The 72,089-nt window shown below is 37.7% G+C and overlaps 1 pseudogene; it reads right to left on the reverse strand.

Moving 5' to 3' along the window:
• Positions 1-27,038: 27,038 nt before the first annotated feature.
• LOC101611614 lies at positions 27,039-40,491 on the reverse strand (annotated as a pseudogene).
• Positions 40,492-72,089: the final 31,598 nt, after the last annotated feature.

Genomic DNA, 72,089 nt, shown 5'->3' on the forward strand with positions numbered 1-72,089 from the left:
ATAATTAAGATCAGAGCAGAAATTAATGAATTGGAAACTAAAGAAAGAATTAATAAAATTGATGAAACAAAGAGCTCCTTCTTTGAAAAACATAAACGAGATTGGCAAACGCCTGGCCAATTTGATCTAGAAAAAAAAGAAGAAAGACTTCAAATTAACAAAATTAGAAATGAAAAGGAGAGATTACAGCAGAAATAAGTGAAATTAGGTGAATCACCAGAACTTATTTCAAAAACCTCTGCTCCACAAAACTGGATAATATGAAGGAAATGGATAAATTCCTGGACACATAGCATCTACCAGAGCTAAACTCAAAACAGATTAATCTCCTAAAAAACAATCAAACTATAACACTCATCAAGATTAAAAATGTAATCAAAAACCTTCCAAGAAAGAAGAGTCCAGGACCAGATGGTTTCTCAGCTGAATTCTATCAAACCTTCATGGAAGAACTGAAACTAATCTTTCTCAAACTGTGCCACACAATTGGAGAACAGGGAACGATACCCAACTCCTTCTATGAAGCTCATATAACCTAATTCCAAAACCAGACAGAGATGCCACAAGAAAAGAAAACTACCAGCCTATTTCCTTGATGAACTTAGACACTAAGATCCTGAACGAAATCTTCACAAACTGAATACAACAACACAACAAAAGCATTATACATCTTGATCAAGTGGGATTCATCCCAGGAACATAGGGGTGGTTCAACATACAGATATGTGTCAAAGTAATACACCATATAAACAAGGTTAAACAAAAAACTACACATGATCAATTCAATAAATGCAGAAAAGGCCTTTGACAAAATACAACATCACTTCATGATCAAAACTTTGGAGAGAATTGGCATGGTTGGTTCATATCTTAACATAATAAAGGCTATATATAAAGCTCGTAAGGCCCAAAAAATACTTAATGCAGACAGACTGGAGGCATTCCCATTGAGATCAGGAACAAGACAGGGCTGTCCACTCTCACTTCTGTTCTTTAATATAGTACTGGAAGTTCTAGCTCAAGCAATAAGACAGGAGAAAGAAATAAAATGGATAAAATTTGGAAAGGAAGAAGTTATGTTAGCTCTATTCACAGATGACATGTTTCTATATGTAAGAGACCTGAGAGACTCCATCCCAAAGCTCTTGAAAGTGATTAACTCCTTTAGGAAAGTAGCAGGATACAAAATCAATCCACAAAAATAAGTAGCCTTTCTACATGCAAATGACAAAGATACAGAGAAAGAAATAAGGGACATTGTCCCATTTTCAATAGCAACAACAACATCAAAAACCTTGGAATAACATTAACCAAGGAAGTGAAATATCTACACAGTGAAAACATAAAAACATCCCCCCAAAATTGAGGATGACTTGAGAAAATGGAAAGACCTCCCATGCTCCTTGATAGGCAGAATTAACATTGAGAAAATGGCAATCCTACCAAAGGGAATATACAGATTTAATGCAATTCCAATTAAAATGCCAACATTCTTCTTCACATAGATAGAAAACAAATGATCTCATAGTTCATATGGAAAGGTAGAAAGCCTCAGATATCCAAGCATGTCCTCAGCAAAAGAAATACCTCTAGAGGCATCACCATATTTGATCTAAAGCTATATTACAAAGCCATAGTAATAAAAACAGTTTGATATTGGCATTAAAACAGGAGTATAGACCAATGGAATAGAATCGTGGGCCTGGACTTTGGGCCAAGCAACTATAGCTAGTTGATATTTGACAAAGGCCATAACAATATAGGTTGGACAAAAGACAGCATCTTCAACAAATTGTGCTTGACAAACTGGATACGCATATGCAGGAAATTGAAAATTGGTCCACACATATTGCCATGGACAACACTTACGTCCAAGTGGATCAGAGACCTCAATATAAGACCAGAAATTTCACTACTTCTGGAAGAAAAGATAAGAGTAACTTTCCATGATATATTAATGGAAAAAGACTTCATAAACAAAACCATTGAAGTAAAGGATCTTAAACAATCACTCAACCAATGGGATAACATGAAGCTGATGAGTTTCCTCACAGACATACATAACAATAAGCAAAGCCAATAGATTGCCCACAGAATGGGAGAAAATATTTGCTGAATATCCAATTGACAACGGCTTAATCTCTAGAATCTACAAAGAACTCAAAAATCTAAACAATAAAAAGTCAAAGAAACCACTCAAAAAATAGGTCCAAGAACTGGACAGGCAGACTGGACCCCTCCCAAGAAGGAGGGGTCAGGTGGAGAGGGGAAGACAGGGAGGAAGCTAACAATGGTACCAACTTGACTGTATTCACTAAGTACCAAACTAATTGAAAAAAAGAAAAAAATAAAGTTTTGACCCTAGAGAAATATGTGTGCAATAAAATTGGGAATACATTATGTACTGGTGAACTGGACATATGAACCTGGTTAGTTATTTTTCTTTTCTTTTTAGAAGGTCTTTTGAGGTATAATAGGCATACAAATATGTGCACATGTGTACTGTGTGCAGTTTGAACAGCATCTTTCTAAAGCAAAAATGAATGTTAGGCATGGTTGGTTTACTCCTGTAATATCAGCACTGAGGAGGCTGAGGCAGGAGAATTGCCTGTTTGATCCCAGTCTTGATTATAGAATGATCTTCAGATCAGCTGAGACTACAGAGTAATATCATGCTTGACAAGAAAAAAAAGCACAAAAAAGGAGAGAGAAACAAGTAGTCATTTATATTAAAAAGTATATCACATTTTCAAATAAAGTAAGAATTATTTTTCATTTGCAAAATATAAATAAATAACTACATTTGACAATAGAAGACCCAAGATGTGACAATATTAATTCTCCCTCTCTAATCATTTTCAAAGCCTTGAACATTATTTTTTTGTTTGTTTGTTTGTTTTTGGTTTTGGTTTTTCGAGGTAGGGTCTCACTCTGGTCCAGGCCCACCTGGAATTAACTCTGTCATCTCAGGGTGACCTTGAACTCATGGCAATCCTCCTACCTCTGCCTCCCGAGTGCTGGGATTAAAGGCGTGCGCCACCACGCCCGGTTGAACATTATTTTTTAATGGTAGTTGTGACCCAGCTCTTTAACACCTTATAAGAAATCCTACCTCTTACTCCTCTTGGCCTTTGGCCTACAAGAAGTTTTCTTTGTAGATGTAATTTTCAATTGTATTCTGTGTTCATTCCTAAATGGTGAGCCCAGTCTCTACAGCTGCTGAACTGTACATTGTACTGAGGGGTAGAGATGGTGAGCACATTAAACCAGAAAACCATCAACTGTTTCTCTTCTTGCTTATTGCTTGACACTGACAATTAAGCTACTACTAGCTGCTAATTAATCTCTCTCTCACACACACACATACAAAAGAAAACATGATGTGTGTACAATTCCTATAATGACACAGCCCTATATGAAAATCCTCCCTGTAGAGTATTGCCAGATAAGTCAATTTTTCTTTCTAAAAGTAAATTCAAATAGGTCCTCTAATTCAGTTGGGCATTTGCCACTAATTTGCCAGCATTGGTTGAACCCGGAGCATTTGAGCCATCCCTGTTTAATTTAACATGACCGTAACTATGCCATTTTCTCCTTTTCATTACTCTATGTTAGATAAAAGCCATTCTTCTTAAAACCACTAAATTTATTCTTTTGTCACACATGTGTGCACAACAAAGAAAAGGCAAAAGGAGAAAGTTTTTCCAAGTACATCCTGCCACATATCATACAAATGGAATGCTTTGCCAAACTATCTCACATGTGACAAGTAGCATCTAACAAAGATGGTACCCAAGGTACTAATAAATATGGACCGTGAGCCCACAGGTGCTTATTTTAGTTCCTCCCCGCAACTGTGCATTACATATGCTGACAAATATTCACTGATGAAACTAAGGATTTTTTTAATCTAAGAAACTTCTGAAAATCACTCTAAAAGAGTGTGAGAGAGGAAGAGAGAGAAAGAGAGAGAGAGAAAAAAAATGAGTACCAGGTCTGACAATAGAAAAATGTGATTTAATGAATGAGAGTTACAATTTGTACTGGGGGATATTTGTTTGGTGAAAGAAGTTGAATCCAAATATCTAAGCATACTGTTACTGGTCATTTGGGTCCATACAGCATGGAATTATAAGGAAACTAAGGTAGTGTGTTTAGGTACCTGAGCCCCCAGCATCAACACTATGAAGACTCAGCTGATCATAGGTCAACTAGATATATTCTGCTTGGTTTTTCATTGTTTACTTATCATTTGGTACATAAATATAGGTACTGATGTGAAATCCTGTCTCATGACTTTATATAGATCTTTCTTAAATCCAACTTGAAGTTTTATCTCTTAAAAAGGAATGGTTCCATTATCATATTCTGTGTTCTACACAGTAAATACTTTCCAGAATCATCTAAATGCCAAAAATTCAGACAAATAAACACATATCTTCCTATTCTTCACTTCAAAACCCAGGACATCCTCCAGTGGCCTAGAAGCACACATGGTCTATCGTCCTAATTTGTACATTCAGTTTTAAGCATAGTGTAAATTTCAGTCTATCTTCTCCAGCCTAAATTTTATGACACACTGCATTTTATGACACATTGCAGGGAAGACACACACACACACACACACACACACACACACACACACACACACTGTTTAGATAGCATTAATTTTGTCTAAGCCAAGAAGCAAGTAAAACACATCTGATCAATGGTGGACATACAGACAAAACTGGAGTTTCCAAGTTATTCTCGAACCAAATAAAAAGTAAACTACAATGCTTATTATACTACATTCTCTTTCCTTCATAAGATGCACAGGTATATTCAGTGAGAGACTCCATCTCAAGCAAACACATGGATGAGAGATAGAGGAAAGCACAGACATTCTCCTCCAACCTCTGCATGCATATGCATGGGGTACACACATATGTTCACATGTGTGCAGAAATCATACAAACACCACACACTACACACATACCACATACATTACATGCATATGTGTGCATGTGTACACAAGTGAAAAGAAAAAAGAAAACTGGAGAAATTTTCCTTAATATTTTTATGGCTGCATGAAATGAATAATGGCCACCTATATGCAATGTTTAGACTCTCACAGTATTCCCTGCAATAAGACACTGGTTTTGATTTAGGCAAATATTTCAATGCTACATCACTGTTGTTCTTTAAGTATTCATATATTAAATGTATGTTTTTCATATATTATTTGCCAATAAACATAAAATGTTCTTATTAAGGACAGTGGAAGCAGTTCAAGAGTATAGGCTGCAAAATTCCATATGGAGGTGGAATCCAGTATGGACAAGCTCAGATTCCCATGTCACATGCACAGAATTGTCCTCTAAGATGCAGACTTTAGGGCCCTGCTATTATTGTGCTCTATGGTTATGAAACAGAGGCAGTCTTCCAGAGATGAGAGGATGTGATTTATAACACTTGAGCCTACAAAGATCCTTCCAGCCATTCAGACCATAGTGTCTATAGGTAACTTGAATATGATCATATAGTCCTCTTACTCTCTGTGGAAAACAGCTTCAGATTTGCTGAGATTAACTTCCAGACCAGGCACAGTTATGGAGGAAGGGATATTTATTGAAGCTTACAGACCCAGGGGAAGTTCCATAATGGCAGAAGATGCTGATCTGCTTTCACAGGTCCAAACAGGGAGAAAAACCCCAAGCCCAAAGCAAAATACCACTCACAAAACCTTCAGGACCTCCAGGAGGAACTCAGGCAGCACTTTTCATGTCTTTAGGTTGGAATCTCAAATCCACCACCATACCTTAGGACTGGACCCTAAGATTCACCTCCTCCAGCAAGGTGGCTTCAGATCCCAACTACAAACTGATAAAACACTGAATATATTGGGAGACATCTATTCAAACTACCACATTCCACCCCTGGTACCCAGCATATTCTAAACCATCACACATTGTAAATTGTATTCAGTCCAATATAAAAGGTGCCCAAGCTCTTGACTAACTTAAGATAGTTCTACAGTCCCAAGTCTCCTCTGAGATTTAAATTTCCTCTTAGTTGTGAGTCCTGTAAAATCAAACAAGCTATGTGTGTTTTTAACATACAAAGGCATAGATAAACATTTTCAACTGGTATAAGGCATAGGAGGGAGAGACTAGAAAAATGTAAACTCAACAACTATCAAACTTCTACAGTTCAAGTCAAATATTATAACCAGTGACTGACAGTCTCCAAATTTTCCAATTCTTACCCTCTACTAGACAAAGTAGCCAGGGAAAACTTCTATCCCAGACCAACAGTGTATTCCACTGTAGACATTGCACACCCCAGGAATATCCAAAACATCTTTGGTTTTCTATGCAAGCCATGGGCTGTTTACCAGAGATTTTGCCAGCCTATTCATGAGGGTCATCATGACCTGCCTATGTGCCATATCTCAGCAGTGGCTCCTGGAACCATGTGCATTTCATGATCACTACATGCATTATTTATGCTTCCAAAACTAATACCAGGTATGCAAGACACAGCCATATTCTTAATTCAGGGACAAAATAAATTGTAACCCTGAAAAGCAAATTCCTTCTCCACTTAGCTCCTTCCCAAACTAGCTTGCATTTTTATCGTAGTCTTTCCTTGGGAATCCTTTCCATTGTTTTCATGTAAAGCAGTTAGGCCATCTTCCTTAAGATTGCTAACATGTTGACAATGCCAGCTCCCGTAACATAAAACCATTCTCAGTGCCTGTAATTTTAACTTAATTGAGGTTTTCCAACTTATAATCTTAGACCTTTCAGTCCAGTATCTTTAGCCAAGCACACCAGTCCATCAAAATTTTAACCTTGATCATACCATCTGGGCCTGAGCAACAGAATGCAACCAGCCTTTATGCCACTAGCTCAGTTCCAAGAAAGTCCTCTTTAGTCTTTCCTTGCCCTTAGAAAGCTCACAAGTGAAGTCTTGATGTTCAATACTGTTTTCACTTAGCATTTTCAAACTCTTATCAGAATAGTCCATAATACTTGGCTTATCACTCCATTTTCAGTTGTAAATACCAAGACCATGTCCATTCATCCAAAAATAAGTTCCAAAAAGACCAAAATCCATATGGACAGGTTCATCTTACCCCACTTTCTGGGACCAATTTCAGTGGAAGACCACTTCAGTTTTGCTGAGATGAGCATCCAGACCAGGCACAGCTATGGAGGAAGGGATTTATTGAAGCTTACAGATTCAGGGGAAGTTCAATAAGGCAGAAGAAGCTGGCCTGTTTTTACAGGTCCAAGCAGAGAGAGAGAAGCCCCAAGCCCAAAGCCAAAAGCCACACAGCAAAAGTTCACTAACTCCAGGAGGAACTCAGGCACTTTGCTTATCTTTAGATTGGAATCTGAAATTCACCACCACACCTTATGGCTGGAACCTAAGCTTCACCTCCTCCAGTCAGGTGGCTGCAGATCCAAACTAAAAAGTAATAAACACTGAATATATTGGGGCCCATCTCTTCAAACTGCCATACTCCTTATCCTTGCTATCCTCAGCAAATGAGTCTTATTGGCTCTGAGTCATATGAAGCCTGTTAAAACATAGATAACAGGTTATAAGGTGAGTATATTCATCTTACTAGTTAGCACAACAGCATTAGTAATTCAACTATGAGATCAAGTGGTCTCTGATTGTGTGGCTGCTATAATCATGTGATAGTCACATGAGGACTGTGGACTCTTAAATCCTATAGGTCATGTTGTATGGACATCACATTCACATGGTAAATTCAACCCTTTCCATCAAGTGAAGGTTGTGAGCTACTGAATTCTGTAGGTCATACATGGTCTTGCAGGTCCCTATGTTCATGTGTCAATCCAAAGTCTTGGAGTCTGTTGAAATATTCCTAGTCTTTTACAGATTTAGAAAGCAGAAGGCTCCTTTTGTCTTGGTAATTCCAATGCTTTATTCATATTCTCGGTTACCAAATACTTAAATTGACAACATGACGTTTGAGGTGAATTAGAAGATCTCTAACAGACTTTAGCCATTTTCCCTGGTTTTTGAAGACATGTTGATGTTTAACTGACAAACACAAATATGGAACAAATTGTAAGTATTTATGGAGAAAACATGAGGTTTTAATATATGCAAATGTTGTGGCATGGTAATTAACATATATAGTACTTCACACAACTATGATTTTGTAGTGAGAAATTTAACATCTGTCTTAATTTTTAAATATATAATGTACTATGAATAATACTTTTAGAATTGTGAACCATGGGCAAGTTTGATTAGATCTTGTTAAGATCTTGACTTTCTTTACAGGTTATAAATTCTGCCCCACTGAATGCTAATCTGTTGAGTGTGGCACAGGAAAGTACTAAAATTTTTTCTCAGACAAATGAGCATTAAGGAAACTCAGGTTGATATCTGGCCAAATGGAAGAGTGCCAAATAGGAAGCTGGTTGGAAGTAAGGATAGAAACCTGTGAATATTCAGCCAATTGTTTGTATCTTTCAGTAAAATGGCCTTTTGTGTGTGTGTGTGTGTGTGTGTGTAGAAAGAGAGTGGAATATAAGATGAGGGCATAAGGACCAAAATATGAGATTTGAAAGTGTAAAGTGTAAAACACCTCAATGAAAACTTAGAGAAAGGAAAAGTAGGGGATGAGGGCTCATGGACTTGTACATCACTTTTCAGGTACGAAATCTGGAGAGCAAAGTAAGAAAACTCTTTTCCTATGGATACATCTACACAATATGCATGGAACACTAAGTAAAAAAAAGTCAGAATACCAGATGTGGAAAGATAAGCATTTTGTGAGCTCACTTATGTGTCAAATCTAAAAAAAAAAAAAAGTTGAAATCATAGAAGTAAATTAGAAGGATGGTTGCCAGAAAGCAAAGGGAACAGAGATCTTGAGATTGGAAGTAGTTAGTCGAAGGGTACAAAGTTTCAGCATTGAGAAGAGATTAACAAGTTTTATCATATAGCAAGATGAGTTAATAAATAGCATATTAAGATAGTGTCCTATATACTTGGAAATTGTTGAAATAGTAGATGTTAAATGGTCTCAACACAAAAAATGTGTATATTGAGTAATGGATTTATTTTGCTTGATTTAGGTATTTCACATACATATGAATCCAAATTTCATATTATATACAACAAATCTAAACAAACTTTACTTGTTAATTGTGCTTTAATAAATTGGTAAAACTTTGATATTTTGATTAAAATATCAAAAAGTAATCATGAGTGTAAGTTTCAGGAGTGACCAAGACCATGGAGACCCCTCTGAGGCAAAGATGGAAGCTTTTATTCAGGAAAAACACAAGCTGCCAAGACTGACTCTCAAAAGTGGAGCAGTCGAATTGGGATCACAGACAGCAGACTATGTAGAACTCTTCAGTGGGAGGAAGATGAGGAGGGGGGAAGTAAAGAAAAGTAAAGATTTCTTTAGAGGAGATCTAAGAAAGCCAGGGTGTGACACCAGAACAGTAACCAGGTGCCCTGAGAGATAAGGGGGCAGGAAACCCAGACCCAGGTCATTGTTATGCAAGGAAGGTATAATGGCTGGGTGATTTCTTGAGGAATGTGGATGACCCACTTCCAATTGTCTCTGTTGCCCTCCAGCTGTTACTCCTGAGCTAACAATGTGAATAATCATATTTTGTTTTCTGCATTTACTTTGAAGCTCAACAATTATACAAAGTTCTTTGTGCCTAGGACAACTAAATAGCTTCAATGAGTATAGCCAGATATTAGTCTTTCCTGGTTTTCTTCCTATTTTTATCACTATTGCTTCTTAGATTCTTTCTTCAAATGTCTTTGTTTCCTGCCTGTGCGGGGTGGGGGGGCATGAACTAATTTTTTTACATGTCATGCAAAGCCAGCAACCACATATTCTAGGCTAAAAACATTGGCCAGAAATATTTAGCAATCCTCCCAAACCAAATGGATCAAGAAAGGCAGTCTTGGGCTGGCGATATGGATTAATGGTTAAGATGTTTTCCTGTGAAGCATAAAGACCCAGGTTCAATTCTCCAGTACCCATGTAAGCCAGCTGCACAAGGTGGTGCATGTGTCTGGAGTTTGTTTGCAATGGCTGGAAGCCCTGGTGCCCCATTCTCTTCCCTAACTCCCCCTCTCTCTCATAAATAAATAAAATAAGTGAAAAAAAACACAAATTCATTCTTTATAAGCACTTGAAATGAAACAAATATGAAAGCACAATACTGGACAATAAATACCACTGATTATCATATTAAAGCTTCATATTCAAGAGAATATAAATTTTTGCCTAAAATCACATTTAAAGAGGCAGAACTAAAATCCCATAGGTATTATTTGGGGCTGGGAGATAGTTTAGTAGGTAAAGTGCTTATCACACAAGCATGGGGATCTGAATTTGGAATCTGAGTCCCCTTGTAAAATTCTAGGCATAGTTACACAAGCCTGTAGGTAGATTCCTAGGTCTTCCTGGCTAGCTAGTCTAGCCAAATCTGAGAGCTTTAGTTTCAGCAAGAAACCTTGCCTCACATCAGAAGGTGGAAAATGACTGAAGAAGGCACATGATATCAACCTCTGGCCTCCATACAGACACAAACAAATTCATGCCTACCACATACACACATACAACCCAAAACTTATGAACATGCATATACACATATATACAAGGCTTCAACTACATGCACATGCAAATAAACAAGGAAAATAAATATGTATGATTATTTTAAAATTCAGGCTTTTGTTCATCTGTGCTTTTCTCCATATTATATTGAATACTCTTCAACGCCCATATAAAGACATCCTTTTTCTTCAATGCCATTATTTCCTTTTTCTCAATTATCTGGAGTTGAATACATAGGATGATATTGATTAAAATTTTAATCACTGATAAACTATAGATCTTTTCCAAGAAATATGATATCCAATTTGATATTTAAATATCCAAAACTGAGTGAGAAATTTGTGAAAGAAATCTTGGTATGAATTATGGCAAGGAAATGCATAATGAAAGTGGAAATAGAAATGAATGGAATTGATTACAGCAGCATAAGTGTACTAATAATACTAGATGTTAGCACTCTGAAAATATTAACAATTACTTTTACACAGTTAATCAAGAGCATAAAAGAGCAGGAACAAATAAATTACAATAGGAATAAAAGGATGTCCTATGTTGGGAGCCATAGAGCAAAAGCCTCTCCATTTTGCCTGGGCCTGCTCATAAACTGACTCATTACTCAGAAAGCTGGTCCATCCAGCTTTATGCTAGGTACTTCTGGAACTGGTCAGCAAACTACTTACAGAATCTTATCTTTTGCAAAAAGCCAGTTTATGGTCAGGATGTAAAACCTGGTGCAGTCAGGATGTTAAGCCAGTTGGGCAAGATTAGATGAACACCTAATTACATCCCCTCTAGGTTTCCTGACAAGTCCTTGCCCTGGCCACGTCCCCTTCCCCCTACAACTCCTTGCCCTGACCACGTCTCCTTCCCCCTACAACCCTATATAAACCTATGTGTAAGAATAAACTCTCCAGGCCGTGACAAACATCTAGCATGGTCTCCTTCTTGTGTCTGTTTGCCTTGTTTCATTCAGGTTAATTTTCACCTCGCTTCTTTGTTGGATTCCCCGCTGGCCGGGACAGTCCTATGTATAGTTACTACAATAAATTGCTAGAAAATGTTAACTTTTTAAGCTAAGACAAGTGACAATCATAAATTTAAAAATTAATATAGGACTGGGGAGATGGCTCAGTGGATAAACATTCTTGCTTGAGAAGCCTGCTGACCTGTATTCAATTCCCCAGTATTCATGTAAAGCTTGTTGCACAAATTAGGGCATGTCTTTGGAGTTCAAGTGGTAAAAGGCCTTGGTATAACCATTGTAATTTTCTCTCTCTCTCTCTGTCAAATATATATATATATATATATATATATATATATATATATATATATATATATATATTAAACCTGTTCGAATTATTACTTGTAAAAATAAGTAGTCAAAATTTAACATAAGATATCTAGGCACAGTCAGGCATGGTGTCACACACCTTTAATCCCAGTACTTGGGAGGCAGAGGTAGGAGGATCACTGTGAGTTCAAGGCCACCCTGAGACTACATAGTGAATTCCAGGTCAGTGGTCAGCTTGGGCTAGAGTGAGCCCAACCTCGAAAAACAAAACAACAACAACAAATCTAGGCACAGATGACCAATGTTTTCACTGATCAAATTTCAGGAGGCAGGATTTAGGCTTCCATGTTTTTTGCCATTGTTATAGCTATGAAAATGATACTTTGATTTCAAAGGGATTTTGCATATGGAAAATTACTAATCATCTCATTCAAGGAAAGGCAGAAAAAACTTTTCTTCTTTCAGATGTATTGTACTGAATTCCATCTATAACCTGATCATCTTCAGAATGGATTCTCCACTGAAGGCTCCTGAAGAGAACACAGTTCTGCTGAAAATGAGTTTTGTTCTGTGAGAATCAAAAAGCAAAAATCAGCCCTGTCTGCCAGACTTCTTATTACACAACTGTGGGAAAATAGATGGGTACTTTTTAAAGCTGCTAACTTTGTGGTAATTATTTGCCACAACATTAAAAAATAAAAAAAAAACCTAATATAGAACTTTCTCCTCATGGGACAAATTCAATCTTAAAGAACAAATTTCACGAGAATAAAAAGAAAGAAAAGAGGAATCACTCACAAACTTATTTAGTGTGTTTGGTAAGACCTTAATACAAAAACTGTATACAGAATCCAACAGCTGCTCCTTTAAAATTGGAAAATTTAAAGAAGATCTGACCATTGTCCTGCTAACTTGCTCTTTAAGTTATTTCTTCATCCCAGCTTCCTAAAGGCAATCACCTCATGCTGAGAATAACAGCTGAATGAAAATGGTAGTCCAATAATACTCTGGTCTCCAGCAGCAGGAGACTGTCAATAGGACAAAACAAAACAAACAAAAATCCTACATGTTTATAACCTTCTCTGGGCTTACCACTTTTGTTCTTGCCCTATTTAATTGTATTGGTTTGAGGAAAATAGAGTGTCTCTCAGAATTTTTTTTAATTTACTTCACCATCAAGTTTCATTTTCTACATATAGGTGAGTGACTGAATATAGTCTGTTGGCTCCCCCAGTAGCAGGCACGTGTATGGAGAAGCCAGAAACAAGAATATTAAAAGTTACTGGCCAATATCAATTAGGAAATCAATACAAAGATTATTGGGGAAATACTAGAAAACTATATTTAACAGAGGATATAAAGGACAATCCAGCTTTGCCAAAGTGTGTTTGCCTCCTAAATGAAAGGTTACTTAATATTAGGAAATCAATATTTCATTATATTAATAGAAAAGGGGAATGAATGAAAGGGTAACTATCTCAAAAGAGCCAAAAAAGAAATGTATCTTACAACATTAACGACCATGTAGATGAGAATGAGATATCTCAACAAACCAGGCAGAAAAGAATACTTCCTTTAAATAAGACTGATATATTGGGCTGGATAGATAACTCAGAAATTAAAGTTTCTTGCTTGCAAAGCCTGATGGTCCAGATTCAATTCCCAAGTACTCACATAAAGCCAGATTGCACATGCATCTAAAGTTCATTTGCAATGGAGAAAGACTGATGTGTTCTCTCCCTCTCTCTCTCTCTCTCTCTCTCTCTCTCTCTCTCTCTCTCTCTCTCTCTTCATGCAAATGAAAATAAATAAATAAAGTATTTTAAAAATAAGACTCATAAAATGTATGTTTGATCACAAGGATCTACTGTCTGTTGACACCTCACTAAAACAACATCAAACATTAATTATGGGCTTACCATTCAATGACTATTACCTTGATAGAAGGACATGACTAGGGATGCCAAAAACATTATGCTGTCTGAAAGAAACCAGATGAATGCATGTTGTGTGAAATATGAGACTACCTTAAGAAGCTAAGCCTCTTCCCTGCCTCTCTTCTTTATAAAATAACACCCCACCTACATGGCAAGAAAGTAGGATTTCTCTTCTCAAAGTTAGGTCATAGAAACTATGCCCCATAGACAAGAGGAAGAAATGCAACACGGAGAATTTAAGAAGTACCCTTATCCATTCTTTTAACACTAGGTAACATCCTAGTCAAATCAAATGTCTACATACATATCCTTCATGAAACCTAAGCAAAATATTAGACCATTCACTATGGGACTTTCAGTCTTCATTCTGAAAGCTCCTGTGTTCATAAAGTTTAGTAAACAAATTTGTCAGACTTCTCTCCCTCTCTCTCGCTTGCTCTCTCTGTCTTTCTCACTCTCTCTCTCTCTCTCTCTCTCTCTCTCTCTCTCTCTCTCTGTCTATCTCTCTCTCTCAGTAGGGCCTTGCTCTAGCCGAGACTGACCTGGAATTCACTATGTAGTCCTCAGGGTGTCTTTGAACTCATGGCAATCCTCCTACCTCAGCCTCCCAAGTGCTGGGATTAAAGGCGTGTGCCACCATGCCCAGCTCACACTTTTCTTTTGTTAACTTACCTGTTGATATAAGAGTGTTCAAAATAATCCTTTATAATTGATAGCCATGAAAGAAATCACCCCTACTTTTGACCTTTTTGCATACACAGAAAAACAAGTGCATATCAGGTCTGGTAATGCTATTTGTGTTTGTAGCTCCCCTGGAGATGCTGGAATGTATCCCCCTGTTGATTGACAAATTTCTTCTGGATGTTAGCTTTTTTTTTTTTTAATAATTTCCCTATGAAGATCAGAAGGCTTTGTATTTACAATAATTCTCCTGAATCAAATTTCTAAATGCTGAAGTTATAGGTGTGCAACACTATTATTACCTAAGAGCCCAATCTTTTTTTTAAAAAAAAAAATGAAAAGACATGTTTATTAATTACAAAACAACATAGTAAAAAGTTAGTTCCCCAAGTTGACACAATTATTTTTATTTTTATTTTTTGTTTATTTTTATTTATTTGAAAGCTATGGACAGAGAGAGAGAAAGAGGCACATAGAGAGAGAGAGCATGGGTGCCCAGGGCCTCCGTCCTCTGCAGATGAACTCCAGATGCATGTGCCCCCTTGTGCATCTGTCTAACATGGGCCCTGGAGAATCAAGCCTCGAACTGGGGTCCTTAGGCTTCACAGGCAAGCACTTAACTGCTAAGCCATCTCTCCAGCCCAAGTTGACACAATTCTTATCAAAATCTCCACAATATCTTTTATAGGCCTAGATCAAAAATATATAAACTATATATGGGAAGGAAATGATCAAAAAGCTAATGATTTTGAAAAAGAACAAAGTGTGAGTAGTCACACTAGTTGATGTTAAGCCGCAAATATCTAAACAGTAGTCCAGACTGTATGACATTGTATGAGCAAGAGAAGCTTAGACAAATGACACAGAACAAACAATCCAAAAATAAGCTTCACAGACATGACCATCTTGTTTGAGGGTGTTTTTTAATTTTTTTTTATTAATTAATTTTGTATTCAGCAAATACAGTCAGGTTGGTACCATTATTAGGCTTATCCGTGACCTACCCCCTCCCCATTGCCCCCCCTTGTTGAGGTATATGGATCATGCATTGTGGTGTAAGCCCACAGTTATGGGTAGGATAAATGTCTCTGCATATCATGACCCAACATGTGGCTCTGACATTCTTTCTGCCCCCTCTTCTGCAAAATATCCCTGAGCCTTATTGGGGTAATTTTTGGTCTGCTTCAGTGATGAGGTGTTGGGGGCCTCTGAGGCTCTGGCTGTCTGATTCAGTAAGAGTTGATTTTTCTCTGTGTTGGCCTCATTCCCCTTTCTGCTGGTATCCAATTCATCAGGAAAGCAGCACCCTTGCTTGTTTCGCCAGTTTTTCTTAGTTTCAGCAGGGGCCCTTTTCAGGTATGATGGGGTGGCTCTCTCCTTAGGATCTACATCTATCTGAAACAGAGAAGTGGATTCTCCAACGGAGAGTAAGTTAGCACCAAGACAAATGAGGTAACCTTTACTTTTTTTATAGAGAATTTAATAGGTGTAAGCCCTCTTGTAGCCCATGATTGATGGTAGCTTGATTTTGGAGAGTGGGCTTATGTTTGGATATGGTTCCGACTTGTTTCCCAACTCCAGCTATGGGTCCCTATCACTGAGGGGATCAGTTAGCAAAATCAGGAGCAATTGGTTCCCCACCATGGCTGTGTGCCACTATTGCACTTGTGTGGGCATCACAACAGGTTATTTGGTGCTAAGTAGGTTAGACCATCAATTGCTTGGATGGATATTGGTCATTTTCCCTCAGTCACCCATGTAGCACCTTCTGGCACTAAACGTGCTAACTGTCTGGAGACTGACTCTCTTCTAGCTTCCAGCCATGCCATTCCGTTTTACCTGTCAGCTGTATATGGTGTCTTCACCAGTAGGGTCTTACCACTAACCTTTGGTGGGCCATCAACTACTTTGACAGAAATCTGTCTGTCTTTTAGGAAACCTTGTAGGTCTCTCTGATCAAAGGCTCATTGTGGATGATAGCCCCATGTTGGTACTGGGAGTTACAGGTCAGTGCCAACAAAGAAAAGAGCAAAAACATAACTAATATACAAGAGTTAGAGAGAGGAAAGAGAGAGAGGGAGGGGGGTAGGGAAGATGTAGAAGATTTTTACAGACAAGCATACAATAAGCAAAGCCAATAGATTACCCACAGAATGGGAGAAAATATTTGCAGGATATCCAACTGATAGAGGCCTAATATCTAGAATCTACAAAGAACTCAAAAATCTAAACAGTAAGAAGACAAACACCCCACTCACAAGATGGGGCAAAGAGATGAACAGGCAGTTCACAGAGGAAGAAATACAAATGGCAAACACACACTTAAGAAAATGTTCATCATCCCTAATCATCAGAGAAATGCAAATTAAAACAACTATGAGATTCCACCTTACCCCAATATTGATATCAAACATCAAAAACTCAAATGAAAATAAATGCTGGTGAGATGTGGAGAAGTAGGAACACTCATCCACTGTTGGTGGGAATGTAGGATGGTACAACCACTTTGGAAAGCAATATGGAGACTCCTGAAAAAGCTGACTGTATAGATACCAACAGACCCAGTTATTCCCTTACTGGGAATCTACCCTAAAACCTTCCAACCACAGGCCAGAGAGATTTGCTCAACCATGTTTGTAGTGGCTCAATTCATAATAGCTAAGAGCTGGAATCAACCCAGATGTCCATCACTAGAAGAATGGATAACTAAGATGTGGTATATCTACACATTGGAATTCTATACAGAAGTAAGAAAAAATAACACAATGAAATTTGAAGAAAAATGGTTGAACCCGGAACAGATCATTCTCAGTGAACTTGCACAATCACAGAAAACAAAATTGCCACATAGTCTCACTCATCTACAGCACCTAACCTGAATCTACCCAAGATACCTTACATATCCAGTAAGCATCTTTTGGACTAGACACTAGGATGGAAGGGGAGGGAGGGGAGCACATGGAAGGGGGGGGGGGACACAAATCTAGACCCAAACGGCAATGGTACCATAAAATTCTACTTCCTAAAAGGCAGAGAAAATGGCTGAACCTTCACCAGGCCATTACAGGGAACACCTGAACCACAAGACACTGGAGAGTATAGGATCAAGGCTAACCTTAATCTTCTACATCTTCCCTCCCTCCTTCTCCCTCTCTCCCTCCCTCCCTCTCTCTCTCTCTCTCTCTCTCTCTCTCTCTCTCTCTCTCTCTTCTCTCTGACACTTGTATATTAGTTATCTTTTTCCTCCTTTTCTTAGTGAGCACTGACCTGTCATTCCCAAAGCCCAATCTTAATGCTTCCCAGACCCCTTTACAACATTTTCACCCAGGAGCCACATAATGTTTTGGGGGTGAATGTTGAAGAAAAAGTTCTTATTGTAAGACAGATGTTTCACTTTTATGACAAATATCTGAGAAATCGATATTCAGAAAGTCTTATTTTTGACTCACAGTTTCAGAGGATTTTGTCCATCATTAGCTGATCTATTTGCTGTGGGCCAGTGGTGAAAGAGAACATCATAATGGCATGAGTGTGTTGGAAGAAAGCTGCTCACCTCATGTCAGCCAGGAAATAAAGAGAAAATAGGAAGAGGCTACAGACTACGTTACCTACTTCCTCAAACTATGCCCCACCTCTCATTAATGTTATGTTATGAAGCTATCTCTCCACTGTGATGTCTAGTATCTGTCCTTAAGCCATTATCCAAAATAATCTCTTCCTTCTTTAAATTGTTGTGGCACTGTATTTTTTGTTTGTTTGTTTGTTTGAGGTAGGGTCTCTTTCTAGCTCAGGCTGACCTGGAATTCACTCTATTGCCTCAGGGTAACCTTGAACTCATGGCAGTCCTGCTTTCCCTGCATCTGGAGTGCTGGCATGAAAGGTGTGTACTACCACACCTGGCACAGTATTTTCTTATAGCAATGAAAAAAAATTACTAATACAGTTCTTAAAATTGAATCAAATGTCAAACAAACCTTATCACAATGAGTTTTGGGGAGGATATCTCACAATCAAATCATAACAAATGCTAATGGGAAAAACAAATGGATCAAACACAAGAACAAATGAATAGTGTAAGTAGAAAAAATTCAAAGTACCTGAATAAAATGATAGAAACAAAAATATATAGTTTTGGTACATTACTGAATTAGATGATTATTCAATGAGGGAAAATGATAAATTAAAAATTCTCAAAACACTTATAGATGAAATAATATATTTATATTGAAGACATTAACAAATAATGTCTTAATAGAAATTTACAAACATTTTGGATGACAGGGTCAAAAGGATATTTCCTACTAGCCTTGTGAAATTTTGATGCAATTACAGACCTTGCCTGTTAAGTGAGGTCCATCTGAGTGTGGTGATATTTTTTATATTTTGAGATAGATTATGAGATTTTATGATGAGGATGGGAAGATGGAAATCAATCATATTCTCTTTTGTAATATGGTCTTAATACAGATATGCATTCCCCTTTATATCAAATTGTTCACTGTGTCAAAATACACCATATTTAGAGGCATGGCTCCCTGAGCCCCAGCAGAAATGAATGAATATATAAAATGAAACCTATAAAAATTGACAGGTTGTGGCAAAACAGAACTTAAATTGAACTCTGTATCATTCATTGCACATATTAGAAAAAAAGAATAATTAGAATCACTTTAAGAGATTAGAGAAGCAAGATCAAATGAAACACACATGAAGCAGTAAGAGAAAACTAACAAAAATTAGGACATCAGTCTATGCAAATGAATCAATGAAAGAAAAAGGCAGTATTTGGACAAGATAAAGAACAGACAAATATATAGCCAGGCTATCTAAGAAAAAAAGATATAAATTAACTTGTGAAAAAAGGAACAACACTACTGGCTCTATAAACATCAAAAGGATGATAAAATATTATATATAACCCTGTGCACAGAAATTTATGAAATATAACTTAGCTGATGTCAATCTATTTCTTGAAAGAACTACATTATTAAAACTCACACAATATTTTTAGTATACCAGTTTTCAATTTTACATATTGATTTAATCTCACTCAAATATTTGTTAGGCTAGTCTGTGGATGCTGACAACATTTTTTAAAGTTTATATTTAAAAAGGTAAAATTTTCCAACACAATATTGAATATGCCAATTCAATAGCTAATAAAAATAAAGTTGAAGGACACATATTACTCAAATGTTGACTCCATCATAAATCCATGTCACAGGTTTGTATGTATTTTAACCAACAGTGTGATGTTAGCAAAAATGTAGATAATGGAAGAAAATATAAAACCTACACATTCAGGTATGTAAAAAAAACAAACAAACATGCAACTATAGCCAACTAAGCATTGAAAAGAAGACAAAGACATTTAAATGAGTGCAATCTGTTCACGAAATGGTGCTGGAACAACAGGAAATTCTGTGCCTAGAAAAATAACCTAGACAGGCCTTATAACTTTCACAAAAATTAACTCAGGATGTATTATCAATCTAGATGTAAAAGACAAAATGACAACAGTTACATATGATAATATAACGGGAATATAGGTATGACAATAGCTCTCAAAACATTAAATACACTAAAAAGAACTGATAAATCTCTAACTAAGCTATAAGCAAAGTAGAGAAACAGGTTGTCATAACCCTGGCAACAGCGGCTGGGCAGTGATTGTCTCAGGCATACAGAGAGGAAAAGTGTCTTCCTGACCTAATTTCAGCAATGGCAGCTGGGTAGAGTTCCTCTCAGCTATATTCAGCTCCCAGAGATGACTCAACCATCTCTATGTGCAAACTTCATAAAGTGGGCCTGGGAGCCTGTAATGGAAGAACATAACTATGGAATACATGATTCATGATGTGGCATGGGACCTGATATAGCAAAACGAATCTTTTTCTTGCTTCCCCCCCTTTTTCCTCTCCTCAAGAGCATAGGTTGGCCTGCTTTAGGAGATCTCTGTGGCTTAATTTCTTAAGACATGAGACTGTTCAATGTTATCTGATTGCATAACTTCAGTCTTTTCATGTTAGTATACCTTTAACGAAAACTCGCATATCCCACCTATTTTTTTCTCTCTCTGCAAATATCTTGTATCTACGTTGTTATCAGCTTAACACTAAATATTATTTTACTTTCTTTCTCTTTTCTCTTTCTTTCCACATATTCCCATAATAACAAACATATTAATACACATAGTATTATCAATGTCCTTAACTCCCTAAAATAACTGGTACTAAAGAAGTGATTGTCTGTTTTCATAAAAGGGTTATCCGTAGGTAGTGTCTTCTGTTGCATATAGTACTCAACTCTCAGTGAAGAAATGAGGATAGAACCTGTTGTTCCAAATACTAATCTAAGGGGGAAAAATGTCACTTCATCCCTAGTATGTCTAATCCTTCCTGAGCATTGCAAATATATCCATTAAAAGAATAAAGGGGCTGGAATAAAGATAAAAACTAAAATTCAACCAATGAACTAAGTCCAGATATATGTGCAATTACTAATGAATAAACACTGGTTAACATAAAAACCAAGACAACATGTCTCCTGCAAAAATAACCAACCCCATAGTCATGATTACTAATGGCATCACTTAGATAAAATTCTAGAAAATAATTCAAAAGGAAAATTTCAAACAGGGCATGAGTAAACTCCAAAATACACTCCAAGAGAACTCAAACAACTGAATGAAACAAGGAAGTTCATTCAGGATAAAAAAAAATAGAATTCAACAAAGAAATGAAAATGCTGACAAGAAAACATGGAAACGATGTTGGAAAGGTAAAGTTCAATAAGTCAAATAAGAGGCTCAATGGAAAGCCTCACGATAGAATGGATGATAGAGAAGATAGAATATCAAGGTAAAGGAAATGAAAGATTCTTTTAGTCTGAACAGAACATGAAATATCTTTAGTACACCATGAAATCACCAAATCTATAATGTATGGGCATAGAGAATACAGAAGAATTCCATGCAAAACAGATAGAAAATATTTTCGATAAAGTCATAGAAATCCCAAATCTAAGGAAAGATATGCCAATCTAGACAAATAGGCATGGATAATACCAAAGATTAAACAAAAATTATCCATACCATATTATAATCAAAATACTAGATGCAGAGAACAAAGGCAGTGCATTAAAGACTTAAGGAAAAGACTAACTCACATATAAAAGAAGGACTATCAGAAGAGCATCAGGTTTTTCAATGGAAACTAAAACCAAGAAGAACTTGGAATGATGCATTTAAAGTATTGGAAGATCACATTTGCAAACTTAGGCTACTATACCCAGAAAAATCTGTTTTATCATTTAAGAAGAAGAAGAAAACATTCAGTGTTAAAAGCAGGTTAAAGGAAACGATGACCATCAAGCAGCGGATAATGGAAGAAAAACTTCAAACTGAAGTGAAGGATATTCACATTTAAGGGGCTTAAGGTAAAAATTAAAAAAAAATGATAGTAGGTTAATTGTTCAGTGAAAAGGCCAATAAGACATAAAATACTGAAAAATCAACAAAATTATTATTATATTATTACTATAAGAGCTAGTACATACCTAATAACTCTGAACCTTAATGGGCTCAAATCTCCAATCAAAAGACATAATCTAGAAGATTGTATCAGAAAAGAGGATCCACCTTTTTTCTATATCCAACAGCCTACCTCATCACCAAAGACAAACACTACCTTAGGGTGAAAGAATAATAGAAGGTATTCTAAGCAAGTGCAACCTGAAAACCGGTAGGTGTTGCTATTTTAATATTTGAAAAAATAGACTTCAAATCAAAACAATTTGAAGGAGAGATAAGAAGGAATACTTTATACTGATTGAAGAATAATCCAATAAGAGGACATTATAATTATTAACATATATACACCCAACATAGGTGCACCTAATTTAATCAAATAACTTCTACTGTATAAGGTCAGAGATGTCCCAACAAAGTAGTAGGGGATGACTTCAATACCAATACAATTACAAATATTCAGTTTATCTAACCAAAAACTAAACAAACAATGGAGTTAAATGACACTATAAATAAAAGAACCTAACACATATTTACAGAACATTCCAAACAAATACTATAGAATATATATTATTCCCAGTAGCAAACAGAACTTTTTCTAAAGCAGAAGTCAATAAAGAAATTAAAATTTCATAGAACTTAATGAAAACAGAAAATTTAGAAAGAATTCAAATAAATAATTTAATGATGCACCTGAATGTTTTTCCCTGTTCCTCTTCAGGTTAAAAATAAACAAAAACAAAAATAGGAACAGGATTAGGGAAATGGGTCAGCAGTTAAAAATGATTACTTGGAAAGCCTGCTGGCCCAGATTCAATGACTCAGTACCCACCTAAATCAGATGCACAAAGTGGCTCATGCATCTGATGTTCGTATGCAGCAGAAAGAGGTCCTGGAGCACCCATTCTCTCTCTCTCTCACACACACACACATACACACATAAATAAATAAATACAAATACTTTAAAAAAATAGTAACAAACCAAACTGAAAGCAGTACGTAGTGAGAAATAATTAAGACTGGGGCAGAAAATGAAACAGAAGTTAAAAAATTGCCAAGAATTAATGAAATGGAGAGCTGGTTCTTGGAAAGATAAGTAAGATTGACAATACCTTAGCTAAATTATTCAAGAGAAAGAGATGAAAAGAAATTAATAAAATTAGAAAAAAGTAACATGCAGTGGCTCATGTTTATAACCCTAGCACTTGGGATACTGAGGTAAGAGATTGGCAAGAGTTCAAGGTTACCCTGGGCTAGAGTAATAATTTGCTTCAAATGAATATATATGAAAAGGACAGATTACTACAGATAGCAATTAAATTGAGAAAATTATCAGGACATACCTTAAAAACCTATATTCGACTAAATTGGAAAATCTTAAAGAAATGAATGAATTTATAACTGGCTTACCAAAATAAAACCAAGATTATATATATGATTTAAACAGATCTATATCAGGCAATAAAATTGAAGCAATAACTTTAAAAATGCCAAATATCCCCCCCAAAATGCCCATATTTTATGCAGAATTCCACAAGACCTTTAACAAAGAAGTAAAATCAATGCTTCTCAAAAGTTTCCATGAGATAACAAAGGAAGGTACACATGCAACCTCTTTTTATGAAACAAGAATTGCTAATATCAAAATCAAAGATAGATATAACTGAACAAGAAAATTATAGAACAATTTCCCTGATGACCATAAATGCAAAAATTTTCAATTAAGTACTTGGAAAGAAAATCCAAAATCACATCAAAAATATCATTCACCATGATCAATTTGGCTTTGTTCCAGATTATGTTTGTTTGGGGTATATAGAAAAGTATTGACTTTTAAATATTAATTTTGTATCTTGCCATTTTATAGAAAATGCCTAACAGATCTATGTATTTTCTGGTGTATTCTTTAGGGTTTCTTATCTATATAATAATATTTCTGGATATCCCTTTTATTTCTTTTTCCTTTCCTATTCTCTAGCTATATGACAAAGCAGAGCATTCCTTAGGACTGGGGAGAGTGGAACTTTGTCTTATTCCTGATTTTAATGAGAATGCTTATTTTTTTTCACAATTATTCTGATGTTGGCTATATGTTTGCTGTATATACCTATTATTTTACTGAAATATATTTCCTCTATCCCAAGTCTCTACAAGGGTTATCATAAGTGATGTAAGACCTCAGAGAAGCAATCCTATTCACAATAGCCTCAAACACATCTTGGAATAAACCTAACCAAGGATGTGAAAGAAGTCTGCAATGAAAACTTTAAACACTGAAGAAGGAAGTTTCAGGAGATACTAGAAATTGAAAAGACCTCCCATGTTCATGGATCACAATAAGTTTACATATCAATGTAATCCTAATCAAAATTCCAATTTCATTCTTCACAGAAGTATTTTTAAAACCCATATGGAAGCCCAAATGACCCTGAATAGCCAAAGGAATACTGAGCAAAAAGAATGACTCTGCAGCTATCACCATAACTAATTTCAAGTTATGCTACAGAGCCACAGTAATAAAATCAGCATGTTACTGGCACAAAACAGACATATAGATCAATGGAATAAAATAGAGGACTCTGATGTAAAACCATGCAACTACAACCATATGTTTTTTGACAAAAATACTCACTGAAAAAAGACAGCATCTTCAACAAATGTTTCCTGGGAAACAGGTTATCTATATGCATAAGAATGAGACTACATCCTTAACTTTCATCCTCAATAAAAATCAACTCCAAATGGATCAAGGACCTCAATGTAATAACTGAAGTTTTGAAACTGTTTCAAGAGAAACAGCTAATGCACTTCACGATACAGACACAGGTCAGGGCTTTCTGAATAGGACTCCAGTTGGGCAGGAAATAAAGAAGCTAACAATCAATAACGGGACCTCGTGAATGAAAAAAAAAAAAGTTTCTACACAGCAAAGAGAACCATAAGTAGAGCAATCAAAAAGCCTACAGAATGAGAAAAAGTATTTGCTAGATATACCCTAGACAGGTAACTGAAATCCAGTATGCAAAATCAAACACTAAAATATACAAACATTGCCAATATATACATACACTAATGAAATGAATAGACCGTTCTCAAAAGAAATAATACAAGTGACCAATATTTTTTATTAAATATTTAACTCCCTTAGCCATTAGGAAAATACAAATTAAAACTATTTTGGCACTCTATCTCATCTTGATCAGAATGGCTATCATCAAGCAAACTAACAACAATAAATGCTGGTGAGTTTGTAGGAAGAAGGTACCAATTATTCATTGTTGATGGGAGTGCCAACTGGCACTATGAAAATCAGTGTGAGGTTTCCCAAAATCTAAAAAATTAACCACCAAATGACCCAGCTATTCTATTGATTGGTAGAAAGCCAAAGGACTCTGTGGTACTCTAGGTACTTGACAGATACCCTTGCACATCTATGTTAATTCCTGCTCTACTGATAATGGTTAAGAAATGGAATCAGAATAGATGTTCATCAAAAGATGACTAGATAACGAAAATATGATATAGGTGCACAATGGAGTCTTATTCAGTTATAATAAAAAATAAACCAAGAAATTAGTAGAAAAATGGATTGGATGGGAAAATATTATACGGAATGTGGTAATCCAGGTCCAGAACAGCAAATGTTGCATGTTACCTCTCAAATGCTGATCCCAGATACAAATGTTGAGATTTTCATGTTTCTGTTGTAATTAGTTCCAGGAAGCTAGAAAGAGGCCATGGGATGTAGGGAGAAGTCTTAAGAGTGGATAGTAAAATGCATGTAATATTAAAGTACAAGGTGGGATAAGGTGGGGAAAAGTTTAAGCACAAATGGGGATGGAGTAATGATACAGAATAGGGAGTTAACTAAAATTAAGGATGTATGAAAAATTATGTGGAAACCAAAATTTGTAAGCCAATTAAAAATATAGATTTTTTTGGATAAAAATGGAATGATGTTGATTTTATTATTTTTATAGTTATAACCACTACTGTCACAACAGTGAACCACTGAGTCTTCGCAAGATGTCAGGCGCCTTATATGTTGTACATGCATTACATTATGTAATGGTTTGGAACAAAAGTATTACTCAGAAACTTTTATCACAGGTTGAACACTGAGGAGTCTGTTGGGAATGCTGTTGGCACCGTTCACGTGCCCTGTGCACAGCACAAGCTCTGCTTCTTGAACCGAGGGCAAGTGGGGCCTTTCCTCCCATGCAACATGCGGGTGCCTAGGTATGCTCCCAGCTGGGCACCCAAGACCACAACACATTTTTTATGCTGATGTCCTACCAACGCAACTGACAATAATGTTGGTGTAAATAACCTGACTGGCATTCTCAAGACATCAGTCACTGAATCAAGAGTTGAATGGTTCACAATGATACTGTAAATGGCATTTTTTTCCTAAAAAAATATTGTGTCTAGTGTTAAGTAAAACTGTTGAGTAAAAAAGGACAGAATTAAAACTCTTCCTGCCTTTTATGTTGGAAATTAGTTTAATATCTACAGTATTGAATACATTTCAATTGGCAATGAGGATAGTTGATAAAGGACCCTTAACATGTCCTGTTTGTTTCTAAAGGAGCAGATACTAACATTTTTCCATAAAAATTCATTAAATTTTGAGCTAGAGGATAAAAAGACCTTTAACAGGATTATCCCTTCAATGTGGTGTCAATGTTGCAGCTCTGGGACAGCCTCAATTGAAGGGCCTACTTTTCAACTTGAAGTCTAGGTTGATTATTGAATATGAATGTGTTTCTACTATAAGATGAATGGGATTGGTTAAATGGCCTTGATTAGGTATCTTACCTTGGTCTAAATTTTTTTTATCTGTTTTCTTCATTGTGTGTGTTTATTAATACCAGTAAAAACAGATGATAATAACACATGTTCCATAAAATGATTGTGATAGAAATGTCACTTAGTGTGTACGATGATGCACCACCTGCAACAGACATCTTGGGGTATTACATCATTCTAAGTGCAGTACAAGGCAGATGAGTTCAAGTCCAACTTGACTGATGTGGGCTCCCATAAAAGCTCATTGTCAGTTAAGGATGCAGAAGGAGACGAACTTTTGCTAAACCCAAGAGCTGAAGATGCTGCTGTGGAAGCCCGACTTCACTTCTTCAGTGGTTTACATGCATCAGATAGATTTTTCTTTGCTGCCTGGCTCTTGAGTGAGGAAGGTGCTTCTATGGCCTTGTAAGAGCTTGTTCTGGCCGTTTTGTCAGTGATTGTCTCTCTCTTCCGAAGACTGTGCTTGTCTGTCCTCACTCTTTTTCTGGGGGCATCGTCAACATCTACAGCTTCTGAAGGGTCCTCTGTCCTCTTTGTATGGTTTCTCTTTTTCCCATTAATATTACCAGAGTCTTCTTCAGGCTGGGCAGAGCTCACAAGGGCAAACTTCGTGTTATAGCGTGCTTTCTGCTTTTCATTGAGCATGTTCCACTGGGATCCCAGCAATTCTTCAATCTCCTCACCTCAAGCATCTGGGTGCTCAGAAACAACCTCATCCCTGTGCTTCTGACAAAAAACAAAAAAAACTGGAATGCTGCATCTCCTCTCTTGCTCTGTGGAGTAGAAGTGGTGGCCTTTTTCCTCCCAGGAGGAGATCCTATTCCTCTCTTGGGATTGGTCTCTGCCATCTTTTGAGGAGTATTCTTTTCTGTGCCAGGGTCACTTTCTTGGTTCTCAGCAGAACTAGACTGTTTAGCTCTTTGCCTTCTCTGCATGGGAACACCCTCTTCTTTCATGCAGCTGGAGTTTGCAAAAGCTTCTTCACAGGCCCCTGAAGAGTCTGTTATTTCTCCCAAAGGCTCCACAGCAATGCCAGCCTCCTTAGCCACTTGAGGGTTGAGATGCAGCTGGTCTCCCACATAGAGAAAAGTGAATTTGGCTTTCTGCTCTTCTATTGAAATGCTTGTGGCTTCCTCTGCTTGGACAATGCCCATTTCCCATTGGGTTCTCAATCTCCCTGAAATAGATTTAACAGCTTAATTTTCTCAGCTTTCGTGGGTGCTTGCTTAGCACTTTCCTGGAATAATTTTTCAAACTGTCCTTCTCCTTCAAAAGCAACAAGGCTCTTCTCAAATATCCAAGCTCTTTCTGAGGCATCACCAAAGAACTGTACGTGATGCTGGCATGCACTCTTTTTCTGACCTTTAAGTTTGGTATGGTTGTGAAGGAGTGGGTCAGCAGAAAACATGCAAGGCCACCATGGGTTACCCAATACTTTGGACCACACCAAATCACACACATTGTATTTCAATGAGCGGTCTCTGTCCTTGCCAGTGTTTGTACAGGACTCCTTTTGGAATCTTTTTATCTGCAGGACTTGGGACCTTGGACAGTAGACCTGCTTCCACAAGGCCCTGCTCCAGTAAGGAGTAATATTTTATGCTCCTCTTCCTGTTTCTACTAGCCTTATTATCCGATTTTTGTCCATTTTCTTCTGACTCAGACACATCAACAGCACTGTCACCACAAATGGAAGATTCAAAGAGAGGCTTCCCATTCATGTATGCTTTGGTGATTTTCAGCTTCATTTCTGCAGAGCCATTTTAGACAGGGGTAGTATTGGGTGGTGTCCCAATTCCTTTCGCTTCCTGGGACTCAAAACACAACTTGGTATCATGAGCACCAGGTTCACCATTAAACACATGAGAAGTAAGGTCTTTCAACTTCTCAGCTGGAATAAAGGGAAGTGCATCATGGCGGTTAAACTTCTGCATGACCCCCTCCTGCAAGCTGTTAGAAAGTTGAGCTTTGCTGAGGAATACAGAACATCCATGATTCACTTCACAGTTCTGAGTATTTCCATTTGCACTGCCAAGGATTTCTGGTGCCTGCTTCGTCTTTATGCACTTTACAACTTTCTGAACAGAAACAGGACTTTTCTGATGCTAAATTCCATCCAGCCTAGATGCTTTGGCTCTTAGAACACTGTGCTGCGTTGCATCCTCTGTGGGCTGTCTGGCAACCGGCTGTCTGGAAGTGTCGGCGGGCGCAAGGACGTGGAGGGCAGGGCTGCTGGGAGGAGGCGGCAGAGGCGGTGGCAGCGGGTGCAGCGCAGCCAGGTTGAGGCTCTCCGGGCATGGCGCTGATCCTGCCCCCGCGCCTCCCTCCCGCTGCTGCCCAAAATATAGATATTTTTAAAATATAGTTTATTGAAAAAGTATTTGAGTGACAATAATTTACTTGAGTGGATGATTCTGTTCCTGGAAGCCATAGGTTATTTAATACAAATCCCACTGTCATGAGTGAATTGTTGGTCAGGGAAGTAACAGAGGCCCTTAAATAATATAGACTATTGCCTTTTTTCCTTGTTATCCACCAAAATTACGTGGTAAGTCCAAATTGCAGGAGGTACCACATGGTTCAGCTTTAGGAAAGAGGAGAATGAAGCTGTAAATGATCTGGATTCTTCCTCTCTACAGGTTAGCTTTCAAAGTTTCAAAAGGTATTATATACACTTCTGAGGGAGAAAAGACATCAGCAGTCTTAGCTAACTGTGTACCCCATGTTTTATACTACCATTCCAAGCAAGAGGTACCCACCAGGGCAACAGTGAGAGTAGCCAACTGCTTTCTGATAGGATATGAAGCCCATTCTATAGGAGGGAATTAATGTTTGATACTATAAATCTGGTTAAAAGCCTGTGCCTGGGTAGGTCTTACACCCTAGTGTGGAGTCTACTACTACTGCTATGCTAAATGGATATGTTGTCAAATTTCTTTCTAAATATTGATATTTCTGCCCATGGACTAGTACTGTTTTCAGACCTGATCAAAGAAGCTTCTTTTTACAATTGGCTGCAGTTCATTGAAATATGCATATTTGGTTGATGTTAAGAATACATGACTGTTGAGTTCTCAGCCCTATACAGAACACCTATATCACAGCTTTCAAGGCTTAGTGAACATCCCAGAAAAGGGAGCAGAAAGCATTTAACAGGAGGGTGGGGAGGAGTGATGTGGAACTCTGTTTTCTGAACATGCAATAGCCATTGCACTAATGAATTCACAAAAGGTATATCTTGCACAGGACTGAGCCCACCAACAATCCATCATGGATGAGTTTGGGACTCAGGAGACCACATCCGTTCCTGCAGAGCTACTGTCAGTTAATGATTACTGAAGTAGATGGAGTTATTGTTCTTCAGAATTGCAGGTGCAACTAAGTTTCTTATACTCAAGAGTTATAACCCCCCCACACACAATATGCTTAATACAAGTAACCCTAATTAAACTCAAAGGGTCACAAAAGACATAAAAGTAGAGAAGGAACTAGTTGGTATGAAGAAAAATTACAACAGGAATTGGAAGGGGTAGATAAAGTGGGTGGGCAAATGTAATTAAAATGCATACATTTAGTTCTCAAAAGAAAAATAAAATACATTAAAAAGTTATACACAAATACTATAGCAGTTTTATTCATGGGGTAGGGTTGAGGTAGGATCTCACTCTAGCTAAGGCTGGCTTGGAATTCACTATGGAGTCTCAGGCTGGCCTTGAACTCACAGCAACCCTCTACCTCAGCCTCCCAAGTGCTAGGATGAAAGGCATGTGCCATCAAGTCCAGGAATTTTAGTATTAGTTGCCCAAATTTGGTACTAATGCAAATGTACTACAATGAAGTAAGCAAATTATAGTAACCTACGATGATGATTTGAACTCATGTTTATAGGAGAAATCTGATTCAGCTTGGTCCCCAGCTAGGAGTAATTTAGAAAGTAGAGCCTTACTGGAGGAAGTGGTTTTGAGAGGTAGGCTTAGGGGCCATATAACCAGATCCCCCTTGCAAGAGATCAATGCACTGTTGCTGCTGTTTTCCATCTGCTGTGGCAGAAGTTATGTCCAGCCTCTACTCATGCCATGCTTACCTCACTTAGTATAATTCTTTCCAGGTCTATCAATTTTTCTGCAAATTTCATAACTTCATTTTTCTTTACCGCTGAGTAGAACTCCATTGTATAAATGTGCCACATCTTCATTATCCACTCATCAGTTGAGGGACATCTAGGCTGGTTCCATTTCCCAGCTATTATAAATTGAGCAGCAATAAACATGGTTGAGCACGTACTTCTAAGGAAATGAGATGAGTCCTTAGGATATATGTCTAGGAGTGCTATAGCTGGGTCATATGGTAGATCATTCTTTAGCTGTTTTAGGAACCTCCACAATGATTTCCAAAATGGCTGGACCAGATTGCATTCCCACCAGCAGTGTAGGAGGGTTCCTCTTTTTCCACATCCCCGCCAACATTTATGATAATTTGTTTTCATGATGGTGGCCAATCTGACAGGAGTGAGATGGAATCTCAATGTAGTTTTAATCTGCATTTCCCTGATAACTAGTGACATAGAACTTTTTTTAGATACTTATATGCCATTCGTATTTCTTCCTTTGAGAACTCTCTATTTAGCTTCATAGCCCATTTTTTTATTGGCTTGTTTGATTCGTTGTTATTTAACTTTTTGAGTTCTTTGTATATCCTAGATATTAATCCTCTATCAGATATATAGCTGGCGAAGATTTTTTTCCCATTCCTGGGATGCTTCTTTGCTTTTTTTTTTTTTTAATTTAATTTATTAGTTTTCTTTTAATCAAATACAGGCAGTTTGGTACCATTTTTTAGGCTCATCTATGATCTACCCCCTCCCATTGGACCCTGCTTGTTGATGTAAATGGGTCGTGCATTGTGGAGTTAGCCCACAGTTATTGGTATGCTAAATGTCTCTGCAAATCATGACCCAACATGTGACTCTGACATTTTTTCCACCCCCTCTTCCGCAAAATTTCCCTGAGCCATGTTGGGTTCATTTTTGGTCTGCTTCAGTACTGAGGTGTTGGGGGTCTCTGAGGCTCTGGCTCTCTGATTTGGTAGGAGTTGATTTTTCTCTGCATTGGTCTCCTTCCCCTTTGTGCAGGTATCCGGTTCACAGGAAAACATTACCCTTGCTTGTTTCGCCAATTGTCCTTAGTTTCATTTGGGCCCCTTTTGAGGTATGTTGGGGCAGCTCTCTCCTTAGGATCTGCATCTATCTGAAAAAGAGAAGCAGATTCTCCAATGGAGAGTAAGTTAGCACCTGGAAAATTGATAACTAGCAACAAATAACCGGATGTGATACCCACACAAGTGCAATAGTGGCACACAGCCATGGTGAGGAACCAACTGCTCTTGATTTGCCTCTTTGCTTTTTTCACTGTGTCCTTTGCAGTGCAAAATCTTTGTAATTTCATGAGGTCCCAGTGATTAATCTGTGGTTTTATTGCCTGAGCAATTGGGGTTGTATTCAGAAGATCTTTGCCAAGACCAATATGTTGAAGGGTTTCCCCTACTTTTTCCTCTAGCAGTTTCAGAGTTTCAGGTCTGATGTTAAGGTCTTTAATCCATTTGGACTTAGTTCTTGTGCATGGAGACAGAGAAAAATCTATTTTCCTCCTTCTACAGATATATATCCAGCTTTCCCAACACCACTTGCTGAAGAGACTGTCTTTTCTTCAATAAGCGTTTTTGGCATTTTTATTGAATATCAGGTGGCTATAGCTACCTAGGCTTACATCTCGGTCCTCTATTCTGTTCCACTGATCTACATTTCTTTTTTTGTGCCAGTACCACACTGTTTTTGTTACTATGGTTCTGTCGTATAGGTTAAAATCAGGTATGGTGATACCACCAGCCTTATTTTTGTTGCTCAGTATTATTTTAGATATTTGGGGGGGGGTTGTGATTCCAAATGATATTTTGGAATGTTTTTTCTATTTCCATGAAGACTGCTTTTGGAATTTTGATAGGGATTGCATTAAGTGTGTAGATTGTTTTTGGTAAGGTTGCCATTTTCACAATATTGATTCTTCCAATTCAGGAACAAGGGATGTTCCACTTTCTAGTGTCTTCTGCAATTTCTCGCTTGAGTATTTTAAAGTTCTCATTGTAGAGATTCTTTACTTCCTTGCTTAGGTTTATTCCAAGGTACTTTATTTTATTTATTTATTTATTTTTTGTTGCAATTGTGAATGGGAGTGATTCTCTGATTTTATCCTCTGTGTGTTTGTTGTTAGCATATATGAAGGCTACTGATTTCTATGTATTTATTTTGTATCCTGCTACATGGCTGTAGGTTTTGATCAGCTCTAAGAACTTGCTAGTAGAGTCTTTAGGCCTAGTTAAGGTGGCACATTACTGAAGCCTGTCATGATATCAGTTTGGTCCCTTCATTCCCCCCTTGAGTATGGCCTCATCTCAAATCCTTGAGAAGTATCTAAGGGTTTTAAAGGTTGGTAATGTTGTCTCAGAACCATTAATTGTACTGAGCTATGCAATTCTTAACAAATTTGACCAAGGCATTAATAATGCATGGCCCACAAGTGAGGGCCAGCAACATGAGGATGAGGGGCCCTGTAGACTTGAGATCAGAGTTGCTAACCAAGAGGCCCAATTAAACAGAGACTTGTACCATCCTTGGGATTGTTCCCTTTCTAATTTCATTTTATTTAATGTAATCTCTGTTTTGTAGAAGTAGTTCAGCTAGGGAGGAGAGGGAGTCCTGTAGATGTGTAATAGATTTTTTCCAGCTGTTCTAGGTCTGCATCTATGGCTGAACTAAGATATTTATAGTTTTTATCATGGAAAACAAAAGCAGAAGTACTGGTGCCTATTGCTCCAGCTACACTAAGGCCTAAGAGGGAGGATAACAAGACAGCAGTGATGATTTCTCGTGTTTTCCATTCTGTTATCTTTAACTGTTGGGGGCACCCTGATCAGAGTAATAGGATACCTGGGGGATCAATTGTACTAGCACACAAAAGTCATTTGTCTGATTGAGAACCTGGACTTTGATTCAGGGGGTTAATCCTGAGGTACAAGCCCACCATCTAACTTCTGAGGGAATTAAGTACCCAGTGCCTATAGGGCTTTGAGTTTGGTTACATAAATGAGAATAGGTTTGGGGAACCTGATTTCCAATACAAAGTCCATTTCCAGTGACTGATTGGAGGGTAAGCTTTACCTTTTCTGACTGTTGCCAATGGCAGGCAGTGGCCTCAGTAGCTTCAGAGTAATTTTCTGGCATTGCTATGCCTTCATAGTAAGGAGGTTGTGCATTCAGGCACAGCCAGCAAGCCTTAGTAAGTTCAGGTCTGGAGGAGTTGGGAACTTGGTAGGTTGCTTTTAGAACCTGCCTGGGGCCAGTATCAGAAGATGATACCTCAGGAATCTGGGATGGAGCTGGGGAGGCAGAAGGTAATGGAGCTGACGTGGTAAGCAATCTAGAAGCCTGGGTAGTTATGGAGAGTGTTGTTCTCTGAGGCAGAGCCAACACCTGGTTAGGCCCTAAGGGTTGGAACAGGTTTAACGGGTTCACTGCCAGCCTAATAGTGAACAAGGTTCCAGGGTCTAATCCTGTTATGAATAGTCTGAGACCCCAGGTGTTCCCAGAGTTCCAATTTCGATTATTTGTCCTGTGTCTGTAAACTTGATGGCTAGTGGGTTGCACTGATTTTCCTTACAAGCCCCATTTATGAGGTGTTCTCCTGTGTTCCTCCCCCAGTTGGCCCTTTCCAGTGTAATTAAGTCTTTTCCTTTGACAGGCAATGCCCAACTAAAAGTACCAGTTGTCTCGCATCTCCACCTGGCAAAGTAGTACTGTGTGGGACCCTCACATCTGGATTTTTGACCCTTTGTCAGGTCACTTCCAGCCCAAATGTAGATAGTTAAGGCTCAATTTCGCTGCCTTCTAGCAGGGAAAGTACATCCGAAGCGGGGAAGGGCTGCTGGTCATTGGGTTCCCATTCCCCTTCAAAAAGATCACAGAGGTCTACAATAAGTTCTGGCCACCATGTATACAGAGGGGCCAGGAGGGAAGTGGAATTGATAATAGTTCCAGTGGTAGGGTTGGAAATAATCCAAGTGAGGCTATAGGGCCTATGTGGATTGTGAGACCAGAAGGCATGATCTGTGGAGGTTGCCCAAAGTTCTGAGCAGCATGTGAGTACAGTAAGAAGCATAGCCATAAATATCCCTAGCATCATTGTTGAGTCTCTAGCTTCCAAGTCCTCAGTTTGAGTGGATCCTGTGGTTATGCAATGGCTTGGCACAGTTCTGGCTTTTTTACAGGTGTTTAGTCATCTGGATCCACATGTGGGTCAACAGGCTTCACGTGTGAGTGGTGTATCCAGGCTGAGACACTGTCTACCTTGACAACAGTTGGGGTGGTCAGAATCTCGGTGCAGGGTCTTTTCCAACTGGGTTCAAGAGTCTCCTTCTCATTTCTTCTGATGAGCACTAGATCACCTGGTCGGAATCCATGAGGTGTAGAAGGAGGTGCCTTTTCGTAGATGGCCTGCAGTTGGGGACGGAGGTGTTCGTGCACCTGAAATAAAGCTCAAGAAACCACCTCTTTGTCGAACTCTGGTGTCATCCTTCTCCACCATGCCACCTGCCTCAGCACCTCTGTAAGACTTTTGTCATGAAGGGATGTTGGATTTTGTCAAAACCTTTCTCTGCATCTAGTGAGATGATCATGTGATTTTTGTCCTTCAACCCATTTATATAATGTATTACATTTATAGATTTGCATATATTGAACCATCCCTGCATCTCTGGGATAAAGCCTACTTGGTCAGGGAGAATGATCTTTTTGATATATTCTTGTATTCTGTTTGCCAATGTTGAGAATTTTTGCATCTATATTCATGAGGGAGATGGGTATGTAATTTCCTTTTTTTGTTCTATCTTTGCCTGGTTTTGGTATCAGGGTGATGCTGGCCTCATAGAAGGAGTTTAGTAGAATTCCTTCTTTTTCGGTTTCCTGGAAAAGCTTAAGAAGCAATGAGGTTAGCTCTTCCTTGAAGGTCTGATAAATTTCAGCAGTGAGTCCATCTGGGCCTGGGCTTTTTTAGTTGGGAGATTATTGATAACTGTTCGGATCTCCATGTTTGTTATAGGTCTATTTAAGTGATTAATCTCATTTTGATTTAATTTAGGTAGGTCATATAAATCAAGGAAATCATCCATTTCTTTCAAATTTTCATACTTTGTGGACTATATGCTTTTATAGTATGTCCCTATGATTGTTTTAATTTCTTTGGAATCTGTTGTGATGTTAACTTTTTCATCTCTGATTTTATAAATTTGTGTCTCTTCTCTCTTTCTTTTCATCAGATTTGGAAAGGGTTTATCAATCTTCTTTATCCTTTCAAAGAACCAACTCTTTGTTTCATTAATTCTTTGGATTGTTTTTTGTTTGTTTGTTTGTTTGTTTCTATTTCATTAATTTCTGCCTTAACCTTTATTATTTCTTCCCACCTACTGATTTTTGGTTTGCCTTGTTCTTCTTTTTCCAAGGCTTTAAGGTGAAGCATTAGGTCGTTTACTTGTGACCTTTCTAATTTCTTAATATAGACACTTAAGGCTATAAATTTACCTCTTAGAACTGCCTTCATTGTGCCCCAGAGATTTTGATATGTTATGTTCTCATTATCATTTGACTCTATAAATTTTTTGATTTCTTTCTTGATTTCTTCATTGACCCATTATTCATTTAGTAGCGTATTGTTTAGTTGCCATGATTTTATGTATGTTCTATAGACTTTCTTGCTACTGATTTGTAGTTTAATTCCATTGTGGTCAGATAGAATGCAAGGAATTAATTCAATTTTCCTGAATTTGTTAAGATTTGCTTTGTGTCCTAATATATGGTCTATTTTAGAGAATGTTCCTTGTGCTGCTGAAAAGAATGTATATTCTGCAGCCTTTGGATGAAATGTCATGTATATATCTGTTAGGTCCATTCCTTCTATGACCTCATTTAGTCCAGATAACTCTCTGTTTATTTTTTCCTGGGATGACCTGTCAATTGATGAGAGTAGGATGTTAAAGTCACCCATCACCACTGTGTTTGATGTTATCTGTGACCTTAGTTCTAATAGTGTTTGTTTGATGAATTTGGGAGCCCCCATGTTAGGTGCATATATGTTTAGGATTGTAATGTCCTCCTGTTGGAGTGTGCCCTTAATCAATATAAAGTGACCTTCTTTATCTTTCTTGACTAACTTTGGACTGAAGTGTACCTTGTCAGATATTAGGATAGCAACCCCTGCTTGTTTTCTAGGCCTATTTGCTTGAAACACTGTTTTCCAACCTTTCACCCTAAGATAATGTTTATCCTTTGTAGAAAGGTGAGTTTCTTGGAGACAACAAATTGTAGGATCCTGCTTTTTAACCCAGTCTACAAACCTATGTCTTTTCATTGGGGCATTGAGGCCATTGATATTAAGAGATATTATAGAAAAGTGTGTATTTATGTTTTCCATTTTATTGTGTGGATCCAGTTCTACCTTTGCTTTCTTGTGTTAACTAGCATTTGAGTATTGCTGTTATTTTTTTTCATGTTCATTATGTGTGCTTTTCCTTTTCTTCATCATGGAGGATTCTTGCAAGTATTTTCTGTAGAGCTGGTTTTGTCTTCTAATACTCCTTTAACCTGCTTTTGTCATGGAATATCCTTATTTCTCCGTCTATTTGAATGGATAGCTTTGCAGGATAAAGTAACCTTGGATGACAGTTGTTATCTTTCAGAACTTGGAATACATCACTCCAAGCATTTCTGGCTTTTACAGTTTGTGTTGAATAATCTGCTGTAATCCTGATGGGCTTGCCTTTGTAGGTAACCTGATTTTTCTTTCTAACTGCTTTCAATATTTTTTGTTTGGTTTTTGTGTTTGGTAGTTTGATTATAATATGGCGAGGAGAGGTTCTTTCCACGTTTTGTCTGGCTGGGGGTTCTATAGGCTTCCTGTACCTGCATTAGCACCTCTTTCCCAGTTTGGGGGAAATTTTCTTCTATGCTTTTTGTTGAAGATGCCTACTATGCCTTTGGAGTGAAATTCCTCTCCTTCTACTATGCCCTGAATTCATATGTTTGATCTTTTCATAGTGTTCTGAATATTTTGAAATTCCCACTCATACTTTTCTATGTTTGTCTTTCTCTTTCTTGGACTGTATTAGATCTGCCACCTGACCTTCTAGCTTAGATATTCTGACCTCTCCTTCATCCATTCTACTGGTGAGATTTTTACAGAGTTTTTTTTATTTCATTCACTGTGTTCTTCGTTGGTAGTAATTCTGACTGTTTTTTTTTTATTATATCTATTTCCTTATTTATGTCTTGTATTGCCTTCTTTATTTCATTAATTTGGTGTCCTGTATGTTCTTTGATTTCCTTTTTGATTCCTTTGATTTCGTCTTTGATTCCTTTGATTTGTTCTTTGACTTCTTTGAACATATTTACAATCATTCTTTTGAAATCTTTCTCAGGCATTTCCTCTAACTCGTTCTCGCTGGAGGTCATTTCTGACACATTAATACTTTTAGCTGGATTTATATTTTCTTGCTTTTTGGTGTTTCTTGTGTTATAATGTATATATTTTTTTTCATTTTGGATTAAGTTAATGCTTGGATTTTCTATCTAGCTGGGTATTCTTAGCTGTATCAAGGGATTTGATGTTATATATCTTAAGGGTAGGAGCTTAAGTTGTTAGGTGTGGCTCTTAAGACTCTCAGAGTACCTACAAAGGTCTTCCTAGGGGTTGAGTTTCCCTGCTATGAGAATATTCAAGTTGGCTGAGTGGAATAAAATACAGGTAGATTCTAAAATTGAACTAAACACTGTACACATTCAATCAAAAATATCACTGAGCATTTATGCAAGAGTAGTTATTATAATAACCAGATCCTCTATCAACAAAGAGGTTAAGATTTCTGGTCTGTTGAGGGATCCAATTCAGCTTGTGACCAAGTGAGACCCTTCCCTGGTGCAATCCTAGTTACCTTTTTGGATGGTTTTGGTCTCAGTCAAGTTGCTGGCTGGGTCGTTGAGCTGCTGTTCTGATTTCTGGAGCAGGGCCCTGGCTTTTCCTGCAGGGAAAACTGAGCCTGGCAACTGTGGCCCTGCAGATCAGCACCCCCACTGCTGGAACTGCTACTGCTGATACTGAAGCTGCTGCTGCTGTAGCTGCCACTGCTTGGAACCACTGCTGCTGTCTCTGAAGCTGCCACTGATGGAACCGCCACCACTACCGCTGAAGCTGCTGCTGCTGCTGGATCTGCCACTGCTGGATCTGCTGCCACTGGGGCTGCTGTTGCCAGTGCCAGAGCAGCTGATGTTGCTGCTTGACTCTGCTCCTGCTTGTGTTCTGCTGTCTGCTCAAGTTGGCATGCCTGGTCCCAGAACCTCTGCTCTGCAATAAGAAATGGGGGCTCAGAGGAGAAAGGATCAAAAAGTAGACAACTCCATAGAAGCAGATGCACTAGTAAGGAGAAAAGTACAGAAAATGAATTCCCCAATGAAGGTATGGTGCTAATAGAAACCCAATAGGCTGCCAAGAGAATGAAATATGTTCACTTGTGCTGAAAATGAAATGAGAAAAAGGGAACTAGTGAAGAGGTCCTCATAAGGAGATTTTGTGGGGGGGGGGTGGTACTATGAGAGAAAGGTGATAAAGCATGGAGATGATGAAAGTTTGGAGAGTGTTATGGTTTGAAAGTAATTGCCATTATAATGACATCATAAAACTGGACATTTGTGAGGCATGTAAGTCAGAACAGCCCTCAATGGATTCATGCTACTATTGGGGAATTTGATTAGTTACCCTGGGAATGGCCATGTTTTACAAACAAGATCTGTCACACTCATATTCTTTTGCTCCTACCCTATTTCTCTCTGACATAATTTTTCACCTTATGGTGTGACCCCAATGTTATAACACAACAAGTAAACCACTGTCAGATGCTGGCACCTTGATACTGGACTTCCAAACCTACAGAAGTGTTATATATATATATGCATTTTCTTAAAAGTTACCCATTATATTACATAATATTGCATTATAGCATAAAATAAAGAGGAAACATGAAAGAGAACTGATGATTATTATGGGAATGTAGTAGAAAGAAATCCAATAGATACATGGAAAATTGAAGGAGAACATACAAAGTGATAAATAGGGGAGACTTTCCTAATCTTTTTGGAGAATCTATAACACAATGTCACAGACAGGGTACTTTGTTTTATTTTCTTTTCTGAGACAGGGTCTCAAATTTGGCTTTCAATTCTGGATGCACTTCAAGCTATCCTAGAACTTGCTATCCTCCTACCTCCACCTCTCAAGCGCTGGCATTATACGTAGGTAAACATCACTATAAATGGCTTGGTGATTTATAATGAAGTACTCTCTCTGTTTTCCGTGCTAGAAGAGGGTAAGTTCAATGTATGGAGCCCAGCATCTAGCAAGGGGCTTCATGTTGCACCATATCTCATGGTGTAATTGCACAGAAAAGGTGAGAGAGACCAAAAGGCGTTCCTTCCTCCTTCAGTTATCAAACTCATTTATGCAATAATGATGTTAATATATCCACTCACCCTCATGGTTGTATGAGAGATTGTTTCTTGCACTCATACCACAGAATGAACTGAAAGATAGGATGATCATAAACATTACTAAAAGATTCTAAATGTAAATATATAGGTATTTATGGAGGGGTGTGTGTGTGGGGGTGTGCATGTGTGTGTTAAGAAAACAAAAGTTTTAAATATAATGGAATGGGGAATAAAGCAATGATGTAAATTCATGAATTTCTCTGTCAGGAATATATGATAAGGATTTTATATTTTTCTTAGAAGAAATTATATAAAATCATATCATTGAACTTTAGATAGATTAGGAATTGTTTATTTCATTAATTCTTTAGTTTGGTATTGCTGTTTTGTGAGAATGATTTGTTTTTGGTCATGGTATTGATTTGAGACAATGTCTTGTTATTTGTTTGCTCCTGGCTGGCCTAGAACTTGTTATGTAGCCCATACTGGCCTTCAATAGAGAGTCATCTTCTTGCTTCTGCTTCCCAAATACTAGGATTGCAGGTATGCGCCATCACATCCTGCTTCAGGCATTCATTTTTTAATTCACTAAAATTCATCAAGGGAAACTCACTATATACCAGGCAGCAAATTCCAAAAAGGACTATAGCTTATGCCCTTCTCACACATGCAGGCAAAGTGATAAAAAAGTTTGCTACATCTTAGAATACTAAATATGAGAAATTATAGTGCTAGAGTTAAAATATCAAGTGAGGAACATATTTCTCCTCCAAGGAGTGTACAATTTAAAATTATTTTCCACCCTTCACAGTTACCTGCAGGGAAACTGCAAGAACAGCAGGTCAAAGACACTGGAGGAAATGTCATTCCAAGAGATCAAAGAACTGAGGAGCAACTGTAGGCTATCAGTCCAAAACCATGGCTACTAGGTTTTTCCGTCACTGAGCACCTTGCCCTGCTGAGTCCCCTAGCCAGTATGAGATGTGTAGCCTCTGGAAATGTGGCTTACAAGGGCACATTCAATGATGACACAGAAATTTCTTCATAATTGGAAAAGTCAAAGCTTTGACTTGGATTTTGATCTATAGTCTGAGGAGTCTTCCCACAGAGCTTCTACACATAATCAACTTTGATTCTTCCCAAAGTTGTGGCAGCACTTTCATAATGGCTTGTGAAAATACAAATGCACAACTTTCTAGGACCTCCTTGATAACTATAAAAGCATCAAAAGGTGGTCAAGATAAAGTGAGTGCATTTGAAGTTTCAATACAAAACAGGATATTAGAAACAGTAAATTATTTTGTAAGCACTAGATGTACACTTTAAGGACAACCCACAGGGCCGCGGTAAGTTCATAAATTTGTCTACCTACTGTTTTAAAAGTATTTTAAGTACAAGCAGTTAGTGTCCTTAATGAAGTCCTTCCCACGCTTCTCCTGAGTGTGCACCATCATGCTCTTTCCACACACATTCCACAAAATGATTACTTCTCTATCATCCCAAGTATATATAAAGTCTTATTTAAGTTCATATTGGAAGAAAGATTCATACTACTACAGTTTGTGGTGGACCTTAATTCTAAATATGAATATTTAAAAATATATTTTATTTATGAGAGAGAGAGAGAGAGAGAGAGAGCTAGCGAGCTAGGGCCTCCAGCCACTGCAAACAAACTCCATACACATGGACCCCTTTGTGCATTTGGCTACCATGGGTCCTGGAGAGTTGAACTGGGATCCTTTGGCTTTACAGGCAAATGCCTTAAGTGCTAAGCCATCTCTCCAGCCCTCTAAATATTAATATTTTAAAATTAATTCTAGCACTGTCAAAGATTCCCCAACAGCCAAATGAGTTAAATAACGTAAGTCATCTTCCTCCATCTCCTCCTTACTCCTTCTTTCTCTTTCTTCATTAAGATCATACATGGATCTGGTCATATATGTCTAGGCTACTCTGGAAACTGAACCAGGAGGATCCCAAGTTTAAAGTATACTTGGACTACAGATTAAGTTCATGGGTAGCCTACACAATTTAGTGATACCTTGTCTGCAAACAAAAACCACAAAAATGCACTGAGGATATAGTTGCCTGAAAACACAGGTATCTGAGTTTTATGCCCCCCAAAGAAACTTTTTAGAGTATCTATCCAATGTATTTTACAAAGTTAGAGAAGTTAGACTAATATAATACCATTAGTAAATCTTAATGATTAAAATTAACAAAAGATCAACTTTATATCTGAACAGAGTGACAAAATTCAGAAAAATAAATTCAACAATAAAAAATTAAAAAGGTCTGAGGAGATGGCACAGCAGTTAAGGTGCTTGCCTTCAAAGCCTGGAATTCCAAATACCCACATAAAGCCAGAAGCACGAGGTGGTGCATGCATCTGGAGTTAATTTCCAAGGGCTGAACACTCTGGCATGCCCATTCTTTCTCTCTCTTTCTTTGCAAATAAATAAATAAAATATGTTTTAAAGTTTTAAAAATAAAGCAAGTGCTTTATTATGATAAAGTTAGTTTAATTTCTTAGTAATTCAAGGAAGATACTACCCAGCACACAATCAGTACAACATATCATGCCAATATGTCAGGTGTATCATTTTTTGACATTTACCACAGAAGTCAAAAACTTCATTCACTATACATCTTTATTATATAAAAATGATAATACCAAATGATGGTAAGAATAACAGCCTTCAGGGACTCCTATCCTCCTGATGGTAGTGATCAGTGTGGAGACAGAGAGGCAGATAAGCTAAGCTGTTCACATTTCTTTTTCTTTTTAATTTTTATTAACATTTTCCATGATTATAAAATATATCCCATGGTAATTCCTTCCTTCCCCACCCCCACACTTTCCCCTTTGAAATTCCATTCTCCATCATATTACCTCCCCATTACAATCATTGTACTTACATATATACAATATCAACCTATTAAGTATCCTCCTCCCTTCCTTTCTCTTCCCTTTATGTCTCCTTTTTAACTTACTGGCCTCTGCTACTAAGTATTTTCCTTCTCACCCAGAAGCCCAACACATTTCTTTCTTTATACATGGGATACTTTGTTGTTTGTGGCCATACTCTCTGATCTTCAGAGAAAATATCTCTGCAGTGGGAAACATTGACGGCAGAGAGATAATCAAACAGGTAACAGTGATGAAGATAAGCGTATATACTTCTCCCTATATACAAACTACATTTATTTACCTATCAAATATACATACATATATGTATCTGTCATATATATGTATGTATTTGTCATAGCTATGAGGGATGGAAAAGAGATGACCCTGTAAAACTAATTACTAAAACAATATGATGTGAACACAGATTCACTTATAGAATTTTCATTAATACAAAACCATATATTTCCATTTACTATCTTTTGAATTATTTCTCATACTTCCAATGGTATTTCAATAATGGAATGCAGAATGTTACAGAAAATGCAGAATTCATATTTTGAGCACCGAATTTGAACAAAAAGCTATACAAGATATTTGGAAAAACAGCTTCTTCCCTTAATGTTAGCTAGTGACTAATTTGAATATATTAAAAAAACATAATATCTAATGTGAGCTGAGGTTCAGAACATGCATCATGACATGCGATTTAATCTAATAATGACAGTTGGAAGGCCTCTAAAGATACAAGAAAAATTCCAGTAATTAATAATATCTTCATTACTAAAATGTATTATCTGGAACTGAAAGATAAAGCTGTACCTCATGCATCAAACACATCTGAAAATGATGTATTCAGTCATTCAACAAGACATTTTGTGTTCGTGATGATGGTTCGATGTATTTAAAAACTGAGTTATCTGACTCGTTTGGAATAATGGTATAGTTCCTGACAATGTTCCTTTTCAGGAACTAAAAAAATATGACTGAGCTATTTATAAGCAATATAAAATGTCTGCACCTCTTCATACTTATTTTCTTCTACTGATATTAATACTTCTAGAATATGAACTGTTAGCTGCCAAATCCTTTCCATGTGTCACTAATATGGTCCTGGATCACTATGATTTTCATATTATATATGAAATATTATAATAGGCAAGTCAGTAAAAGTTCATGTTTTATATGTCCTTCTCATTCAGATTAATAAAACAAGATTTCTGCAGTTATATACAGCTACTGATTCTTTCATTTTTATCACCTAGGGTAGTTCACATACCTCATTTTGCTATAGTCATTGTATGAGTCATTCATAATTGACAGTTCATGTAGTAGTCAAAATCATATCCATTTTATTTATGGGCAAATCTAATTATTGTGCAGTCTCTATGGAAGGCTATTGACAAGTAGAATGAAATGGATGGTTTACTATCAATTTTTTTACTAAAAAAGAAAGCTAAGGTGATTCCTCTAATTTTTATAACATGACTTCTATTCAAAGTGTTTGAAAATTTAGCATGCTTAAAGGTACCTGATGTTTGTCCATAAAGATATTTTAAATTGAGACGGGGAATATATGAAAAAGAATTTGTTATAATAAAAGTTAACAATTAACAATTAGTAGTTATATTAGAAAATAAGTGGACAAAGAGAAACAAAGTTAAAACTTTTTAAAAATTTATTTGCACATATGTGTGTGCAGACTGGAAGGACACCAGAGTCTCTTGCTGATGCAAATGAAAGCCTGTCTAGCTTTACATGGGCATTTTGAGATTGAATCCTGCCTAGCAGTCTTTTCAAATAAGCACTTCTAATCACTGAGCCATCTCCCCAACCCAAACTCAAAACTTTTGAGCAATTCAAGGTCTTTATTCAAGTGTAGAACTAATACTAATGAATGTTTTTTCACAACATAATTAAGGTTTCAAAGCCATTTTGCATAAACAATTCCACTTGACTCAGCTTACATGCAAAACAGAGAAGAGCTGGAGCTCTTTTGTCAGGTGAGCAGGCATACAAGATTATATAACTAAAGTTGCAAGCACAAATCATGCTTTCTTCCAGACACCCAGCCATTAGCATTTATTGAAAAATTACTATTGCCAGACATTATGCTAGTTATGATGGAATACCATTGCCTTCAAGGCTTTAAGACTACTTCAGAGATGATAACAACCAAAAAACATAAAACATAGGCTAGAGAGATGGCTTAGCAGTTAAGGCATTTGCCTACAAAGCCAAAGGATACTGGTTTGATTCTCCAGAACCCGTGTAAGCCAAGGGCACAAGGGGGCACATACATCTAGAGTTTATTTACAGTGGCTGGGGATCCTGGCACACCCATTCTCTCCCTCCCTCTCTCTCTCTTTCAAATAAATAAATAAAATATATTAAGAGAAAATAAAAAAAAACATGATGTAATAAATGTCATAATGTATAGACTTCTTCAGAAATATAAAATAAACCCTCTTGAATCTCACAGATGAGATATTCCTGAGGGGGGAAATGTATTCTTTGTATAGACATAAGACCACCTAATAGGGTTGAAAAGGACCCTGGAGATCATTATTTTAGTCCCTTCATTTGATAAGAGACTAAAACATAATGCAACTATTTTATATTCTCAAGTGAGGAAATTGGTAGATGTTAAAGCCTTAGATTTTCTTTTTTCTTATTTTTCTCATTCTTTTGAGGCAGGATCTCATTCTATTCCAGGCTGATCTGGAACTCACTTTGAAGCCCAGGCTGGCTAAGAACTCATGATGATCCTTCTACTTCAGCCTCTGAAGAGCTGTGGTTAAAGTCATGGGCTACCACACCAGGCTTTTCTTAGATTTTTTTTTTAGTCCAATAAATATAATTTCCAAGCTACCTCAACACATTCAGAATTTTCTAAAAGGAAAAAGGAAAATATGCAATAACTACAGGTGTTTAGTCTATGATGATGTATTTTCTCAATATCCTGAGGGTTTTCAAAATGGCAAAATACAAATGATTATACCTCACAAATACCTGTACAAATAATTTCTGACAATGAAGTAAATGAACTTGTTTTCCATCAACATATGGATTGCTATCTTAGCAAAGAGACCATTTGTATTAGTTCTCTCACTTCATAATTTCCCTATGAATCAACATAATTTTAATATTGACTAATCAAATTTCCAAGAGGTGGAAAGAAAAAAAAATCACCTTACATTATTTTAAAGATCAATGCTGGAACTTGTGAATGAAGATGTCATCATGCCAACAGTTACATGTTTATATGTTCAATGCAAGAATAGACAATGGATACTGCAGTGCATAGAAATACACAATTCCCAGCTCACAGACATTTATCATCTACCCCTAAGAGTTCAAATAAAAATGAGCTTTATTTCATAAGTGCACAGTTCCTTATACATTAAAATTTCTCATTATGATTCTTTCAATAACACCTTGAAACTTTAACACTGTATTTTTTTGAGGAAAAGGTATGTCGCATTGGCTTTTGAAATTTTCCAAAATAATGTAGTGTGCCAGTCTCACTGACTTTTTAGACCAAATCATATTCATATTACCTTTATTCTGGTTCACTATGCTGTTTCTGGTACAATGGTTCTGCCCACATGAGTAAAATTTTATTACACTCTTATCCTTCGCCATTGGCTTTACCTTGGCAGTCAAGTTTAATCATGCCAGATGTTGTTTTTGCAAGTCTCAATCCTTCTGCACAGATAATAGCCCAGCTGACCAATTCTTCTACTCAAAGTCTCGTTCACCCTCAGAAAAGTGAGATGTTCAGGGTATAATTTCTGACAACAGAGCAAACTAACCTATTTTCAATCAATTTGTGGACTACATTTTACCAAAAGCATTTGATCTTCAGATTCCAAATAGTACCTGTTTTATCCTGGGTAGCCAAATGTGTACTTCATTAACTGTTTTTTATTTTTATGTGTGTGTTCAATGACAGAAAAACAATTTCTCATATACATAATGAAGTAACTGTGAAGCAATAAAGCACATTTTTCTTGTGAAACTTAGGAAATTGATCACACTGCTTTTTTTCCTCAGTGACATTTCTTTTTTCTCTTTTCAAACACAGGAAAGAAATAATTGTTTCCATCTTCAGTGATTCATCTTCTCTCCCTGGGGGATGCACTCCTCTTTCTACCAAGAGGGAATCCTTCTGCTCTTTCTCTACTTCTCTGCTTCTGAAAAAAAAAAAAAAATCACCCCTTTCTCAAAAAGGCATGCAAAGGGGTTAGAGAGTTATTTTGGTGGTAAAAACTTTCTCCTGCAAAGCCAAACCACACCATTTTTATTCCCCAGTAGCCATGTAAAGACATACACAAAGTGGTACATGTGTCTGGAGTTTGTTTGCAGTAGCTAGAGGCCCTGGGGCAACTATTCTCTTTGTCTGCCTCTCTCCTATCTCTTTCTAATTGCAAGCCAACAAAAACTTAAAAGGCACACAGTGTCAGTATGAAAAGAAAAGATTCCCAATAAGGTCAACCATTGGACCCTGCATTATCAATGCTCTAAGTAGATATATAAAAAATAAAATAAATTCTATTTATAATAATTATTATAATTCAAATATAAAGTGTTATAATAATACTCATGGTATTGCAGATGCAATATAACCCCTTAGATAAAAATACCCTAGACACTGCTCTTCATGAGTCAAGGATTTGACTTAGAATAATATCAGAGGGGGAAATGAAAAATGGAATGTAAAGGGGCACAATAGACATGGTTAAACATCCTCCTGTGTAGCCCATGCTTTTAGGCACACATAATGCAGTCCACCACACAAGTTGATGTTCCTGACAGATAAAGGAGAAGTTCCATGAATCATTACCACAGGCCTTATGACAAAATGCAGGCGTTTTCTGTTGTCTAAGGCATGGGATGAACCCTCTGTGCAATGTGCCATGACCATCCTGTACCTCTCTGTTTCTAAATACCTTTGTGATTACATAGCATAGAATGTTTCTTGCCTCAGTTCTGCCTATGTGAACTATGTAATGAATACTTTGTGACTTTTTAGTAATGACCCCTCCCCCCATTTAACAGTAGTTTAATGCAATTTTGTGGTTTAACTTCCATCCTGTTTTTGCAATGAACATCTTGTGGTTTTCTCCAATATAAGCTGACACTCCCAGAAGTTCATGGTTGCATCCTGAGAACAACCCCCTCTGGGGTGCAGTTGTGATACACCAGTCTTTCTTCTTTTTTTTCTTTTCTTTCTTTTTAGTCCAATAAAACTTTACCTCACATTCCGTGAGTCGACTGTCTTACTTGTGCGGCAACGGACTCCATAACATCTTGGAGGCTCACCCTGGACCAAATTTCAAGAACCCCCCTCCCCAAGTTTGGGACAGCCAAATCCTGGAAGGACCCCTAAACTCAGCCTGAGAACCATATCTCCATCCCTCTTCATGTTTTTGGTTTTGGAGTTGATAGCAAGCCATTGATGGGGAACTTTTGCCTAGGATTTCTGGGCTCCTCCTTTATTGGGTAAGAAACCACCTGAGGTGTTTATCCATTCTTGTTTTTTGTTTTCTTTCTTTTTTTCCCCGGTTTTCTGGTTTTGTATGCTTTCTGGGACCAAGAGGGAAGCTGGATGCAGCATTAATTCCCCTGGATGAGGGATCAAGGGGCTGCCCTTGACCCTCTCTGGCTCCATTCAGAGATTTTAAGTGGGAGTCTGTTTCTGGTTCGGTTTTGGTTTGGCAGCCAAGCAGCAGTGTCAGGAGAGCTGTTATTGATAGCATGTTTGTGTTTGGTGTTGTGTTTGTTTATCTTGTTCTCGTCTTTGAAGATATGGGTCAATACCATTCTGTTGAAAAATCTTTTTTAAAACTGGATAAAGAAAGCACTTTAAAGATCTTCAGAAAAATAAAAAAGATACAATAAAATGAGCTAGGCCTATTATCTAGCTAATTGGGAATCTGAGACAGGAGGAGCTCCAATTCAAGGTTCCAATGTGGTTGCCTGACTCCACATTTTAAACCATTTGACATTTAAACTACTTGATAAAAATAAGTACACAATTTTAATTTGAACTGTGCCTGATATTTCCTCTTTTGTTTGGGTTTTGAACAAATAAATCATTGCTTATAGACACGTTTTGGTATCTTTATTAATCCAAATAGTCCAACAGGTATCTCCTAAACTTTTTGATGGCATTTGATTTATTTCAAGGACTTTTAGTTTTTGTCTTTAAATGTCAGATTTAACTAAAGCCTATGGTGAGATAAAATTTTAAACAAAACCATATTCTGTTGCATGATCTCATAAATATGATTATTGAGTTTATGTTCTAGGTCAAGTACCACTTACATAGAGGATTATTAAAAACAACAAAATTCTCTCTGAGATAGGGAATCATAATTTTCCAGGTGTTTTAAAAGACTGTAATGTCCTGTTACTTAAAAGGAGGAGGCAACTGGCCTGAGTTCTAGGCCAGCCTGCCTCAAGATATAAACAAAATTTTGCCTTAGTTACTCCTAATAAAAGCATTTACAAGGGTGTTACAGGTATTGATAAAGATGTTCCCCAAAACAGTTGTCATGTTTTGCCTGTATTTATAGAAAGTGTATTTCTTATTAACAGGAGCTATCTCAAATCAATGGGATATATAAAGCTAATGCTATATATACTGGTATTATAAAGCAAGTCTGGTTGTCAGGTAGAGATTTTTTGGTGACCTAAATAGTAAGGAAGGTTTTTTTTCTCTACTAATTTCCAATTAAAGTAATTAAGTAAAATGGTTAGTTCTTTGAAGCCAGACTACTTGCTTCTTTGCCAGTGGGTAATAAATTTAGTCAATTTGGTGTAGTTTCACTTAATAGTCTTATAAGAAAGATAGTTAATTATGGGTTGAGATGAGATGATTGAAGGAATTGGGAAGGTATTTTTCAATGTTGTCATAGAATGCTTGTTGAAAATGCTTTTTGAGTGTAACTCAGGCCCGAATATTAAAGTATGTATATGGAAATGTGTGTATGTAGAAAGGATGTAAAATATCTAAAATGATCAAATTTCCCATAAAATTAATGTCCTTTTAGAAGGAACAGAAAGCTAATTTTCAGGCTAAACCTAAACATCATGCCGAAAGTTAAAGATTTTTCAACTCTTTATACAGACTTCTAAGGATACTCTAAATGTTTTGTATAGGGACATAGACATAATGTAAATTCAGCTTACATTAGATACAGGTGGGTCACAAAGTCATAAGCACAGATATAATTCATATTTTTTGCAGGTCTAACCAGGTTAGACATAGACAAAACCCTATCACGTTAAGTACTACAAATGGGTAAAATAAATTTCCTAGGTAAAAACAAACAAACAAACAAGGAAGGCCTGGATGTTTATCTCTTTGCTTGATCCTTTCCTTTTGCTTTTGCTTACTGTTGCATGCAAGCTGGGCTCTGGAAAAAGGCATGATACCCCATTTATCTTAGAACCTATGCAAATTTAAGCTAAGTGTCCCACTGACCCTGTCCAGAGACAAAATGACCAATTGTCTCTGACAAGGAAAAGGGAGTGACAAATGACATATAAATTTTTCTCTTTTGAACACCCAAAGTCACATCAGTTAGATGAAATTTCTCAGTAAACAAAAGTTTAAATAGACAGAGTCAAGGCATTTGATCGAGTTACAAATTCCTTACATAAGGCAAACATCAGACTTACCTAAAATGTTTATCAGGATATAAAGAGATGATTTTTTTTAAAAGGCATCAAGTAAATGGTGGCTTAAATAGTTAATGTGCTTATCTGGGAAGCCTAAAGTCCTAGTTCAATTCCTCAGCACCCCCATTCTTTTTTTTTTTTAATATTTTATTTATTTATTTGAGAGCGACAGAGACAGAGAGAAAGACAGATAGAGGGAGAGAGAGAGAGAATGGGCGTGCCAGGGCTTCCAGCCTCTGCAAACGAACTCCAGACGCGTGCGCCCCCTTGTGCATCTGGCTAACGTGGGACCTGGGGAACCGAGCCTCGAACCAGGGTCCTTAGGCTTCACAGGCAAGTGCTTAACCGCTAAGCCATCTCTCCAGCCCAGCACCCCCATTCTTATTGCTAAAACTAAATCTGATTTAAAGCAGATTCTCTGATATTCCTTCTCTTGACAGTCTTCTATACTCATCGGCCCACATGGGAGGACCATCAGCAACTCTGGAACTCCTCTTCACCACCACAGAGGAACATAAAAGAATCAGAAGGGAAGCCCAGAAACTAGTGTTGGAAGCTAGCAACTACTTCATGGATAACCCTAATGTTATTGACTAGGTCTTGCCTTCCACATGACTGGACTGGAATCCCAACACTGCTGAAGGTAGGGTATCCCTTAAGCTCTTTCACTGGACTATGTTGGGTGGTCTCCAGGCAGCCACTTGCTTGGCACCTTAAAAATTTGTTTAATGTGAATGAAGTGACCCAAGGGCCCACAGAATACTGCTTTCCTAGAAAGGCTGCAGGAAGCACATAGGATAAACTTCCCCCATAAATCTTGAGGTTCCTGAGAATAGGCAAGCTATTAACATTGTTTTTGTAATTCAGTCCACACCAGATATTAGAAAGGAGATTCAGAAAATAGAAGGCTTTCAGGGCAAATTTCTTTCAGAGTTAATAGAGATTGATGTCAGGGTATATGTAATAGAGACACTCCAGAAGATAGGCTAAAAAGTTGGCTAAGTTTATGGTGGCTACCTTCCAGAAGACACAAGGCTTCACAAGACAGCTCTTATATTTTGCTCACTATGATTATAACTGAAAGGCAAATATATACTGGGCTCTACCTAAAAAAATGCTTTCCTTAGTATCCCATTGGCAAAACAGTCAACTCATTTTTCATCTTTGAGTGTGCAGGCCCAGAATAAGGCTCCAGTGGGCTGCTAATCTGGATTAGGCCTACACAAGGATTTAAAAATCCCCCCACCCTCTTTAATGAGGCTCTTCATAGAGACTTACAGCCCTTTTGCAAAGAAGTACCTGAGGCAACTCTCTTGCAGTATGTAGATGGCCTCTTCCTAGCTGCAGACATGGAGGAGGAATGTCTCTCTGCCACAGAGTGTCTCCTGGACAACTTACAACATCTGGGATATCATGTATCGGCCAGGAAGGCTCAACTGTGTGTGTGTGTAAGGCAACCTGCTTTGGATACGAACTCCAAGAAGGTAAGAGGATGCTGTTGGTCTCTAGGATTCAGGCCATCACTCAAATTCCTACTAGGAGACAGAACTGAGAATTCCTAGGATCTGTAAGCTATTGAAGAATTTGGATCCCAAGGTTTGCTGAATTAGCCAAGCCTCTATATGAGGCCATAAGAGGACAAAAAAAAAAAAGAGAGAGAGAGAGAGATAAGTTTATTTTATTTTATTTTATTGGTTTTTTGAGGTAGGGTCTCACTCTAGCTCAGGCTGACCTGGAATTCATTATGGATCTCAGCGTGGCCTCAAACTCATGGTGATTCTCCTACCTCTGCCTCCCAAGTTCTGGGATTAAAGGCCTGTGTCACCCAGTATGCCTGGCAAAAGATAAGATTTTAACTGGACTAAAAATGAGGAATAAGCATTCCAATAACTAAAGTCAGCTCTGACATCAGCCCCTGCCCTTGCACTTCCAGACTTAGCCAAACCCTTCCAGTTGTAACATGGATGAAAAGAAGGGTAAAGCCAGGGGTGTCCTAATCCAAAGACTGGGGCCATGGCATTGTCCAGTGCCTATTTAAGAAGTTTGACCCAGTAGCCACTGGTTGGCCCCCTTGTCTCTGGGGCTATTGCAGCTGCTGCTATTCTGACAAAGGATGCTGACAAATTAACAAGTCTCCCAGACCAATGGCTCTCCAACTCTTGCATAACCCACTATCAGGCCTTGCTCTTAGATCAACCAAGGATACAATTTCACCAAACCAAGGCTTTAAAACCAGTCTCCCTTCTGCCAGAAACTGATGAGGCATCAAGCCCTGTGCATGACTGCATAGAGATCACCTCCATCTTCCATGGACTCCATCCAAAAATGACAGATGTGGCTTGGCCAGACTCTGATCTGGTAATGTATTCTGATGACAGCAGATTTGATCTTGATGGAATCAGGTATGCAGGGGCAGCTATGGTGACTCTGGAAGAAACCCTGTGGGCTAAGGCCCTACCTTGGGGTACATTGGCTCCCAAAGCTGAATTGGTAGCATTAATCAAAGCTCTGATATTGGGAAAACACAAGACAGTCATTGTCTATACAGACAGCCATTATACCTTTGTCATGGCACATGTACATAGGGCCATCTACCAGGAGTGAGGGCTATTAACAGCAGGAGGTAAAGACATTAAACATAAAGATAAAATTCTGGACTTTTTTGCTGTCATTTGGGTGCCTGCTAAAGTTGCTATAATCCATTATGTAGCTCATCCGAAAAGGGAGACCACAGAAGCAAGAGGGAACAGCCTGGCAGAGTACTTCTTCCTTCTCAGCACCCTTCAGGATTGTCTGGTCACCCTCATGACACCCACTCTTCCTGAGAGACCAACTTACACATAACAGGACCTACAGCTCACCTCTCATCTGATAAAGGAACAAGCCCAACAAGAATGGTACCAACTGGAGAATGGATGACTGTTGCTGTCCCAAGCCCTAGGGCAGAGACTTCCTAAGCAACTACATGAAGGAACTCATTTAGAAAACAACAAGCTAAGCCAAGCTAATAAGGAAAGATTTTTTCTTCCCAGATATGGACTCAGTCATCAAAAACACCACCAACAGATGTCAGGTCTGCCAACAGACAAATGCCTCCTCTGGTAGGGTACCACCAATGGGGTGAGAGAGCAGGGAACAGAGCCAAGTAGATATTGGGAAGTTGATTTCACAGAGGTAAAGCCAGACCAGTATGGACATAAATATTTACTTGTTTATGTTGATACCTTTTCAGGGTGGGTAGAAGGTTTCCTGACCAAGTCTGAGATAGCCCAAATAGTTACTAAGAAATTGTTAGAGGAGATAATTCCCCACTATGGGTTATGCCTCAGGATAAGATCAGATAATGGGCCTGCCTTTGTGTCAAAAATCACTAGGGAATTGACCAAGATGTTAGGGATTAATTGGAAACTACATTGTGCCTATCATCCCCAAAGTCTAGGACAAGTTAAAACAAAACAAACATGAATCAGACCTTGAAGGAGAATTTAACTAAATTAACCCTAGAGACAAGAGAATGATGGGTGGGGCTCCTTCCCTTCACCCTGTTAAGGGCCAGGTGTATCCCTTATATAGAAGGAATTACTTCATTTAAAATCATGCATGGAACCCCCCACCCATCATGCCCCAGATGTGTCTTAAACAGATAACTGACTTTACTAATGAAAGCCTTCTTCTTCCTATTCAAGTCTTACAAAGAGTCCAGGAGTCCATTGTTCTGGCAGTCAAGACTGCTTTTCAGACACACCCTGTTTGCCCCATCCCTTTCAGCCCTGCAGCAGAGTTCAGATCAAGAGACACCATATCAGGATGTTAGAAGGGCCCCCACCATGTCATCCTAACCACTCCAGTGGCCGTGAAAGTGGAGGGGACAAAATAGAAGAGGATTAGACTTACTTGTATGAAGCAAGGGAGCCTATGTATGGATTTAGGTAAAACTTCTTGCTTTTATACCAATCAGTCAGAAATTATCCAAGATATACTGGCTTTACTTACAGAAAATCTCAAAGAAAGAGAACTTCAGAGACAAGCCACTAATAATTGGTTTCAGTCTATGTTTAATTTCTTTCCATGGCTAACTTCCCTTATCTCTTCTATTGCTGGACCCCTGATACTACTGCTCTTAGGCCTCACCATAGGACCCTGCATTATTAATACTCTAAGTAGACATATAAAAATAGAATAAGTTCTGTTAAAGTCATGGTATTACAGACACAATATACCTCCTTAGATAAAAATTGTTCTTTATGGGTCAAGGATTTGACCTACTGTCAAATCCGAGGTGGAAATGGAAAATTTGTTTGTGATTACATAGCAAAGAATGATTCTTGCCTCATTTCTGCCTATGTGACCTATGCAATGAATACCTTTTATCTTATTTTTGGTAATGACCCCCCCCCACCCCCTTGTTTAACAGTAACTTAAAGTAAGTTTGTGGTTTAACATCCATCCTGTTTTTCTCAATGGACGTCTTGTGGTTTTCTTCAATAAAAGCTGGCACTCCCAGAAGTTCATCCTGAGGTCCCAACCTCTGGGGGCAATCCTGGTGCACCACTCTTTCTTCATTTTCTTTTCTTTCTTGTTTACCCAATAAAACTTAGCTTTACATTCCATGAGTTGATGGTCTTACTTGTGTGACACCAGACCCCAAAACAAGTGACATCAATATTATTTTTTTTTCTCTTTTCAAACACAGGAAAGAAGTCATTGTTTCCACCTTCAGTGAATCATCTTCTCTGTGGGAGATGCACTCATGAAAAACTCCTATTTCTACCAAGAGGGAATCCTGCTCTTTCTCTATTTCTCTGCCTCTGAAAAAAAAAATCATCTCTTTCTCAAAAAAGATATGCAGAATTGCTAGAGAGATTGCTTCATGGTTAAGACACTCATCTGCAAAGCCTAATGACATGACTCCATTTTGATTCCTTAGTACCCATGTAAAGACAGATACACAAAGCGGGACATGTGTCTGGAGTTTGTTTGCAGTAGTTAGAGTCCCTGGGGCACCTTTTCTCTCTGCCTGTCCCTCTTCTGTCTCTCTCTGATTGCAAGTCAATAAAAATTAAAAAGGCATACAGAGTCACTATTCAAAGAAAAGATTTCCAGTAAGGTCAACAATTAAGAAAATAATGTAGCAAATGTTTACGAGACACATGAAGTCTTCTGAGAAGACAGATGTCAGAAAGCACATAATTATTTGATAAGAAAGCACAAAATGATTACTCCTTTACCTGAGTTCACATTGCTTATCTATATTTTTCTTAGTTTACCTTAGTTTCTCCTTATTATTCCTGTTATTAGTGTAAATAACATGTTTCTCCAACCTAGGGGAACTTTGGTGACAAGACCCATGTATTGTTTAATCTCCACAATGCCAGTTGCTTCATGTGCGTCCTTTTTATTTTATTTGCAAGCAGACTGATTCACAGAAAGAAAAAGAAAGACAGAGATAATGGACATGACAGCAACTCTAGCTGCTGCAAATGAACTCCAGACACATGCTTTACTTTGTGAATTTGGCTTTATGTGGTAGACTGGAATTGAACCTGGGTTGTTAGGTTTTACAGGCAAGTGCCTTGAAAGCATAGCCATCCCTAAAGTCCAACTTTTATGTTTTTGAGACAGGCTGTCATGTAGCCCAAACAGGCCCTGACCTCAGTATTTAATGGAACATGACACTGAACTCCTCCTGCTCCTCTGCCTGTACAATGATGGCAGAAATGAACATATTATTTATTTATTTACTTACAAGTAAAGACTGACAGAAGGGTTAGGGGACGGAGATAATAGGCATGCCAAGGCCTCTATCCACTGCAAATGAACTCCAAATGCATGTGTCACTTTGTGCACCTGGCTATACATAGATACTAGGGAATCAAACCTGGGTTATCAAGCTTTTCAGGAAAGACCTTTAACAGCTGATCCATCTCTCCACCTTCCATTTGTGTTCTTAAAGAACAACTTCTCTAGCCTCTAAAACAGCATAAAAGTTACAGAAATGTCAAAAGCAACAGTGACTATGAAAAGGCTATTTGAATTTTACATTTTTTCACTAGTGCCTAACATGTCTCAGAAGCTTCTATCATAGGTATGTTTTTACACTACCCCAAGGAGAAGGGAAATTTTATAAGTTTCTTGAGTTAAAGTTCTATGTTTCTCATTTGTATACCTCTCAATGCTTTTAAGTAGGCTCTTATACATGATAGGCACAAAAATATAAAGGATTGAAATAAGCCACGTTAGAAGAATAAACAGCAGATCGCTATAAGATACAGAAGGTGACAACAAAGAAAGACGTTGGACGATAAAAGGCATTTTATAAACATTTATTAAAAGTTTATTATATTCTACACAGGGTGCTATGTGCTGAAAGGGTCAAGGCATATATATTCCCTCAAAGGATAAAGCCAACGATTATAATTTAAAGTTATAACAGATTTTACACTACTGATGTCTCCATTCCCTGAGCCTAGTCTAGTACAGTATATGGGGAAATGATTTTCAAAGTAAAATCTAGTTTAATCCAATAAAACACTGACAACTAAAAGAAATAAGTGGAATACATAATGCTAGATAAATAACTCATCAATCTGTCAGCCTTTTAAAATGCTTATAATATAAATTAGATTGCAATCCTAATATCGCTTTGTAACATACTCTAAATAATAATAGATATGGATCTCATTTTATACAGGTCAACATGTTTGAAAGGATGTCTTAAATTATAGTCGTTACTACATAACCTTTCAATCAATGACCACATTCACTATTGAAGCTGAAAACTTCATATCACCTGGTGTTGTCCTAACCATCCTAACATTGTAAAATTATAAATCTGGCTTTAAGACTCTCTCAGTAAATTAAATTACACTCCTCTTTTCATCAAGGTTTTAACTATTCTTAAGGTAAAGGTTCAAACAGAAGTGGTTAATTTCCAAAGGTGAAGTACTCATACCTAAAGACATTGTGACTTTAAAGATAGCTTCTGTCTTATTTATTTATTCTAATTCTATTAAATGGTCATAACTAAGTTAATCACTTAGGTTTAAGTGATTTAATTTCAATAATGATAACTTTCATCTTCCTGGGATATGTTGGGATTGCTGGCTTAAGCTTGATCAAATTTAAGTCATGGGTAAAACATAAAATTGTTTTATGTTAATAAAAATTTTTGTGGTACATAAAATCAATAGCTATCAAATTTAAGCCAAAATCATTGGTTGTCAAATAATGTTGTTTTTTTTTTTTTCTTTCAGAAAGATTTGTCAAGGGTTATATTAGAATTTAGCTAGGTGTTTTGGTTAAAAAAAATTTCAAGTTCTGTCATTCTGTTTCCAATGTTCTCTGGGAAATTTGTACCAAAACAGGTATCTAAACTAATCAACAATATTTTCAAACACAGGTGCTAAGACGTTATACTGCCTTACTTGTCCTTTTCTGACAATGTCTAGGTTAAATGAGTTAGTCTGTAAATCAATTGGTACTGTTTTCAAGACTGGTAGTAGGTTCTGCCTATATTTATAAATATTACATATTTAAAATATGGGATATTTATAAATATTATATATTTAAAATATAAGATGTGTCTACTTTCTACACCTCATATATAAGGCTTATGTTGCCATAGTACAACCAAAAATTTAAAGATAGGATAAAATGATTTTAAAAGCCCTTGTGCCATTCTTTAAGTCTATTTCAGTAATCAAATGTACTCTATATGTACATACATCCAGGCTGGTGTAATTTCCTTTCTAAGTGTGTTAATTACCTACGTAGAAGCCAAAAGCCAGTTGGAATCATCACAGAAAGAGGCGCCAATATTTTGGCCTGTGCTCTCAGGTCTTGAGGCCACTGGAGATGATGGGACACTTCTATACTGATTCCCTGGTAAGTCATCTGTCCTCCTGATTAGGGAGGATATGGAGACCCAAACAAAATTGATGTACAGTCTGAAACAGGAGAGTCACAACTGAGGAGCAATCAGTCCTCTTGACTTCCCAAAGAAGGGAAAACTACTTGGCCAGCATAGCCCTGACTCATCCTAACAGACAGAAGACACCAGTAAGCTATGGGGCTACTCCTGTGTCCCTAAAGTCTCTTTGGAGAGCCATTAGTGACCTCCAAAACTAATCCTTAGTTAAATTTGGCTATCTGCATGGTCTTAAACACTCAGAGAGAAACGTATAACCAAAGATTAAAAAAAAAAATACCTTACATATATAAATGGCCTATTAAGTAACAAAAGAGTTTTCCAAGAGGTGAAACAAACATTAAGACATTTTCCCCATTGTTTTAAATCTATAATAAAAAATTCTAGATGTCCAAAGAGTTATTTTCAAATCTAAAATATGTAAATATGTAAATATGTAAAATATATAAATAATCCTGGAGACTGGGTGCAACGAGACACTGGAACCCTGCTGGAAAGGACCCTACGTCTTCATCCTGACCACACCTACCACTGTAAAAATGGACAGAATTGCCTCTTGGATTCATCACACCCACCCACATCTGACTGGCAGATCCACTGGCTGAACCTGAGGACTATCAGCCACAGTGAAAATGCAGCACCCCACTCAAGCTTCAACTCAAATGCTACTAATCCTGACTGTGCTCCTAGCTGTATGTATTATGGCAGCTACTCCCCACCAAGTTTATAATCTGACCTGGATAATAACCAACACTGCCATGGGGGAAATTGCTTACTCCAAATCACATCTTGCCCCACGGGAAACCTGGTTTCCTGATTTGATCGTTGACCTCCATCAACTAGTGGGTGACTCTGGCAAATCAGGAAATTTCTTATTTCTACGTATGCCCCGGGAACTTAGGGAAAGCAAGAATCAAAGGGGGCTGTGGTGCACTTGAAGCCTTCTACTGTGCTGGCTGGTAATGTGTGTCTACTGGAAGGACATTGAAACCCACCTACTAAGGTGGACTATATGTAGCCTTAGAAAAGAATGTTGTTTTTATATCAACCAATCAGGTATAATTAGAGACTCAATGATGAAGATACGAGAGAATTTGAAAAAACCAAACAAAACAAAAAGCTGATAGTGGATGGTTTAAGTCATGGTTCAGTCATTCCCCGTGGTTAACAACTCTGCTCTCTGCTTTAACAGGGTCATTACTTTTATTTTTGTTGCTAATCACAATAAGACCTTGCATTATTAATAGATTTGTTACTTCTGTCAGGGAACACATTAATACAGTACAATTTATAGTTTTAAGATCACAGTATATACCATTAGACTCCACTCACTAACTCAATTAGAATCCAAGATTGGCTCCTTATGGTACATAGAGAGGGGAAAATGAGAGACCAAGGATAAGTAATGTGCTGCATCTGGCTTCTGTGACCTCGCTTAGTGGATGGACAGTGGTGCTGCTATTTAAAATCAGGTAGTCATTTTGACTCAGATGAGGAACTAGCTGACTAGTGTGCTATTTTTCCTTCTGTATCTGTGCTTGCTTAGCTATACCCCCCTCTTGATTCCTGGGAAGCCTCCACTTCAAGGACATTCCAGAGATACCTGGCCATGGAGGCTCTGGCTTCTTGCAAAAGATAAGTTCTACAAACAGCTTTTGCAATAGGTTCTGCAAAGAAGTTACTACCTAAGATAAATAGGCTAGAGTTCCCATATGCGCCCTCTCTGAAATTCCCGCGTGTGCCCTCTTAGAACCAATCATTTTAAAAGCCACAATATGATTTAACCTTTCCTTTATAAGCCCCTTTCCTCTGATGGTCAGGACCCTCACTACCGCTGTGCTGGACTGTGGGGATGGAGCCCAGGCCTAGCCTTGCAATAAAGAAACGTGCTGCTTTTGCATTCGAGTGTCTCGGCTTCTGTGGCAGTTCTCTGAGTGACTCCTGAGTGACCCCGGGACTTGGCTCCTGGTCAGGGGTCTTGGCACAACACAAGCCATACATTCAAACTACCACATTCTGCCCCTGGCTCCCAGTTGATTCATAACCATCTCACACTGTATATTCTCAGATCCAAAGGTCTCCACAGTCTTTACCAACTTAAGATAGATTCACAGTCCTATGATTTATCTGAGATTTAAGATTACCTCTTATTTGTGACTCTTATAAGATCAAAGCAAGTTATATACTTTCAACAGAGAGTATAAATTTCCAGCTGCTAAGGCATAACAGGAAGAGACTGGAACAATGCAAACTCAACAACCATCAAGCAAACATCAAACTTCTGCAGTTCAAGTCTGTTATCATAAAGAATGACAGTCTCTAAAATTTTCAATTCTGCCCCTCAAGCTGGGATGAATTGCCAGTGAAAACTTCCATCCCAGGCCAATAGCCTCCATGGTAGCCCTTGCACAGTCCTGATATATCCAAAACATCTCCATGTCTCCATGATAAACACAGTACATCTTCTAATGGCATTGCCAGCCTCTTGATGAGGGTCATCATGCCCCACCTATATGCTGCATCTCAGCAGCAGCTCCTGGAACAGTGTGTGCACTTCATGACCCACTTCATGCATTTTTCATGTTTCCAAAATCAATACCAGCTCTGCAGTGTAAGGTTTGTGAATGACCAAAGGCCAAGCAGGACCACTCTGAGGCAGGGAAAATGCTGTGTATTGGGTCTGGAGCTGCTGGGCTGTCTCATAGTAGGAAAGAGAAAGAACAGCAGGTGTGACTCAGGATAGTTTTTATAGAGTTTTTCCTTTTGGGAGGAGGACGCAGAAGACAAAGGACTGGAGAATGCAAGGGACAGCAGGGACCAAACAGAGAATCTAGTTAGTCAGAGGGACAGGGATCAAATGGAGGAGGAGGAGGTACAATCAGAAGAGGAGCCACGTTTTCTCTAAGATAAGATTAGCAGGAAACTATGGTTTCAGGCATTTTTAAGTCGGGGAGTGGGGGTTAAGCAATACAAATATCTAAAGTTGTATCAATCAGGTGACTGACATTCTCATCCTTAATTTCATCTCCATCTTAGGACTCTTGTTGTACCTAACATGCAGGACACAGCCATATTCTTAATTTTGTGATGGAATATATCATATCCTTGAATAGCAGGCTTAATTTCCAGTCAACCTTTTCCAAAAGAGTTTGCATGTCTATCATAATCTTTCCTCAGACAACCTTCCATTGTTTCAATGTAAAGTACTTGACCCATCTTCCTTGAAAATGCTAATATATTTGACAATAACAGCTTCAGTAACCTAAAACTAGTCTCTGTATCAGTAAATTTTAAACTTGCTTGAATTTTTCCAACTTAAAATCTTAAACCTCACAGTCCCAAATCTTTTTCCAAGCATATCACTCCATTACAAATTTGACATGGATCAAACTCTCTGGGCCTGGACTGCAGAATGCAGCCAGCCCTTATCTCAGTAGGCCAGTTCCAACAAAGTCCACTGTAGTCTTTCCTTCCCCTTAGAAAGCTTATAAGCCAAGCTTCTAAATGCTTTTCTCTCTACACTTAGGAATCTCAAACTCTCATCAGAATAGTCCATAAAACTTGGCTTACTTCTCCAGGAGGTGTCTTCAGTTGCAAGTACCAAGTACATGCCCATTCCTCCAAATCACAGGATCCAAAAGACCAAAACCCACATGTTCAGATTCATTTAAGCCACACCCTACATTCTGGTACCAATTCTGTAATAGTCAGCTTCAGATTCTGAGATCAACTTCCAGACCAGGCACAGTTATGGAGAAAAGAAGTTTATTTGAAGCTCACAGATCTAGGAGAAATTTCATAATGGCAGAAGAAGCTGGCTTGATTTCGCAGGTCTAAGCATAAAGAGAAAAAGCCATCACCAAAAGCCAAAAACCACACCACACAGCACACTTTAGGAACTCTAGGCAAAACTCCAGCACTTTGTATATCTTTAGAATGGACTTACAAATCTACCTTCACAACTTAGGTCTCAACACTAGTTTGCACTCAGTGACACCTCCTCTAGCTAGGTGTCTGCAGATATAAATTAAACTATATAAGGGAGAGCATCCCCTGCCTGAAAGGAACCGTAGATCAATCAAACACTAAGCACCAAGGTGAATAGTTCCTTGGAGAAATGTATCTTTGAGTACTCTGTTCATTTTGAATTAGGTTATTTTTAATTTTTTTTGGGGGGGAGTATTGAGTTATATTTTCTTCTCTTCTTTTCTTTCTTTTTAAAATTTAACTTATTTATTAGAGAGAGAGAAAGAAAAGTGGCAGAAAGAGAGAAAGAGAGAGAACATGCCAGGTCCTCTGGCCGCTGCAAATGAACTCCAGATGCATGTACCACCTTATGCAGGTCCTGGGGAATCAAACCAAGATCCTTTGGCATTGCAGGCAAATGCCTTAACCACTAAGCCATCTCTCCAGCCCTTTCTGTATGTTTCTTTTCACCTTCCCTCTTATTTTCTTTGCTATGTGGAAGCTTTATAGATTAATGCCATTCCTCTTGTCTGTTTTTGCTTATTCTCCCTGTGCTTTCAGTGTCATATTGAGGAATTTCTCAGCCTAATATCATGAAGTGTTTCTCTTATTGTTTCTTCTAGGCGTATTATAGTTTGGGGTGTTATTTTTAAGCCTTTAATCAGTTTAGAAATGATTTTTAGGGCTGGAGAGATGGCTTAGCGGTTAAGCGCTTGCCTGTGAAGCCTAAGGACCCCGGTTGGAGGCTCGGTTCCCCAGGTCCCACGTTAGCCAGATGCACAAGGGGGCGCACACGTCTGGAGTTCGTTTGCAGAGGCTGGAAGCCCTGGTGCGCCCATTCTCTCTCTCCTTCTATCTGTCTCTCTGTGTCTGTCGCTCTCAAATTAAAAAAAAAAAGAAAAGAAAAGAAAAAAAAAGAAATGATTTTTATGCATGATACAAGATAAATGGCCCAAATCCAGTTTTTTGTATGTGAATATACAGTAGTGTGTGTGTGTGTGTGTGTGAATATCCACATTTTCCCCAATACATTTACTGAAAAGACTGTCATTATCCACTGTGTATGTTATATATTCTTGCCACATGTGTGACTATTCAAATGGATAACAGTTATTAGGGAAGATACTTAACATCACTGATAATCAAAGATATGCATATCAAAACCACAGTGAGCTATCAGCTCACATCTATAGGTGTGAGTTTTATTAAGAAACAATGGGGCCGGACGTGGTGGCACACGCCTTTAATCCCAGCACTCAGGAGGCAGAGGTAGGAGGATTGCCATGAGTTTCAGGCCACCCTGAGACTACAGAGTTAATTCCAGGTCAGCCTGGACCAGAGTGAGACCCTACCTTGAAAAACCAAAAAAAAAAAAAAAAAGAAACAATGATAGAAGAAGTGCTAACAAGGATGTGGAGAAACTGAAGCCCTTGTGGAAATGGAGAAAGTTCCAGTAGCAGTAGACTAATCTGATTTCTGAAATATTAAAAATGAAACTAATGTACGATTCTGAAATCCCAGCTTTGAACATTTATCCAAAATAATTGAAGCCAGAATCTTGAGAATATCTTTGAACACATGTGTTCATTATAGTAATATTCACAATAGCCATGATGTGTAAAAACGTCCTATGCATTCATCAAAGAATAAACCTAAAAAGAAAATGTGGCAAACAAAGGTTATATTATCCAACCTTACAAAAGAAAAATGTATACCATATTCTACAATTTGAATAAATCTGGAGAACATTTTGGTATGTGAATACAACCAAATAGTAAAATATTTCATATTTAACCTTTCCTGAGATAGTCTAGCTTATTAAAGTTCAGAGCAGAACAGTGGTTTTCAGAGACATTGAGGAAGGAGAAAAGTAGAATTGATATTCAGCTAACATAAAATTTAAGTCATGAAAGATGAATAAGTTCTTGAGATCTATTATACAGCATTGTACCTACAGTTAATGCTTTTATGTGTACTGAACAGTTTATATAGCAGACCTAATGTTAAATATTCTTGCCAAAATAAAATTTCATAATAAGCAGTTATCATTTTCCACTGTATCTAGCACTAGTGCAGTTAGCTCAAAATGCAAATGCTCAGTAATTTAAGCTAAATCTAGAAATTTGAAGTAAAATATATGTTAAGTATTGGACTTGTTATGCTTCTTATAGCAACTCAGTGATTATTCAAGTAAGCCAGCCATAATTTCTTGCTAATACTGCCCAGAGGACTGAAATTATTAGTGTAAAAGTAGCTAATCAGAGAGACCATCATTAAATGCCCATACTTCCTGTTATACACAGCCCAGACTAAGTTTTTGTTACCATGATTTGACAAAAATATAAAAAAAAAGTTCTGCATAGTTTTTACTGTTTGAGAGATGGCCACTTGCTTTTCAGCTTTGAATAGTTATAACTTTATGAATAATGTAATGCTTGCTATATTGCATGTTCATAGAAGCCTAAAATAATATTGATCTCTTCCTATGCAAAGATGATACTCATACTTAATTCAGAACTGTATCACAATATTTGCACTTATGAACATTTTCATATTGTCTACTAGATGGTTTGCATATTTGGATTATAGAGAAGCAAAATGAAACTGGTGCTTCAAATTCCCCTTGGGTGGACTGGCACAAATGTATTTTGTGACAACCAATCAGTTTCCTTTAGAAATGCGTAAAAATTTCCTGTTTTAAGTTGCACAGTAAGTTCTTGATAGCAGGGTTTTCCTGAACAGACTAAAAATACATGACCAATTTAGAAAATATAACAATGTTGGACACATTTCCAGAAAATCTTGTAGATTTTAATTTCTCTTGGGCTAAATAAGCATTGGCTGTCTCATTCACCAGAACTGGTAGAATCAGGGATTTTAAGGGCAACTAGTTAGTTAGATATCTTAGAGGATATAAAACCTAGTAAACAAACAAACAAACAAAAAAACTTAAGTGCCTAAAATTAAATCATGGTCTATGAAAATCCCTCTGCTAACCCTTTCAATGTTCATTAAGACACAAATACCTTTTGTACAGATGTAGTGTTACTATCACCACTTTAGATACATGTTTTCTTAGTGGGGATTTCTTCATAGATATTTAGTATATAATCAGCATACATAACTATCAAAGAAAGAGTGAAGAGTGTTTTGTTTTTTTTTTAATTGAGGCAAGGTCTCATTCTAGCCAAGGTTGACCAGAAGCTTTGTAGACTGGGCTGGCCTTGAACTCACAGCAAGCCTCCAAATTTAACCTTCCATGTGCTGGGATTAAAGGTACAAGCCACCATGCCCACCTTGGAAGAGGATATTTAATAAATTTCGTGTGCTCTTGCAAACATTTAAGTATATGATTTATGCATTAAATTTGCATGCCAATTATATACTTAAAACTACTTCCATAAGAGACTCTGTCTCTCCTGACACCTACATTAGCAATTTTTAGGGAACAAAGTCACTCTTCTTGGGTTATGTGCCTGTGCTTGAACAATATTTGATATCAAAAATTTCCTGTTTGATCAAATCTAGCCATGGTTCCAAATGTGGTTGAAACCAAAGCAGGATTTAGATTCATCCATATCATGTCACAGGACTTTCCCAGGAAAACAGAACAGTTATGATAAGAGAGAAGAGAAATCTGATGAGATAAAACATTTTAGAAGACCTAAATTACAAAATTGTAAAGTTTGATTTAATAGGCATTCTTAAAAGTTAGCTTAAAGGAAAAAATAATAAAAATAGAGGCAGAAATTAGTGAATAGAAAAAGCAAAAAATAGTCAATAGGACTGAAAACTAATTTTTTGAATATACTGGGAAGAAAAGCCACTGGGAAGAATGAGCAAAGAGAAAATACACAAATAATAGTAGAAATGAAATGAAACATAAAATGGATAGAAGATATAAGAGACTTTTTATAAAATTTAGAACATACTCTGTATGGATACATATGTTTTGGTACCATCTTTTCCCTCCTCCCTGCCTCCATTTTGTTGGGAGCTCTCCTCAGTGGAGTTGCTAGTGTCCCCCATGGGTTAAATCCAATATGAAATAACATATTTAAAACCTGTTTCAATCTTGCAGAATTCACTCCCCCCATTTTAACAGTGGACATTGCTTTGCATCTAACAGTTAAGGACATTTAATGTTCCTTTCAGAGTGCAGGAACCCATAGGACTCATATGCATATGCAGTCGGTAAGTAGATAGTCTTTAATAATCCATGGGGCCATCCTTGATCAATAAGGAGCTGAAACCACTGGATAAATGATGACATCTGAGGGGCATTCTTTATGGCACCTTATAACAGTGGATATTTGTCATGCTAGCAATTAACGCAATAATACAATCTTAAATAGACTTTATTTTCATCTTTCTTCATTTCCTATCCAGTCTGAAGTCATTCTCTGGGATTATGTTCTCCAAATATATTATCTGTACCCAAGCCCAATGCAGTGGAGTATTTATCACTAAGTGAAATAACTCTATTACACTCCCAAGGACCAGTGACCACTGTGGAAGAAGTGGAAGACTGTGAAAGCCAAAGGATAGAGCACATGCTATGGAATGCTATCTCCCAGATGCCAAGTAGTCATTGCATTCATGACTTCACAGTTGCCATCACTACCTATAGAAGACCTGCATAATACTAGGACAAAAAATAATGACATCAAAACAGAACAGGAAATAGTTGGAAAGAAGAAGGGGTTCGGGGGGGGGTAGAAAAAAGGTGGATGTTGTAAGGGGATTATGAACAACATACTTTGTGTTTATTAAGGAGGCTGACAAACAACTTTTTTAAAAAGTAAAGTAAAAATAAATAAGTCTTTAAAACTAAAGTAGTATGGATAAGAAAGCAAGAAAAAAAAAAAAACATTGCCTTAATTTTCACTCCATTTTAATGCCATCATGCCCAAGTAGATAGGATTTTTATCAATTGCCCTTGTGAGGAATCTTGCTTCAATACTTATTAAATCAATTCTTTTAAAATATAGAAAATATGGGTATGTTTCCCAGCAGTTGTGATAAACATTAATAATAAAAAAGTGAAAATAGCTTAAATGGTCTACAGTAAGTCATTGTGATCTGTTTATACTTTGCAACTCTTTGTAATCATTTAAAGTTAGAACCATATTTGTAGGTGAGAAGTTTCCACAGTATATTCTGAAGTATATTCATACCATATATACAAGAAAGAATATGCACACCCTATGGATATGAAGTTCAGTTATTTACCAAATAATGTACACACACATTCATGCACACATACACACCCAGAAAGAAAATGTGTGGGAATGTTGACACTGGTAATTTCTGAGTTTGGGGATAGGAATATTTTAATAATATTATTTGTTCTTTATTGATATTACTGTTGTGCCAACACCCCTGACCAGGAGCCAAGACCCCCGGTCACCCAGGAGTCATCCAGAGAACTGCCACAGAAGCCGAGACACTCGAATGTAAAAGCAGCAGGTTTCTTTATTTTAAGCCTAGGCCTGGGCTCTGTCCACACAGTCTCGCACAGCGTTAGTGAGGGAGAGAGCCCAGAACCTCAGAGGAAAGGGGTTTATAAAGGAAAGGTTACATGATATTGCAACTTCTAAAATGATTGGTTCTAAGAGGGTACACATGGGAACTCCAGCCTATTTATCATAGGTAGTAACTTGTTTGCAGAACTTATTGCAAGAGCTGTTTGCAAAACTTATCCTTTGCAAGAGGCCAGAGCCTCCGTGGCCAGGTATCCCTGGAATGTCCTAGAAGTGGAGGCTTCCTAGGAATCAAGGGGGGGGTGCTATAGCTAAGCAAGCATGGATACAAAAGCAAAAATAACACATTAGTCAGCTAGTTCCTCATCTGAATCAAAATGGCTATCTGATTTTAAATAGCAGCACCACTGTCCAGCACTCTGTCCCACCATATCCCAGGAAGATGAAGGTTATCATTACTAAAATTAAATCACTTAAACCTAATTGATTAAACCTAGTTATGACCTTTTAATAGAATTAGAATAAATAAGATAGAAGCTATCTTTAAAGTCACAATGTCTTTAGGTATGAGTATTTCACCATTGGAAATTAGTCACTTCTATGTGAGCTTTTAACTTAACAATAGTTAAAACCTTGATGAAAAGGGGAACCTAATTTACTTTAATGAGAGAGTCTTAAAGCCAGTTTTATAATCCTTAAATCATAATAAATTAGCATCAGCGACCTGTTAATGAGTGAGGCCTTATCATAAGACTCAGTATCTCCACTGATTAAAACCTGGGCATCAGGTAAACATTAGATTTAATCCAATTAAATGTTTCAGTGAAGGGGCCCTTACCCTGATATACACTTCAGATAAGCCTATGCTTGTCTTATGTAAGGAGTTTGTAACCTGATCAAATACCTTGACTCAGTTTACCTATTTAACATTTTGTCTAGTGAGAAACTTTATAGAACAGATGTGACTTTAGGTGTTCAAAAGAGAAGAACTAAAGAGAACCACAGTTATATGCTTTTTCCTTGTCAGAGACAATTGGCCAATTTGTGTCTAGTCAGAGTCTGGGGGACACATGGCTTAAACTTGCATGGGGTCTGAGATAAAGGTGGTTCCATCCTTATTTTTTTTTTTTTTAGAGTCCAGCTTTCCATGAATTTAAGTAGCGTATGTTGGAAAGCAAGAGCAAAATGAAATTACAGAGCAGAGAGATAAGCATCCTGACATTCCTTATCCTACTCTGAAGTTGTTTGTTTTTACATAGTAAATTTACCCATTTGCAAAACACAAGGTGGTAGACTCTTGTGTATGTTCAACCTGGTTAAACCTCCAATTACATCTGTACTTATGACTTTGTGACCCACCTAGCATAGACATCACCAGTGTCTAATATAAGATGAATTTAGACTAAGACTATGTCCCTATATAAAATTTTTAGAGTATCCTTAAGAGTTTGTAAACAGTTGAAAAATCTCTAACTTTAGGCATGGCGTTTAGGTTTAGCCTGAAAATTCTTTTGTATATACGCACATCTTTATTCATATATATATATATATATATATATATATATATATATATATATATATATATATATATATATATAATTTTTTTTTTTTTTGGTCTTTAGAGGTAGGGTCTCTCTCTGGTCCAGGCTGACCTGGAATTCACTATGGAGTCTCAGGGTGGCCTCAAATTCGTGGCGATCCTCCTACCTCTGCTCCCCAAGTGCTGGGATTAAAGGCGTGCGACACCACACCCGGCAATTCACATATTTTAACATTCTCATCTAAGTACCACTCAACAAGCATTTTTGATAAGCATTCTATGTTCCAATATTGAAAAATCAATTTATTTCTTTCCATTATTAACCACCTTTCTTACAAGTCTATTATGAAAAACTACACCAAATTAATTAATCCTATTACTAACAAGTGAGTAGTCGAAAGACAATTGTATGTCATTAATACCAATAAGACACTAAACTAAGGTGAATATTTTTTCGTTCTTGAGGCAGGTTGGCCTAGAAGTCAGATCAGTTGCTTCCTCTTTTCAAGTACATTTTAATTTTTTTGTTCATTTTATTTATTTATTTGTGAGAAAGAGACAAAGAGGCAGATAAAGAGAGAGAAAAAGAGAATGGGCATGCCAGAGATTCCAGACACTGCAAACCAACTCCAGAAGCATGTGGCCCCTTGTGCATCTGGCTAACATGAGTCCTGGAGAATCAAGCCTTGAACTGGGGTCCTTAGGCTTCATAGGCAAGCACTTAACCGCTAAGCTATCTCTCCAGCCCAAGTGCATTTTAATTTTTTAATACCTGACAAATTATAAGTTACCAGTTTAGAGAGAATTCTGTTGTTTTTAATAATCCTCTATGAAAGTTGAAGTTGACCTAGAACATAAATTCAGTAATTATATTTATGATACCATGTTACAAAGTTGACACATTTTTTAAAGTAAAACTTCCATTCTTATAGGCTATAGTTAAATGTGCCTTTTTTTTTCTTTCTCTTTTTTGCCTCATTTGGTGCACTGTTGCAGCTGGGCGGGGCTTGTATCACCTTAGATAAGCCCTGCCTTACTCCCAGCACTCACCAGGGGTCCAGTCTAGTACACATGGAGGTAATGGCCAAGAAGACTGCAGAGAGGCCAAAGATTCTGACTACCTGAAGGGGAAAGTGTGTGTGTGGGGGGGGCCCTCTGGGACTGCCAGGAGGCATCTGAAGAAGATGGCCCACTGGGAGGCCTCTGAAGGCGTGGGCCTGCTGGGGGCTACTGGGAGAGGAGGTGGAGACATGGCACCTGCATGGGCAGAGGCACCATTGTCTGTCTGCCACCTGACTCTGACCCTAGCTGCTTCAGAGCGCTTGCAAAGCTGGCTTGTAGTTTGGGGGTTTAAAGGGAGTGAGGGGAAATTTCCTTCCTGAACTTTTCATTTTCTAGCCAGATAAGCTATGCGGGTCCACATGGATGCCCAGAAATCCAGAAATGACCTGAACAACTTCTTCCTAAAAGGAGCTTACCTCCCTCTTGGAGGGATAATTCCCTTAACTTTCAAAAGAGCTCTTATTCCATGAATCTGAGATATATTTATATTTATATTTTGATGGGAGGCAATGTTACCCATGACAGAGAAAGATTAGAAATGCCAAGACCAGAAGGCAACGTCCCCGAGGGCTGATAGCACACAGGGGATTCCCCAGAGCTCTGGGCATGAGCCTGTCCACAAGTTTAAGAGGACTGTGACCTGCCCTACAGGCTTTTAAGAGGTCAATGTGTTACCTGTTTTTTTGTGGGTCAGAGAGAAATAGAGGGCTTTTGCCAAAACCCAATGGGCTGTCGGGGTCCAGGCAGAGGACAGATGGCCTTCAATCAATACTGAAGAGTGGCCTCAGCCAAGAGACATCAGAGTCCAGTTGGTCGTGTTTGGTCCCAGGAGATGGCACCAACCAAAAACAAAGAGGGAGAAAGAGAAACCTTCCAGCCCTCAAAACATGGAGGCAAGGCTGCATGGGCTGATATCTCCCAGTCCCTCTGGGAGATCACTCACCCACCCTGCCCATCTCATCAGTGCCCCCCCGCAAGAATTGGGGCTGAGGCTTCAGCAATGGGCTTGGTGTCTCTTCTGGGTGTAACTGCTGGCACCTGTAAAGGAGGGGGCAAGGAAGGGAGGAAAGA

Source organism: Jaculus jaculus, chromosome X (genome assembly GCF_020740685.1).
Source record: "Jaculus jaculus isolate mJacJac1 chromosome X, mJacJac1.mat.Y.cur, whole genome shotgun sequence".
Taxonomy (NCBI): Eukaryota; Metazoa; Chordata; class Mammalia; order Rodentia; family Dipodidae; genus Jaculus; species Jaculus jaculus.